Raw genomic sequence first — 72,089 nt, 5'->3', positions numbered from 1 at the left:
CTTTCACCTGACCAGAGTTCCAGCAGCGGCCTCTTCACCAACGGGACACTGCTGTGAGCTAAAGAGTACTCTTAGCAACTTTCATTGCACCTTATTTGGCTGGTGGGGGATTAAGCCAGCATTGAGGGGACCGAGCCAGACCGCCCTTTTCCTCCGTCTAGCACATCACGTGTCACCACACAGGGCCGCCTCAGTAAGAGGAACACACCCAGAGAGCAGTTGGGGACCCCTTCCCCCCTAAAAAACGCTGAATTACTTACAAATGCCGAATCTCCGGGGGAAGAGTGGAGAGAGACGCTCCCTGCTCTCTGGAACGCCGCCTGCTGGAATGGGCCTCAGCTGAAACCTCTTTGAGAAGCTTGATTGGAAGGCGCACGTGGGGGAGGCGCGCGGGCGCGGTGCGTGCTGGGATGCTATTGTTGGGATCGGCTTTTGGCGGTGGTTACAAACCTGGAAGGTGTTTTTTTCGGCATCAAGCTTCAGTAGCCACCCAAGTCCTCTAAGCCTCATTTCCTTTGTTTCAAAAAATGAGGATAATAACAGTACCTATTTAAAGGGTTGTTGCGAGGAGTAAACGAGAGGTGATCTGTGAAAAGCGCTTTGTCAATAACGTGCTCAATAAATGTGAACTCTGGGTGTGCCCACCATCAAACGCCACAGGGAATGCGAGGGGCTGACAAAACAAGGACCAACCAACATTATCATTCTCTTCATGCCCTCTGTGCTTCATCTAAACCAGCTGACTTGGCGCTTTTGCCGGCACGCCCTGTAATTTCTCCCCTCTCTTCAGAATCCACAGCTCTTGCTAGGGAGTCACATAAGGGGGATTCTGAAATCTGCCTCTGCCGTTTACCAGCTATGTAACTTCAGGCAACTGGTTTCATTTTTCTGAGCCTCGATTTCCCCACAGGAAAAACAGGGATAGTAAGAGCAATTCTCTCCGTAGGTTATTTATGAGCATGGGATGCCATACGGTCTGATGCAGAGTAAGAATTCACCAGATATTCTTAGTAATAATTAGTATTAGTATTCACTTTGCTTGGCATATCCTCTCCATCTAAAACCTACTTTTTCTTTAAGGCTCAGTTTAAAAATCTCTTCCACTTGTCCACACATCTAGTCTCTCATGTAACATATATTCTTATGTCTCTTTCATACTCTTGGGGATTAAGAAATGACTTGGGACTTAGCTCCTGGTAGCAAGAAGCTCCTAGCATGGGAGCCGAAAAAAGTCAAGTGGACATTGCCCTTCGTGCATTGTAGTGTTAAGTTACCAAAGAAGCACTCATTTTACAGATGGTGTTAGTTTCACACAGGAAGAATCTAGGAAGGGAGGCGACGTGTACCATTGTGATGAGAAGCATGGAGTGCTGTGTTAGATCTGAGTTAAATCTCCACCTTGCCACTTGTCAGCTAGATCACTTCGGATGAATTACAATATTCTCTCTGAACATTACTTTATGCTTCTGTAAAATAGGGATAACTGTAGAACTTACAAGATCGAGGGTGAAGATTAATACCAAGATCCACTTAAAAGGCTACAGAAATTTTAATAAAGGTTAGCTATTAGTAGTAGTAGTGGTATTAACACAGGTAATACCATCATCAAGACTTAGTGATGGGGATACTGAATATGGTTCTTGAATTATGAGGTGGATTGGAATACAAGGCTGGGGAAAGGAAATGAGGCAAGAAGAAAAACTTGGAAGTGAGAAAGCAGGGGAAGTTCGCAGGCATCTGAGAGAGGCTCACTTTGGCCTCATCAAACACTGAAATGTGTTGTTAGGGTGACCACCTGTCCTGGTTTGCCTGGGACTGAGGTGCTCTCCAGGGAAGCAGGACTCTCAATACTTAAATGGGTAAGTCCTGGGAAAACCAGGATGAATTGATGACCCTACACTTAGAGGATGGTGGCCTAGCAAACCAGGGTCTTCAAGGCCATGTCAAGGGGTTTTTGCTGTATTTGTAGGCAACAGGGAGCTCTTGAAAGTTCTTGAGTAGGGGAGTAACTGTTCAGAAGTGTGTTTCAGGCAGTCTACAAAATGAAGGCTTTATCTCCTCTCCCTTACCAAATCAGTCTCCTTCTCATGGCTCCTCCCACAGTCCTTTATTTGTCTGCCTTCTAGCATTTATCACATGTTATCTGTATTAAAGATCTGTGTGTGTGTGCATCCTCATAATTTTACAGTGTAATCTCCTTGATATCAAGTTTGGATCTTCACGTTATCTTATATGTAAGCTCAGCATGTATTGAGTTGAATTGATTAAAACCTATGATTCTGTACAGTATTAATCGACATTTACTATTCATCTCAGTTCAAAATTGAACATCAGTTTCCTGTGTGCTTAGTAATTATTCTTCTGGTGACACATAAGGTCAGTCTACTAAAATATTGATTGGCAAATCTTCACATACAATAATCCTCTGTAAGATGTAAATGAGCATTCTTCCCCTCTCTGTTAAAATTTTGAAATGAAGAAGTTTTTCTTATTCATTAATTTATTCAGTCATTCAACCAGCAAATGCAGCTTAGTGTACTATGTGTTGGTTCCTAGCCTGTGGCCTCAGATACAAATAAGGAATTGGGGTTCCCCACCTTATTAGGTAGCCAGTTAAATCCCTATAAGGCAGAACAACAGAGTAGAGTTTATATGCACAGTTCAAGTCAGCTTAAGGTCATTTTCAAATGCTTGACCACCCTCATGGAAAGGCCTGTTTTAAGTACTGCCAAATCAACAAATCAAGGAAAAAGCATTAATTTATTTCTATGAATAAGGAACTGTGGAGGAAACCAAGATATACTAGCCAGTGAGATACTATAGCAAGGCAACTTTAGAACACAGGTTCTAGGGTCAGAAAGATATGGATTCATATTCCAGCTCTGCATCCCACTTACTTAACTTTGACATGCTATTAACCACTCTAATCCTCAGTTTCTTCACATTCAAAATGGGAACAAAATAGTATCTGCCTCATAGGGTTGTTAGAAGAATAAAATAAGATTGCTCAGGTAAGGCACTTAGCGCTGTGAATACGTTTTATGCAAGGAATATGTTCCTTAAGCCCTCAGATAATCTAAGACTGACCCAGGCAAAGGATGGAGGGCATTTCTATCTACTGGCCACAGAGGGGCTTCCTTGTAGCTAGTTCATTCATTCATTCATTCATTCACACAGTTTATAATCACTTGGCTGACCAAGCTTTGAAATTATGCGATTCTTGACACATTTTGGGTTGGGTTGGGTTGCGTTTAGTTCCTGGGAGGCAGACTCTGGGTGGAGATGAGCATTTGAGAGGTTTGTTAAGGAATGGTGTCGGAATCGATACTCACAAGAAGGGAAGGATGCCGTTGTAAGAAGCCCCCAGTCAACCCTCCAGGATGCTCCGAAGCTGAGATGGCTCTTCTAGGTCGTCCAATGTTGGGGCTTTCATCCCCCGTTGTAACCAGTCCTTGGAGGGAAGGGCGTATGGTCTTGGGTAGGGCAGCTCTCTTCAGATGAGGTGATCTCCGGAGAGACACTGATCTGAGGTCTGTCAGCCCATTTCACTCCCAGCAAGCGGGTGAATTAAGTCCTGAAGTGGGGATCTCGGCAGTGTAGCAGCCCATCCACTACAGGAGTGATTGCCATGATTTCCGATGTTGTACAGTAAGTGAAAGGTTATATTTTTAAGTGACATAATTTCAAAACTATATACATTGCTACCTTACTGTGTGTGTTCCCCGTTACTACTATTATGTTACTTTTAGCTACTTCTAAATTTCTTATCTACTTTCGGTGTCTATCTTGTAGCATTTTGGTGAAGACTAAAAATCACATAACGTATGTAAGGTACTTTGCAAAGTTCCTGGCACGAAGCAAATGTCTGGTATGTGTTAGCTGTTTTTTTTTTTTTATTATTTAGAGAAGGTCTAGGAATATAGAAGGACTCAGTAATAAGCGGAGAAAAGGAAACTATGTTAGAATTCTAAAACTTACAGGCTGACTTAAAGCACTGAGCATGTCACTGGCAAAGTTTACATTATGGTATTTGACTAGTGGGTGTCTTGGGCTAGCCTTATGTCAACCTTAAATAAAGGTTTGGGTTTTGGCACCTAGTAGGAAGTCTCGGCCAGACTGAACATTCTTCACTCCCTCTTATGAGAAGGTAATTTGAGAATGTTGGAATGACACTCTTGTCCATTTGGGGAATGAACATGGAAATAATGGTAACAGGGAAGGGATAGAACCAAGATCTAATAAAGGATCTAAATTCAAGATACAGGGAAATTCTCTCTCAACTAGGTCATCGTACCATTTTTTGTTTCATCTTAAGTATCTCACTTGAATCCTTAGAACATGTGTTCTCTTAGGCAGAGACCAAAATTCTGTAACTGCTTTTTAATTTACTGAACATAGTAACAGCACTAATGGACAGAATGATGATCTTCCTTTTGACTGTCTTAGGAAGGGGCATGGTTATTTTTTTTAAGTATATTTCACATGCCTATTTGTAAAGGTGACTTCAAAACAAAGCCTTTTGACTATTGTCTTGCTCCTACCCCCACCCCTAAAATAGGGTTCAAATGCTTATTGGGGGATCGGGAACCATGTCCTATTCTGGTTTTGTTTCATTTTATTCTGTTTTGTTTTTACCTCCACAAGTACCTAGAGCAGTGCCTAGAATGCAGTGCGTGTTCAATAAAAATTTGTTGAATGAATGAATGAATTGCAGAGCCGGGAAAGACACAGAGATGACACAGTCCTCATTTTAGAATCCTGTTCAGACAGATGGAGCCATATGTGGGAGGCTGCTGAGCTCTTTCAGTCAGAGCAAGGACCCAGGTCTCGGAACTTTCCACTGCAACACATTTCTGCATTTTGTACTCTGAGAACCCAAGGAAATCTGCTCAGAGCATTGCTGGACAGTTATGCCCACCCAGGGTGTTCCTTTTCTTAGAGCTATTTGCTTCTCCAAAGCTAGATGTAAAACAGAGCACAGCTTTCCTCATTCCAAGCCCATAAAATAATGTTATCACGTCGCAGTTACCTTCACGCCTTTTTTCTTTCATATCTTTGGGAATCCTCCTTTTCTTTGTAGGGTGTGTCAGATGCCTTCTTTAATCATTCCTCGTAGTTCTGAGGTTCCTCTTAATTATCTAATTAATTCCACAAATTTGGAATAGATCTAGATCCTACATTAGAAAGAGAAATGAGGACAAGAACAAGTTTAAGAGACGTAAATCTTTAGGAAAATTATTCTAAAAATCTATATACTCATCTTCAATAGGGAAAAATAGTTTTTGAAAATATTCTATGATCTCACCACCCTAACACAGGAATAATAATAGCATCCTGGTGAGTTTATTCATAGTATTGTTATCTTAGACATATTTTCCCATGGTTATTATCAGAGTGCACTGCACTAACATCTGCAAATTCGACTTATCTACTCAACATTATATGATTAGCATTTCCATTTTTTAAGTTAACCTTTATATAATGTTCATTGGTTGTACAATGTTCCCTTACAGGCCCGCATCACAACTGACTTAATAGTTTTTCTAAAGGTGGACATGAATGCTTTTTTCCAGTCATTTGATATTATCAATCAAGTAGGAATGAGTATTTGGGGTCACATAGCTTTTCCATGTTTGGGGGATCAACTAATGCTCTCTAATCCAGAGTTTCTCAATCTCCAGCACTTTTGACATTTGGGGCCAGATAATCCTTTGTTGTGGGAGGCTGTCCTGAGCATGGTGGCATTACCTGAAAACTGGGTTCCCCTCTTGGTGGGTGTTGAGCCACCAAAAGACACAACCAAGCCAAAGAGTGGGAGAAGGAGGATTTATTACTTGCAGCAAGAAAGGAGAACACTGAGGTCCCTTCCCAAGCAGGGTCTCTCCAAACAGCAAAATTGAGGAAGATTTAAGTTAAGGGTACCTGCATGTTCATGAAGGAGCTTGAGCTGAGAAGAACTGAGCATAGAATTAGGGCAAAGGTCAACAGAGTCCAAGCTTTAGTTGATTGGAGTCAGGAGGGTCAGAAAAGGTCAACATCGTCATCCCTTTGGTTCCAATTGATCTAGTGGTTGAGCACCTGAGGGGGTTTAAATTCTGCAAAACAGCTCAAAAAAGTGCTTCAGGATAATCTTTACCATTGTGTGTGGGGGGGAAACTGGGAGTCTTTATTATCTGATTTATTATCTTTGCTATTGTTCCTTCTCTTGCCCTTGACCCTTAAGGTCATTATTACTGAGACCTATTCAAGGACAACCATTGTGGGCAGGCTTAGATCACAAATGGCTTAGGCCTAAAATGGCCTCTCTTACATCAGAAAGCTATATCTGGTTCTTCTCCTCTGGAGACGCCCTACCCTGCCTGCTTAGAGGAGGATATTTAGCAGCATCCCTGGCCTTCATCTACTAGATGCCAGTAGCACTCCCTAGTAATTACTTTAAATCTAGAAGAACTAAACTGTTCTAAATTAAAGTTTTTCAGATTATTAAAATAATTTAAAATATTAAAAATTTATATAAAATTATATAAAAATATTATATTAAAACATTAAATATAATATTTAACTATATAAATATTATATTAACTTAATTTTTAAAATATTTTAAAATGTCCTATTTATATTAAAAATATGTACCAACTTAAATATAAGGAAAGAAAGAAAAAGGAAGAAAAAGACCATGTAAACACTAGCTTAAAAGAAACCCATGTGGGCTTCCTTGGTGGTGCATGGTTGAGAATCGCCTGCCCATGCCGGGGACATGGGTTCGAGCCCTGGTCTGGGAAGATCCCACATGCCGCAGAGCAACAAAGCCCGTGCTCCACAACTACTGAGCTTGCGCTCTACAGCCTTTGTGCCACAACTACTGAGCCCACATGCCCAGAGCCCGTGCTGTGCAACAAGAGAAGCCACCGCAATGAGAAGCCCACCCACTGCAACTTAGTCCCCGCTCACCGCAACTAGAGAAAGCCCACGCACAGCAACAAAGATGCAAGCAGCCAAAAATAAATAAATAAAATAAACTTATTTAAAAAAAAAAGAAACCCATGTGGCTTCCTTAATATCCAACAAAATAGACTTTAACACGAAATACTTAAAATTTCATACTAAAATATGGAATGTCACTTTGTAATAAAAAAGGCTTAATTTTTTTGAAAGATAAAATAATTAACTAGTATGTACCCACAAATATGGCAAAAGACATATCAATCAAATTTATTTTAAAAATTTGTTATAAATCTATTCAAGCTTTCATATACATATAATATATATGTATATGTTGACAAAAAATTAATCAATTGATCTAAGAAAGGAATGGAAAATTTTATACAAGCCAAATTTGAGGATTATAATCCAGGAAGAACATCTCAGAAAGCTCTGAGAACTGTTCCACCTGTTAGGAGTCAAGGCACAGTTATATGTTTTTTGAGACGGAGGACTATACATTACATATAATTGACAGTTTACACAATCCAGATCTAAGCACCATGTGACCCCTTATGAGATCAAGAAGGAATATTAACTTTCAGGAGTCATTTTACTGATACTAGGAGAGTATTGCTTTTTATGGTTGAGCAGCTCCCAGTGGGGAAGGTTTGGTTGATGCATAATACTGATGCACAATGCAGTTAGGGGAGAGAGGAGGCCAAAGGGCAGAGAAGAGTTTTTTGTTTAAATTTTTCTTGTCTTGACATAAAATATGAGTTATATCTCACATATATCATTTATACATATAATTATTGTGTATATTTCAGTAGGGCAAAACATTGGGATAATTCGGTGACAAAGTATGACAAAATAGGAGAGACTATTTCAATTAGGTGTTTAAATTTCTTGCTTAATCTATGCCTAAACCCACTGAATTCATTTGATTACTCTGTGTGGCAAGTGAAAATGCAACGGAAGTTTTATATTGTGGATGAAAAATAATCACTCGCCATCTCCCTCTATGAGGATTAGGTCGCTAGCCACTGTAGTCACTGACATTCAACACACCCTAAAGGAGTTCAGGGTGGAGATCAGGAATGAGACACACTGTGCTCTGGGAAAAACTGGCAGAACAGGCCTTCAGACAGTTAGATATTTTTCAGGAGATTTTATGAGCCCCAATTCTTGCATCTTCTCATATCTAGAAAAGTCCTAAAATCATCAATGAAGACACATGTTCCTCATGACTAGCAGCAATCTTCTTGTGACCAGCAATAACCTGTCAAAGTGTGTGCTTGACTGCACGTACCCCTCTTCACTAAAATAACATGTATACTGACCTTCCCTCTTACCTCTTTGGAGCAGTTCCTCAGAGCTCTCTGAGAGGCTGTCTCCCAGGCTATAGTCCTCATTTTGCCCCAAATAAAACATAACCCACAGCTCTTATGTTGTGTTTTGTTTTTTGGTTTTTTTCCCCAGTTGACAATATCTGACCTCATTCCTTAATCTATCCATCCATTTCAGACCATTATCCATTAGGTAGAGTCAGGACCAATTCAATGGCAGCTTCAGAGATGTAGGGAAGGTTGAAATTGGGTTGGAAGATATACTGATAAGTTGCATAGTTCAGTGTAATATAAAACATAACATGAAAACTACTTCAATCATAAACTGAGAATCTTACAGTAATTGAAATCATTTTCTTAAGAAACAATTTAGAAATTTTTGAAAGATGTTTATTGCTGTTATCTTTAATACTCCCTTTTTCCCCCTCTAGTACAAGAAATAGGCAAAGAATTGACAATTCTTAGAATAACATGGAGATATTCAGCCTTCTTATGAGATTTAACATACAGTGTTATTCTTCCTATGTAGCCAAACTGTGTTATGTTTTTCTAAAGTGAAAGTGTCAATATATACTGTGGCATGACTTTAGTTTATATTGTAATTTTATTTCTCACCATCTTCTTGGTAATACAGTATAGCAAAAGATTCAAAAGATAAAACTGTTCCTACCTTTCTGTACTGGCTGATATACGTGCCTACATGTGTAATATCCTACGCAAGTCACCCCTTCCACATGTAATATAATAGTTTTAGTTTTAACTTTTTTTAAAAAATGAGAGTAGTATTTACATATAACCTACACACATCCTCCTGTATACTTATTTTTTAAATCAATTAATTAATTAATTAACTTACTTACTTATTTGGCTGCACTGGGTCTTAGTTGCGGCACACGGGATCTTTGTTGCTGGCATGCAGGGTCTTTTAAAGAGCCCACATGGAAGAAGCCGCATAGCACAGGGAGATTCAGCTTGGAGCTTTGTGACCACCTAGAGGGGTGGGATAGGGAGGGTGGGAGGGAGGGAGACGCAAGAGGGAAGAGCTATAGGGACCTATGTATATGCGTAACTGATTCACTTTGTTATAAAGCAGAAACTAACACACCATTGTAAAGCAATTATACTCTGATAAAGATGTTAAATAAATAAATAACTAAAGAGCCCACATGTGCAATTAATTTTCTTTTATTACTGAAGTCTACAGAACATTAGTTCACATTAGCAAGGTATATTATGTTCTGAATAATTATAACTGGGACTTCCCTGGTGGTCCAGTGGGTAAGACTGCATGCTCCCAATGCAGGGGGCCCAGGTTTGATCCCTGGTCGGGGAACTAGACCCTGCATGCATGCCGCAACTAAGAGTCTGCATGCTGCAACTAAGAAGTGTGCATGCCACAGCTAAAGATCCTGCATGCCACAACGAAGATCCTGTGTGCTGCAACTAAGACCCAGCGCAGCCAAAATAAATAAATAAATAAATATTACATAATTATAGCCATATGTTATCACTTACACATTATTTTGAATTTATCTGCTTTGTCACTGTGTCCTCACATGGAGGGGAGAAAGAGAGTAAGCTCTCTGGTGTCTCTTCTTATAAGGGCACTAGTCCCATCATGAGGGCCCCACTCTCATGAACGCACCTAAACCTGATTACCTCCCAAAGGCCCCATCTCCACATACCATCATACTGGGGGGGAAGGGCTTTGACAGGAATTTTGGGAAGACGCAGCTCAGTCCGAAGCAGCAATCAACAAGGAGGTCTCCAAGGTACGATCCACTACAATGAACTATTAGGTCTCATAAGCACTGAGTGCCACGGAAGCATTTTTTTTCTCCCAGCACAATCTGGGGCTAGTTAGCCAAGCAGCTTAGAGCTCAGTGCTGATGAATCAGTTAACTCAGACTAAGTCACTATGAAAAAGCATACCTTTATTGTCACCATCCTGATTATGCCCCCTCTCCTTTTTTCTTTTTCTTTTTTGGTAACCAGAGGCATCAGCTGACATTGTGTGGCTAAATCTGGAATCATGCATCATCACTGATGGAAAAACACCCTGAGGAGAGAAGCATCATCCACTTCATTTAACAAAGCTGTAAATAGTGTGTTCCATCATATCCAAATACTCTTTCTTAATGAGTCACGCTACAACCTTATGTCTACCACATTTTCTTTAAGGAAAAATTCAAAACAATTTTTATTGCCATCTCATTTTAAGATTTCATACTTTGATAGTAGAACCTCCTTCTTTCTACTACCTCACATATCAGGGGTTTTCTTTGTTTGTTTGTTTTTACTTTTTTATTTGAAAAAGTGTAAATCTGCAAGAGTAGAACAGTAAATTCCCATAAATGCTTCACTTTGATTCACCAAAACGTTAACATTTTGCCACTTTTGCTTTATTCCCGTGGGTGCATACATTTATCTATTTATTTATTTTTAATTGAAGTATAGTTGATTTATAATGGCGTGTTAGTTTCAGGTATACAGTACACTGATTTAGATATATATATATATATAGATATATATAGATATATATACTTTTTCAGATTTTTTTCCCTTATAGGTTATTACAAAACATTGAGTATAGTTCCCTGTGCTATACTGTAGGTCCTTGCTGTATGTGTATAGGTTTATACTGAATATTTATGCCAAACCATTTGAAAATATGTTGCAGGAATCATGAAACTTCAACCTATATTCTCTTAGAACAAAGGCTTGAACCTATATTCTAAAGACTTGAACTTATATTCTCTTAGAACAAAAGCATTTACTCAATAAACAGAACCCAGAGGATGAAAGGAAGAAAATGCTGATCTTCACCAAGGACAGGTGTGAAAGGGACCAATTTTTTTTTTTTTTTTTTTTTTTTTTTTTTCTTTTTGCGGTACGCGGGCCTCTCACTGTTGTGGCCTCCCCCGCCGCGGAGCACAGGCTCCGGACGCGCAGGCCCAGCGGCCATGGCTCACGGGCCCAGCCGCTCCGCGGCATATGGGATCCTCCCAGACCGGGGCACGAACCCGTATCCCCTGCATCGGCAGGCGGACTCTCAACCACTGCGCCACCAGGGAGGCCCGGGACCAATTTTTTAATGAAGAATTTGCAGAGCAATTAAATTTCCCCTATGACAGCAGAAACCCGGTAAATAAAGGGATTCCAAACTGAGTTTAGGCCTGCTCCTTTGACCTGAATCATTAAGAAAGTGTTTGGGGGACTTCCCTGGTGGCGCAGTAGTTAGGAATCTGCCTGCTAATGCAGGGGACACGGGTTCGAGCCCTGGTCCAGGAAGATCCCACATGCTGCAGAGCAACTAAGCCCGTGCACCACAACTACGGAGCCTGCGCTCTAGAGCCTGCAAGCCACAACTGCTGGGCCCATGTGCCACAACTACTGAAGCTTGTGAGCCTAGAGTACGTGCTGTGCAGCAAGAGAAGCCACCACAATGAGAAGCCCACGCACCGCAATGAAGAGTAGCCTCTGCTCGCCACAAGTAGAGAAAGCCCGCGCGCAGCAGTGAAGACCCAACACAGTCAAAAATAAATAAATAAAATTAAAAGTGTTTGGATTCTAATTGCACTACAGGCTTCAACCCCGTGAGGAGTCAGTGGGTTAACACACGTGGAAAAATCAGCAATTCATTGATTTGGTCCATTCTAAACATAGTTGAAGCTTCCTTAAACTATTTCTGAGCCCCCACGCTGGATGAATTCGTTTAAATGATTGTATAGGCTCCAACTCAGCCGTTAGGATTAACACACTGCTGGGCCAGGGTTTGCTTTTTGATCCACAGATTAACAACCCACAGATCTCCTTTTGCCAGGCATCACATCATCCGTTCTGGAGCCAGTCATTCTGCAAGCCTCAGGCTTGAGGCTCAGACTAGGAAACAAAACTTGCCACATGGGATCCAACTTTAAACCCCAATTCAAACACAGGTTGATGCTGGGAGGTCAGAATTCCCTTGATGTAGTTTACTTACAGCTCCTGACCTTTAAGTATTATAACAATTCCTTCCACTGCCTTCCTTGTCTCTGCATTCATTTGTGCCTGACAAAGCTGGTCTCACAAACTCTGTTAGTACCATGGAGCTTTCCCACACCCCCTTTCCTTGGTCTCTAACCATTGATCACTTCCTGACTGCTCTTATCATGCTAGACTCTTCTTAGAGAAAGGTGTTTTTGGCAAGAAGGTCTCACCGTAGCCCTCATCTTATTATCCACAGTCAGCGTCTAATTATGTCATGTCACTTTTTTTTTTCCCCATTGGGACTAAAGCTTGCTTAATCAAGTTGGCCAATATATTTGTGGTACTGTCTGTTTTGAAGAGAATTGTTTCAAATTTGAATTTCAAAGTCCTTATGAAAAAAATCGAAAACACAGTCAACTCTCCTATGTGTATTTCAAAAGGGTTGTACCAGATTCACACTTCTGGATAAAAATACCATATACCTGGATGTGACATGTACGATGGTGGAGTACACTCAGGTGTCCTGTCATGAGCATTGGTGTGCACAGTCTCAACTGAAGACATTTCAAAGGTATAATTTTCATTTTGGTGGATTTAGGAGTATGTGTGACAAAGTGTGAATATCACAACAACCCAGAGTTTCTCAGCGTCAGCACTATTGATATTTGGGGTCAGATAATTACTTTCTGTGGGGAGCTGTGCTGTGAATTGTAGGGTACTTAGCAGGCCCCCGGCCTCTAAGCTGCTAGGTGCCAGTAGCAACACCCACACTCTAAAAGATAACAACCAAAAATATCCCCTGGGGGGTTAAATCCACCCTGGCACGGCAGTCCTGCCATCACTGGCTTTGGTTTACTTTGGCCACATGATTGGGGTAAAGTAATCTTAGCCACTGCTAAGTAATTTTAAAGTCATACATGCTTATGCACAGATTGCCTCTTATCTGCCAGGTCGCTGAGAGTAGGTTCTAGGTTTTGTTTACTCCCATATCACTAAAAGTGGCTAGCGTAATCTTCGTAGAGTATGTTTCTCATTGACACCAATTCCGAAATATTTCTGGTTTTCTTCGTACTGAGAATGGTAGAATTGAGCTTCCCATCCTATCTGCAGTGAGGGGTGGCCACCTGACTTTTTGGGCCAGTGAAATGGGAAGAAAAGTGGTGCATGTCTCTCCAGGTGGAAACTTGAAGAGCCAGTGCATAATTCACCACATGCTTGCTTTCTGTCTGACATGGCGACCGTCACCATGTATGATGGTGGTCCCTCCATCAGTCTGGGTCTCTGAGTGAGCAGAGCCTTTTGCTGGCCTGGGTAGGACATAAGCAAGAGTAAAAAGTAAAATTTTGGTGACTTACACTACTGGAAGTATGGGATTGTTTGTTACCACAGCTTATTTTAGCCTGTTCTAATACATGCATGCTGGTTTTAATGTTATGGACATTAGATTCAGAGCACCTATGAGGATGGCTTGGTTCCTCTTCTCTCACCCTTAGCAAGGCTAGAGGTCACTGATGGTGAGCCTTGAGCTGGGAAAACAGCTGCATCTCAGGTTCCTGATCAAGTTTAACTTTGATTAAGCTGTAAAACTGGTTAATATTCCATGAAGGATAAAAAATTACTTGCCATAATTATCTGGAAAAGTAAACTGAATTTTCACTACCAGAGTCCTCCTACTACTACCACTACCAACTAATATTCACTGAGTGCTTTCTTTGTGCCAGTCAATGGACTAAATAATTTGCATTAATCTACATAAATTATCTCCTTTGTCCCTTATAACAGTTCTCTGAGGTAAATGCTCTTATTAGCCCAATTTTAGAGCTGAGGAAACAAAGCCTTCAAGAAGTTACTTGTTTGTTTGAGGTCACAGCTAGAAAGTGGTTCAACAAGAATTTGCACTGAGGCAGTCTCATCTCACAGCCTCTGCTTCTTGACAGCTATGATAATCTACTTGCTAAAGAATGATTCTCACTCTGATTCCCCAGAAAACCAGGTCCTGGTGCATGTGCAGACATGAGCCCCACAAGTTAGGGCTACATGTGCTCTAACAAGGAGGACTTAAGAAATGGCTGGAAAAAATAGCCATATATTTGAAATGAGGCAAGATCCATTAAAACCTGATACTTCTCTGTGGATTATGGTAACTGAATTGATCAAACTTATGTATTTAAGTGAATACATTTCTTTCTTAGGGATGGATCTGGCCATGCAAGAAAGCTGCATGTAAGACATCTTTGGCTCTGTGTCACATTTAATGGACTGAGTGTTATAATTTTGGTTCCAGATCCATAGAAAGCATCCTGCCACAATTACAAGGCTTGATGTCTCTATAATAGTAACCTATTTAAGACTGAAACCCAGTAAAGCAGCTAAGCTCCAAAGATGGCCCCGAAGGAACCATACTTCCCAGGTATTCAAGCCCTCATCCAATTTGAATCTCACTCTCCTTACAAGATGACCCAGTGAGCCCCCAGTGCAGTCAAGATGACTATCCAGTTAACAGATAGACTTGGGGTGATTGTTTACCTCATAATTTTCCCTTTATAAGTCTTCCCTTTAAAGTATTACTTATTTGAGGTCCTTTATATTTTGAGATTCTACTTTTATGAATATTAAACACTTAATGGAGAAAAAAGGAGGAAGAGAAAAGTTCAACTGTTGGAAAGCTTTGCACACTCATCCATGTATTAATTCATCCACTGTGTTACTTTCCTGCGTTATCGCTGCTGTAACAAATTACCACAAGCTTAGTGGCTTAACACAACAGAAATTATCTTACAGTCTTGGATGTCAGAAATCCTAAGACCAAAGTGTTGGCAGGACAGCCTGCCTCATGTAGGCTCTAGGGGAAAATCCATTACCTTGCCTTTGCTGACTTCTTGAGGCCGCCTGCATTTCTCGGCTCACGTTCCCTTCTCATCTTCAAAGCACATCACTCACCCTCTGTTTCTGTCATCACATCTCCTTTTTATGGCTTTGACCCTTTTTTCCCCCTTATAGGGACCCTTGTGATGACACTGGGTCCACCTGGATAATCCAGGATCATCTCCCCATCTCAAAATTCTTAATTTAAGCACATCTGCAGTCTCTTTTGCTTTATAAGGTAATACATTCACAGATTCTGGGGATCAGAATGCGGACATCTTTGGGCAGCCACTATTCTGTCTACTACACCCATTCACCATCTGATATATGCACTTATGCAATTGATTATGTGAACATTTATTCAGCACCTAACATATATCAGACACTGAGGTAGTTGATGGGAAAATAAAGAGGAAGAACTGACCAGATGTACCCAAAGCAATATCCACAAACCTTAAAAACATAGTACTGGGTGAAATAACTAAGAAACAGAAGAGATCCATAGCATAATACCATTATATAAACCACAAGGATATACAGAACCTCAATACATATTTTACAAGAACAGATATATACACAAGGATCCACATCAAACCATTATAATGGTCATATATGAAGTAGGAGAGGATGGGAGTAGAGAATGGAGGGTAAAGGAAGTAGTACATCTATAACACTAGAGATGGGACTTCTGGACCAAAGACAATATTGTGTTATGAACACACAAAATGATTAACTCAAATCCTTGCAATGAATATTTCAAAGGAAGACAAAACAGTTTTAAATAATAAACATAGTAGATTGATGTAAAGTGTAATAGAGCTGTTAACAAAGCAGGAGGGCACAGAACAGACAGGAGCATATTGTAGAACACTGGTTCTCAACTGGGGATGATTTTCCCCTAAGGAACATTTGACCATCTCTGGGGACATCTTTGGTTGTCAAGTCTTGGTGGGAGGTGCTACTGGCATCTGGTGGGTAGAGACCACGGATGCTGTTGAGTAGTATTTGATAATGCACAGGACAAACTCCTCCCCACTCCCCCCTGCCCCCGGCACGACACAGAATTATCTAGCTGCAAATATGAATACTGCTGAGATGAAGAAATCCTGTGATAGACTAACCAGAAATAAAAATTAAATATCTCTGAAATTATTGTGGTATGCCTGCAGATTTGCTTTATAACTATTTGATTATTTTAGGGATTAAAGTACCATCAACTCCTCATCATCTGTGTTCTCTCTGCTGTGTTTAACATACTTCTTTCCTAATACCTTATGCCTGTTCTCCATGAATCTCGGTTCCTATGTCTAAATGCTGAAGACACTGATGTTTCTTCTCTTCAGGTTTTTCAGTGATACCACGAGCTTAAAAAAATTTGAATCATGATTGAGGTTAGAAAGAAACAACAATCATTGTTTAATTCTATTAGTTCCATTTGGGTTATAAACTAAATCTTCATACAAGGAAGGGTGTTGATGTCCCATATTTTCACAGCTGCTTTGGCATTCTAAGTTTAAATATTGTAAAGGGTCCGGTGGAGTAATTCTATTCAGGGTCTCCATTCTCATACAATAACTCAGTCTTGTAGGAGAATAGTGAAGTATGGTCAGCTTGACAAATATCAATTGTTAATCATGTATATACATGACATATATGATATATATGATATATAATTATATATGATTAACCATTTATATATGTAATTATATATATGATTAACCATTTGTATATGTATGATTAACCACATATATATAACCATGATGTGTGTGTGTGGCATATATATATATGCCATTTCATTCAATTATTTAGTGGAAAGATTAAAAAATGCTAAATTACTATACATCTAAAACTATCAATTTAGTCTGACAAAGTCAAATTAGTTAACAGTATGACTATTACCTTTCTAGCTTTTCCTTTTTCCCCTTTTCTTGGTGCATAAAAATATCTCAAACCTATACCAATAGTATTGTCCATTCATGATAGATATTAGCAGATACCAATTGACCATGTGTTTGACATAGAACAAGACATGTTTAACTGAGAAAAAAGTCCTACAACCTCTCATTTTCAATACTCTGTCTTATTCCCAGGGACCTTTATATACTGTAATCAAAAGAAAGTTGGCTTTGGAGCCATAGATCCCTATATGACTATGGGCAAGGTATTTAAATTCTCCAAGTTTTAGCCTCTTCATTTGTAACACTGTTCTTATAAAATTTAATTAAAACATGAAATTAAGTGAAATAATGTAAGTAACACATAGCCATTAAAACTTCCCTTCCTTGTTCAAGTCCTGAATTAATCCCAATCAATACTGAAGTATGGGGCTTCCCTGGTGGCGCAGTGGTTGAGAGTCCGCCTGCCGATGCAGGGGACGCGGGTTCGTGTCCCGGTCCAGGAGGATCCCACGTGCCGTGGAGTGGCTGGGCCCGTGAGCCATGGCCGCTGGGCCTGCGTGTCCGGAGCCTGTGCTCCGCAACGGGAGAGCCCAACGCAGTGAGAGGCCCGTGTACCGCAAAAAAACCCCAAAAACCAAAAAACTGAAGTATGAATGTGTTAATGCTTTGCTTTCCAGGTCAAGCCAAGATAAAGCAAATAGGTAAGAACATACTCTATCGCTTTTATGACTGTTTCTATGGTGTATCTTTTCATGCCTAGCTTAAATCCCACACCAGCTGAACAGAAACTTTTCTCTCTTCTGAAGTCCTCAACATTAGCTTTTTAAAATACTCATTTTCTGCTAACTAGGGGCTGCCCTCAACCCTCAATTTTAAATTGATTATTATGTGAATGTTTTTTATCTCCATGGATGAATCATACAAGCCATAAGATCCTTGAGGTTAGGAAATATATATATATATATATATATATATATATATATATATATATATATATATATATATGGAGAGAGAGAGAGAGAGAGAGAGAGAGAGAGAGAATATACCACCTTATATCATTTGTATCTACCTCTCTATCTATCTATCCATCCATCCATCCATATACACACCTTAGTCTATTCAAGCTGCTATAACAGAATACCATAGACTGAGTGGCTTATAAACAACAGAAATTCATTTCTCACAATTATGGAGGCTGGAAAATCAAAGCTCAAGGCACTGGCAGATTTGATTTCCAGTGAGGACTTGCTTCCTGGTTCACAGATGTCTATTTTCTCACTGTGTCCTCACATGGTGAAATTCTCTGGGGTCTCTGTTATAAGGGCACTAATCCCATTCATGAGGGCTTCACCCTCATAATCTAATCACCTTCCAAAGGTCCCACCTCCAAATACCATCACAATGGGGAACAGGTTTCCACATCGATTTTGCAGGAACACATTCAGTCTCTATCTGAATTGCTAACTCTATTTTTCTCTATCATCTATACCTATTTTTTTGGTATCAGGAACATTGCTTTATACAGTGCCTGCTCAGAATGTAGATTCAGGGTGGAGTATGGAGGTAATAAATATTTTTGAGGAATTGAATATCCCTACTGCAAATTTTACAGTCTCTTTTTTCCCCACATATATGCTAAATTTCAAATACTTAAAAGACAAATTAATGTGTTTTAACATCCTCCAGTATGATTAAATTCGGTGATTCACAAAATGCAATCTTCTAGTTATTACCATGTTGAATCCTCACATCACCTTAGAGGGAATAAAAATTAAAATACAACCAAGGTCAGTAATGTTTAATCGGTAAACCTGAATGTTAGTATCTATTTAGAGTTTTGTATTCCAAAGAAACTAAATCATATACAATATATAAGGTTCTAGAAATTACCCCCTAAAATCCTTTTTAAATATGTAATATTATATCAAATTTATATTCAAATAATCATTTCTGTTGCTGTACAGCAGGCATTAATCCAGCCAACACAAAAGTCTTTAGCAAGGAAAAATGTCATATTTTGCTGTAGCCGTAGCCTGAAAAGAATAAATATACCATAAGGATGTCATTTGCTAAACTGTTAAGAGTCACAGGTATTTTCTCTTTACTTTCATTTTATGTAGCTCTGGTCAATTTCACAGCCTGAAGCCATACTGAACAGGGAAATTGGAAAACTGCAGAATAGATTTGCAGAAGTAAATTCCTATTTTCTTTTACACTTTCTTCATCAGAGTTGCTATCATTCTTGTGTTGTGTGGTATTATTATCAACAGGAGCCTGGGCTCAGCTGATAATTGCTAAAGTTGTTCTCTTAAAGTGGAGGCAGAAAAAAACCAAGGTAACTGCATTTTTCTCATTTTCCAAATTTGCTGCTTTCATACCCTTCATCTTTTTAGAATTTAAATGTGAAGACTTTTCTACTCTCAAACAACCATGGTTATAGCAATCTTCTTTGCCTTTGCTTCCTAGGTAAGAAACATTAAAATAATGAAGCTCTAAATGTCTACTTTGAACTAAATATGGGTCCTTCAACTATTCTGGTTTGCTTTTTCAGTTTTCATCCTTACTAAAATTTACTTTAAACTGTAACTATTTGAGAAGCTTGCTTCAGAGGACAATGTAGTACTTAATACATAAAGAAGAAAACTGGTTTACTCTTGCTGCTGCCTTTCTAGATTAGCAGTGAGTTCTTACTAAATTTCAAATTAGAACTATTTGAAAACAAGCTGTAGTCTTTGGCTGTTTAGTATCAACACTGAAATAAAATCTCCTTTGTAGTCTTATAAATCATTGAGAATGAATATTGTGGGACCATTGGCTCAATTTTTACATCTTCTCACTTATTCTGTATTTTTAAAAAGCATATTTGTAATGATGACGGAATCTTTACCATGTAATGTCATTTGCCCAGTAGAATGGAGTCTATTTACAGTGTCATATAAATGGCACCCTTGTAATTATAAATCTTCATTTTTCCCCTATTTATATTTAAATTGGCTTTTGTTCTTTGTATTCTGCCCACCTCCAAATTCAGAAATTCTTGGGGATCAAAGAATCAGAAAACTTAAAAAAAAAAACTAAACAAGATTGCCTAGTCTATTTGTTAATTAGGTGAGAATTAAATGAAAAAGAAAATTGGCCAAATTTCTTAAGTCTTAGACAGGTGGCTACCAAAAACAAAACACAAACAATAAAACCCCTATTTTAACAGGTTTGAAAAGGTTGCCAGGTAAAATAGAGAACACCCAATTAAATTTGATTCAAATAACAAGTGATATTTTACTCTAAGTATGTCCCTAGTATTGTGTGTCCTGTATTTTTATTTGCTAAAATCTGGCAACCATAAGGATTGATGCCATTTTTTTCCTTAATACCATGAATATTGTGAGTGAAACTCCCAATATTTCCATAAGGTAGAAAGCAACAGTGTTTGGCTCATAAAAAATGGAAATTTAAAGTTCTGAGTAACAAAAGTTAAATCAATTTCATCCATGCAGAACTGTGCAGATAGGGTTTTCATTACATGAATTTATAAGTGCATACCAATGTCCACATATCCCAGCCCCGAGGAAACACCAATTCTTGTTAACTTGTACAGAATTATAATACTTTTGAGATCTAAATTATTCAGCAGACCTAGCGGACAGAATTGGATTGTTTTTCACCATTCTCTCTGTTTCACAATCACAAATCCCAAGATCCTTCATCAGGAAATTCAGTTGTTTGATCTTTTCAGGGTTAGAAAAGCTATGCTCATTGGCTAACTATATCTCTACTAAAAATTCCTTCCTATTCACTGATAAGACTTCCTTACATTTCAAACATTTAGAAATAGCATTTCCAATGTTAGCTCACGTGTGTCTTACATTTTTTTAAAAAATATTAAGTATCTATAATGTGCCAGCCACCCTGTTACATGCTGCAAACACGAGACAAGAAAATCAAAACACGTCAACAGTAAAATTTCTCCTTTCTTTCAAAAGGCTTACAGCCTATGAGGCAGATAGAATAGGAATTATTATTCACACGCTACAGGTGAAGGAGCTAAGTGTCCAAGAATTAAAGGGTCTTATCTAAGGGTCTTATCCACATTAAGAAGTAAAGAGCCAGGGATTCAATATTTGTCCCTGGCTCCAGACTCAGGGCACTTTCCAGTATTTCGTCAAAGGAAATCCCAGTCTACATAGTATCTTAACCACTCCATTTACCAGGAGCAAAAAGGAAAGCGTCTGAATCCCTTTATAATGTTCTTGTACTCTTAAAAGTGGAACAGGTGTTCCCTGGGTGCTCGAGAAAAGCAAGGCATTGAGTGGGAGTTAAAGATCCTGAGCAGCCGTTGTAACCAGACCAAGTTAATCTGTGGCAACCGGAGCACTCGGCCAAGGCAAGGCTATTTCAATTGGGTGTCACAGGTGATTCATCAGAGATGGCTTGCTTTTCGGCCTCCTGATATTTTTCTTCGGGGTGGGGTGTCAGATTTCCTTCACATTTTTGGACAACAGCCTTCTTGTCCATTTCCAAATTTTTCTGGTTTCACAGCCCTCACGCGGACCCCCGCTTTCATACCGGAAGCTAGTCATTGGCAGGAGATTTAGGAAACGAAGAACAAGGTGGAAAAAAAAAAAAAAGATCCGGGGGCCTGGAGAGAGGCCTAAAATGGGGAAATTTGCACTTCAAGAGCTTCCCCTACCCCAGCCTCTCAGAATGACAGCTCTCCTCAGACAGAAGACTACCTCTCCCTGCAGGCACTGCGCGCTCCACAGACACAGGCTGGCGGGCTCCCTGCGCTCCGCCTCCGCCCGGACCAGCCAATAGGAATCCCCAGCTTGGGCCTCCGCCCTAGCCGGACCACGCGGGAGCGGGGGCAATAAAACTACATTTCCCGACTCACCTGTGCGCTCCTCATGGCCAATCGGCGCCCGGAGTTCGGAGCTTAGGGGCGGAGCCGGATGCATAGGCCATCCCATTGGCTAGGGGCGGCTTAGAAGAGCCGGAACCCGGGAGAGAGAGAAGCGAAATGACATTTCCTCTTTAAATAGCTGGAGCCCGGGCCCCGTCGAGAAATGGCCGCGTCGGCAGGTGGGTCGTGTGGTGGCTTGGGAGGTGTGGAGGGGAGGTGGGCCGGGGACGAGGCTCAGGCTGCGAGCTGAGGCGGTGGCGATGAGGAGCCGGAGAGAAGGATGGAGAGGTGGACAGGGATGAGGGGAGGGAGGATGAATGGCGCGGAGGGAGGTGGGCGGTCCGGCCGGACAAGGATGGGGAGGCCGGGTACCGGCCGCCGCTCCGACCTGTTCGCAAGGCGGTTGAGGGGGCACTGGCGGCCGCCATCCATCGAGCTTCCCTCGTGAGGCTCCTGCCCTTCGCTCTCAGCTGGGACGTTCTGGCTGTCGGCGGAGTCGCCGCAGACACCTCGCCTGTTCTGCCCGCACGGTCCCTCTGCGAGCACGGGGCTTCGGGCTCGCCGGGCTCCCAGAGGAGCAGGCTGGTGTATGAACTTGCATCGCAGCTCGCTCTTTCCCAGATCCTACCTCGCGGTCCCACTGGGGGTGTCTGTGTACATATGCATTTCTGTAGCGGGGAAAAAACAAGCCAAACGAAGAAACAAACAACTCCCCGCCCCACCCCACACACACCAAGAAAAAAAAAAAAAAAAAAACCAAACCAAAAAACAAAAAATAAAACCCGCGACGCCGAAACTGGCTCCGAACTTCTTGTGGTTGTACGATTTTTCTCCTCCTAGATTTAAGTAAGTCTTCCCCAACACCGAATGGGATTCCATCTTCAGACACAGCCAACGATGCCATGGACCCCTTCCATGCTTGCAGTATTCTAAAGCAACTCAAAACAATGTACGATGAAGGACAGCTGACAGACATTGTAGTGGAAGTGGATCACGGGAAAACATTTTCCTGTCATAGAAACGTTCTTGCTGCAATCAGCCCTTACTTCAGGTATGATGATGGTGGAAACCTTTATTGATATCCTCACCAAGTTCCCTTTCTCCCTCAGTATTGCCCACTTGATTTTTATACTGAGATGCAAGAATGAGATGAAACCAATGCATTTGTTTCCTGAGAATAAACAACAGGCCCTATTTTATTAAGCGCCCCCCTGCCCCTTTTTTTATTTGACAGATTCTCCTAGAATTCAAGTGGTTGGTTTTTAAGTTAGTGAACATGTTTTTGTTTGTATGTTTCAGAAAATCTAAAATTGCACTGCCCAATATGGCAGCCACTAGCCGCATATGGCTATTTAAACTTCACTTACCTAAAATTAAGTAAAATTAAAAATTCACTTCCTCACGTACACTAACCACATTTAAAGTGCTCAGGAGCCACATGTAGGTAGTGGCTGCCACATTGTATCGCCCAGAACCTTTCCATCACTGAAAGTTTTATTGGACAGTGCTAATCTGAAATTTGTTCCAAAAATTTATCCAGGATTTCTTTCGTGCACATTAACTCTTTTAGAGTTTAAAACAAATTACCCACTTAATGGATTGTTTTAATGCCCTGGGGATAAGAGCAGTGAAATGAAAATGAATGAAATACAGTTTCTATGTGTCTTAGGCCCCAGACTAGTGATTATTTCTTAAGATTTCCGGAAGTTTTTTTTTTTTTTTTTTTTTTTTTTGCGGTACGCGGGCCTCTCACTGTTGTGGCCTCTCCCGCTGCGGAGCACAGGCTCCGGACGCGCAGGCTCAGCGGCCATGGCTCACGGGCCCAGCCGCTCCGCGGCACGCGGGATCCTCCCGGACCAGGGCACGAACCCGTGTCCCCTGCATCGGCAGGTGGACTCTCAACCACTGCGCCACCAGGGAAGCCCCGGAAGTATTTTTAAGCTAAGTCTTCATTTTCATTTATATTCATCTTTATACATCACAAAACTTTGTAAAGTAAAATTTCAAAACTTGGGTCTAAAAAATAATTTCATACTCTAAGGTCAGTGATAAAGGCAATTTCCTGTTTGAGTTTAACTTCTCCTGTTGTTTCAAGTGCTCACTTTAAGCCTTTCTGTATTCAAAAATGGTGCATGAAATGATTGTGAAATAATTTTCTCAACCTTTATAGGGCATATAGCAGTGTAGTGTTCCAGACAGTAGTTTCTGGTTCCTCTTTCTCAGAATACTGTGTTAAATATAGTCACTTCAGTTTGCTGCTTGTGATGTAACCATTTAGACTTACGTAGGGTAGGTCATTGGACTATTAAGTATTAACCATAACGAGGCAGTGAGCTGGAAAGAAAAAAGAAGAAACTGGTATACACAGAAGGTATGAAGTTGGGCCTCTAATGGAAACTGCTGGTGAGATTCATTTATCTAGGCTATCCATTAGATATGGTTAGGTCATTTATGTGTTTAAATATTTGTCACAATTACTGCTTATCAAGCTCTGGGCAAGGCTCACTCTACATACATTACTTTATGTAATCTTTACAATCCTGTCTCTACATAGTTGTTATTCCCATTTTACGTGTGAAAAAACTGAGGCTCAAAGAGGTTAAGTGACCTGCCTAAATCATCTATCTAACTAGTAAGTGGCAGAGGCTGGGTTTGATTCCAGAGCCAGGCTTCTTAGTCACAGTATGATTTTTAAGGAACGAGGGTGGGTTCTCTTTAAAGTTTAATATACAGAAATGTTCATTGTATATTAGATTTGAATAGTAAAAAGAAATAAAGTGAAAATGTCTATATCTTACTGCAATTCTATATTCTGGCTTATATCATTTAACTATCATACTTACTTAAAATTAAGTTTTGAAGACCTGACAAATCACTTGGAAAGAAGTATGCTACAGTAGATTTTCATAATTTCCAAGCAGTTAAGGAAATGCTTGAAAAACTTTCTAAGCATAAGATATATGAATTCAAATGAAGATATTTGGCTAGAAGACTTAAGGATTAGGTTCTTCTCTCTTGCTAGTACTGTTTGTACGGAACTTTCTTGGTACCATTGTTGCTCCTTATGTGAGTTGTAGAAAGTCATACTTAATAGTTTCTAAGTCTTGCATCACTGGTGGAAGAATAGAATAGCTTGAAATCTGGCATGGCTGTTTCCTGCTCCCAGTGACTTGTCAGAAGTAAAATTCATATGATTAATAGAAACTTTTTGCTGCTCAGGGTTTTGTGTGGGGAAGTACTCCCACTTCATATCGAGTTTACATAAAGAACCTATTAGAACAGAGGAGAACTTGAGTGTCACGCTGCTCCTGTGTGTGAGACCAGCTTATTCAAGTCAGTAGTAGCTCCCATGATAAAGGGCTATGTGGTAATGTTCTCCTTTGGGAGTTAATCTTTGCCTGATGAAGGGCTTTATTTTTCTTTTTAATTGGGAGCTGTATAACTGAGTTTTTCAGCACCTGAATTGAAAACAAGCTCATACAATGGTACATCTAGTTTCTAGTCATTTAAGAAAAAAAAAGTCTGCATGATACTAAACTTAAAATTTACATAGTAGAAGTAAAAATAGGACTCAAAGGATGGTTAGCCCAGGCAACAAGCTGGGTCCAGGTACCCTTGTATACCTCCAATATTCCATATTGCATTTTTGAATTAATTTCATGTTTTTGATGAAAACTTTAAAAGTGACCGGAATTCTTCCCATTCAAGGATATTGTTTTCATAACATCACACTTAAAAATAAAATAGGAGGGGTCTGGATCTGAATAATGAAGTTTATCAGCAGTGTTAGGTCGGTGTCTTCAACAGACATCTATTAAGCATCCTAGGGCACACAGTCCTTTTCGCAAGAGGATTTTAAAAGACCTTTTGATTTTATTTTTTTATTTAATTTTAAGAACAGCCTAGAAAGAAACCTTAAAGGAGGGAAAAGAAAGGCAAATTATGTTTATAAATGACTAGCACTTTAAATAAAGAGCCAGGCTTTTGGCTACTTAATGTTTTGGCCAAGAAAGTACCATAAATGCACAGATAATTTAAAAAAAAAAAAAAGAAAAGAAAAAAGCTTGGTCTCAAAGACAAAAGCTTGGAATTTTGAAAACCATTACCTTCTCCAAAGAATCAGTTAATTCTTAAACTCTCTTTAGAAGTAGGTATTATATTAACCCTACTGTAATCTTTATTTATATACAAATATAAATAGGTAAAAATATGGTGGTAAAAATATGGTAACTTTGAGTCAAGCAAAGGTTTTCAAAATATCCAAGGATAAGTGAATTGATGTTCTTTATATTCTTTATAATCATTAAGGATGCATTCAAAGGATAATTATTTTAAAAACAAGTAGATAGAAAATATGAACTTCTGAAGAACGTCTTGTTTTTCTAAGTTGAAATTTTTAAAGATATGTTTTGAGCACAGGTTTCCTTGTAAATTTCCACTGGGTCATGAGAAGTTTTATTAGACAGTCTCTATATGCTAATGTGTCACATTGACACTCTATGGGTATTCTTAAACTTTCTGACTGACCTGGTGATTGAAGATCTCAAGTCCCTAAGGCATCTTGACCAGAATCCTCGATTGGGCTCCAAGGGAAATAAGATGTCCTGGAATATTCCATGCCACCTTCTGGTGTGCTTTAATTAGGTATACTCCCCTTTTCTCAGAGTTGGCACAAAGTGGACTGACTGGTCCTGAGAATAGGGTTTTTTAAGATTAGCCAGACTAAATTCTTCTGTTAGATGATCAACTTTTATCCCCTTTCCTGATATTTAGGATATCAGGAAACACATTAGGAAATATTTTACAGTTTCAAAATGTTATCTTTGTGGTAACTTTATGTTTTTAAAAATTTGCCACAATAATTTTTATTTATAGCACGCATAAATTCACCACTCTTTCCTTCCTAGATCCATGTTCACTAGCGGCCTTACAGAAAGCACTCAAAAAGAAGTTCGAATCGTTGGTGTTGAAGCTGAGTCGATGGATTTAGTGTTGAACTATGCCTATACCTCCAGAGTTGTTCTGACAGAGGCCAATGTTCAAGCCTTGTTCACTGCAGCTAGCATCTTCCAGATTCCCTCCATCCAAGACCAATGTGCTAAGTACATGGTCAGTCATTTGGACCCACAGAATTCTATTGGAGTCTTCATCTTTGCTGATCATTATGGTCATCAGGAACTCGGAGATCGATCTAAAGAATACATTCGTAAAAAGTTCCTGTGTGTCACCAAAGAACAAGAGTTTCTTCAGTTGACGAAAGACCAACTGATAAGTATCCTAGACAGTGACGATTTAAATGTAGACCGGGAAGAGCATGTTTATGAGAGCATTGTAAGGTGGTTTGAACATGAACAGAATGAAAGAGAAGTGCACCTTCCAGAAATTTTTGCCAAATGCATACGTTTTCCTCTGATGGAAGACACCTTTATAGAGAAAATTCCACCTCAATTTGCACAGGCTATAGCCAAAAGCTATGTGGAAAAGGGACCATCCAGTACCAATGGCTGTACACAGAGACTTGGGATGACTGCATCGGAAATGATCATATGTTTTGATGCTGCCCACAAACACTCAGGGAAGAAGCAAACAGTGCCTTGTCTAGATATATTCACAGGAAGAGTGTTTAAACTATGCAAACCACCAAATGATCTAAGAGAAGTTGGGATTCTCGTATCACCAGATAATGATATTTACATAGCAGGAGGGTACAGGCCAAGCAGTAGTGAGGTCTCCATCGACCACAAGGCAGAAAATGATTTCTGGATGTATGACCATTCCACTAATAGGTGGCTATCCAAACCGTCCTTGCTTCGAGCCAGAATAGGCTGTAAACTGGTGTATTGCTGTGGTAAGATGTATGCAATCGGAGGGCGAGTTTATGAAGGCGATGGGAGAAACTCACTAAAATCTGTGGAGTGCTACGACAGCAGAGAGAATTGCTGGACGACCGTTTGTGCCATGCCTGTTGCTATGGAGTTTCATAATGCTGTGGAGTACAAAGAGAAGATCTATGTTTTACAGGGTAGGTGCCTAAGTGATTTAGTTCTTCATGAAAGGGTAACAGGTCAAATTGTGGTTCACCCACTCATAGTAAAACATAAGTTGTTTCTGTTCATTGAGGAATGCCTCTGGCTTTCTTATCATAAACTATTTGTTGGAACAGTCTGTTCTTTAAAGGACCAGTAAAGAAAATAAACTTTTCAATCAGAAAAGGCAGGTTCCTAAAATGATCCTGTGTTTTATGTTCTTACTGTGTTTTGACATCATGCAGAATAAGTATTTTTGAAAATATTTTTTCATAAATAATAGTTCAGGATTTGGGAGAAACTCAGAGCCATTTTTAAGACTTCAAACAAGAAAGCAAGTTTGATACATGACTTTTTTGCTCTTCAGTAATATATAATCAAGAAATGTAGCAACTACTTTTCTTGTGGAACTTACTGGATTAGTTTAAAAGAGAAAAAAGAGCAAAGCATCAACTGCAGTTGTACTATTCAGTTGCCAAAGAATTTTTTATAAGCCTTACGATCGCAAAGGTTATGAAACTTAATTACAAAGAGTTTTCAATTACAGTCTTCAAGACTTTAATTTCACTGCAGTTGACGCTGTCATCCATAACATTGTTTTCAGTTTTTTTCCACTGAAAAACTTTGAGATGTCTCCTTTTTCTTACTGTTAACATTATGAGAGGGATGATAATATACTTAGCTTAAAAATCTTTGTTTAAACGATTGAAGACTATTACCCTGGCAAAGATGATCTAGTAGAAGTAGAAAGAGGAACTTAGTAAGAGCAAATAAGATATTTGATTCAAGGTTCTGATTTGTGCTAACTAATGTTTTCCTTGTGTTTGAATTCTTATCTTAGTTGCTTGAATGCTGAATGCAGTGTTGACAGTACCAACATCCTTATTCTTCTTTTGTGTTTCTTAACTGCTTATATATAAATGTTTTCCTTACACTGACTACTCAAATAAAACAAGGAAAAGGGGGCAACTTCTGTGTAGACACACATGATTTTTTAGGTCATTTCCCATTCTGGTTTTTGTTTTGTTTTGTTTTGTTTTAATATTCTTTGCTCTAATCCTTTATCTAACTTAAATTTTCCTAGAAATGCCTAAACCCATTTGTTTAAACTTCAGTGTAAAGTTAATTCTCCAGAGGGAGTAGTACTCTCTAGTGCCTTATTTTAGTTGACTAGAAGCATGGACATGATTTAGGTTTGTTGGTCTTGCCAAAAAATGGAGTACCTGAATGGATGTAAAATCTATCAAGTGTGGTTGAATAGGTTATATCATCCAATATGATGAAGCTCTCTCTTTATATATTTTGGTTTTACTGGCTAACCAGTTAATTGATAGAGATAGAATTAATTAGATGACTCCCAAAGGGAATGTAAAGGTTGTGTATTAATGTAAATACTAAGGCAAAGTAACAATGAATTAATAGAATTTCAGGGCTGGAATGAACATTGTTTAATCTGAGATCGTATTTTATAAAAGAGTAATCTGAGGCACTGAGGGTTTTCTTAATTGCCCACCACTGGTTTTAATTTATTAAGAAGACTTTAGATTTTAAAAATCAACTTTTAAAATGTATTATCTTTCCTTTTTATAAGAAATTTGTAGACAGGTAGTACGTGGTAGAAAGTGTTAATTCCTGTCTTTATTAAGAATCCTGTTATATGTTAGTCAATAAGCATATGTAATATGCAGGCAAAAGCTAGGACTTTAACAAGCTCTTTTGTGAAAAATTGAAATTACAGCATCACTTTTATTAAGTAGGCAGTTATATTTGTTGATAGGAGTTAACCTAGTTCAAAACAGTTTTCAAGGGGAAGCTCAATCTAGAAGTAGGTACTTATAATCTAAACAAAGCCTCTTTATATAAATAAACTTGACATGTATAGTCAGAAGCTTATGCTCTACTGTCAGTGGCTATTGGAGTATCATTTAATCTGTTCATAAAGGATTCAGATTTTCATCAAGGATTTTATACAAATGTCATAATTACCAAGCTCTTGTAAATCTTCACTAGTTTAATTCTTTTAGACATTTTTGTATTGCAGTCTGACTCAGCACACCCTTTCATTGTCAAAATAGAATTGAAATTCCCATAAATAATGTGCGTGTTTTCTGTCATCTTAAGGTCATGTTTTCTCCTCTTGAGCATTTGTCTTTGCATTACACCAGCGCTAAAGTAAACACATTAGTGGCCCATAGACACAAATCTGAACAATTCTATGTACCATCTTCTAATTAAATAATTAGCACTTAAATTTATAGTGGCTTACTCATGATTGAAGCTATATACATATTTTCATCTTACTGGTTAACCATTAGTAATAATGTTTTTTTTTAGAGCTGGCTTCAAATAAATTTTCTGAAATACCCAATTGGACAGAGTAAATGAAACCAAGCTCTTAACTGTTATACTGCCATCAAGCCAAGCTAATGCCTCACACTTCCCCATTTTGAACACCCCAATTCAGGTTCACTCTAATATTATGTTATGTTGTTACGTTATGTTGTGCATGGAATGAAGATGTTTTAAGCTACCATAATATTTAATGTATCTATGGAGATTATAAAAGAAATATTTTAGAAAGTAAAATATTTGGAAAATTATACCTTTGGGTCTTCAACATACAACCAAAAAGAGACACGTAAATGTACATATTATTGTTTTTTCTGTTTTTTTTTCCCTTTTTCTTTCTTTAGGAGAATTTTTCCTCTTCTATGAGCCTCAGAAAGACTACTGGGGTTTCTTAACCCCCATGACTGTGCCTAGAATCCAGGGCTTAGCAGCTGTATACAAGAACTCTATCTACTACATAGCTGGAACCTGTGGAAATCATCAGCGGATGTTTACTGTAGAAGCCTATGATATTGAGCTCAATAAATGGACTCGTAAGAAGGACTTTCCTTGTGATGAGTCCATAAACCCATACCTTAAACTGGTACTTTTCCAGAATAAACTCCATTTATTTGTTCGAGCTACTCAAGTGACCGTTGAAGAACATGTCTTCAGAACCAGCAGAAAAAATTCTCTTTACCAATATGATGACATCACTGACCAATGGATGAAAGTGTATGAGACCCCAGATCGGCTCTGGGACCTTGGCCGGCATTTTGAATGTGCTGTTGCTAAACTCTATCCTCAGTGTCTTCAGAAAGTACTTTAAGGAATGGCAGGCCTTAGTGAGCTCACTGGCACCTTGTGCTCGAGGAAACTTAGTCTTTCAATGATACAAGAAGTGCTGTCAGTATTTAAGAAAGCTGAGAGAGTTTATACATGGAGGTGGGTGCTCTTGAAGATGAGTGTAGGGAGGGATTTCTTTTCATCCTTGTGATGTTTTCATTTCAGTAAGCAAAAGGTAACAAAGTGCAATTATCAGCATTTTTTTTTCTGGTATAAACGTAATCACATCATTCTAGAATTTTGTGATGCTTAGTCACTGAGATACCAGATGAATCAACAACTATGCACTCTTAGAAGAGTGGTTAGGGTATTATGGGTTAGAGACATCCAAAATAGTTTCATGTGACTTTTTATTTTAAATACGGGTAAAAATCTGAGGCAATATCACTAGGACTTTAGCTGTGACCTCTCTACCACAGAGACGCACTAACTGAGATCCTCATTCTGAATATATGTATATTTGTGTACTGTTTTCAAGTGTACTGGATTTAAATGTGTTCTGTTATTAGAGTAGATTGAAGGAAAACCAGATCAGTCTCAGAAAGAGCTTTTAGTTTGATTGTTTTATATTTCCCATGTTGCTTTAAGTTAAGCTAAAGTTTTAAAGTAGCAGTTTTCTGTTGACAATTTTTTCAAGTGCTAACACTGTCTCATATTTTTAAATCCTGAAAAGGGCTCAAAACCACAGGTGGCTGGTGCTAGTATAAGTTAATTCATGTGTATAGTTAGGTAGATTTAAATTGTCTGAGCCTATGCTTACCTTTCAAACTGGTATGTTAGTTTCATGGCCATAGTCCTTTACCTGTTGAACTCTTGTGATTTCACAGGATTCTCTACTAGCATGATGGCAAGGTATGGCCAGTTATTGGTCTAACTGGATTCAATCTTAGAATAGTGAAAAGAATATTATACTCATTTTGCACTAACATGGGCCATTTTGTCACCTAACCCCCTTTCCTATCCTCTACCTGTCCATTCAGTATCAGTACAATGAAAGGTAACTTATTTCTCTTCTGCACAGAGCGTAATGTGAAGTTTTACTCCTATTTTTAAAATTCTGTTTTCCAGAAACATAAAACTCCTGCAGTGGTCTCATTTAATGGCTTTTACGTTACCTATAACAAATAAAACCTCATTTTTTTTAATTTTTGCACTTAACAGTTATGAATAATTTTGCATTGAAAACCTTGTTCTAGCTGAAGGTGATTGAGGAGGAAAAGAGTGAGTGAATAGAACCATAGCATTATAGGTACTAAATAGTTTTTCATATTTAACTGATGAATTTCTAACAGTTAGCTAGAAATATTAACAGAGGACAAATCAACTCATGTGTTATACATAAGGCAGTTATTTGGATCAGTAACTTATTTTTTACTCTGCCTGGAATAATTAATAAAGGATATAAGTATAGCCCAGAGTCTGTCCTTAACTGGAACATTTTGATTCTGTTAAAACAAACTGGCATGGTTTGTATTAAAAACTCTTGCACAAATGGTAATGTGATACTGTGAAACAAATTTAAAACATTGCCTCTTTGCATCACATACCTCGTTTTTCAGAAACTTTCCAAACTGCTTGTCATAGCCCTCTACAAGTAGGGAACGTTTCCTGAAGCCGAATTTAAAGTGGACAGCATTTAGAGAATTCACATTTTAAAATCTAGTCTTGGGAAGCTGGATATGTGCTGTCTTCTTGTTGGCCTTGGTAGTGTGTCTATAATCTCCTTATCGACTTTGTCAACTAATCACCTATGTTTTTTTTCCCCATTTTTTCTTTGTCTTCCTGCTGGTTTGGGGCTATTTCTGTGAGCAATTTGAAGCATCTTTACTGTGCTGCATTGCAAAGGGAGGAAAAAAACAAAGCTAAGTTTTACAAGAGATGTTCATGTAATTTATTTTTGAAAGCTTTGTTGCATATCTAAGACTTCCTGCCGCTTTTTGACAATCTCCTGTATTTATTTAGAAGAACGTGTTACTTGAAATCATGACATTAGAATATTGAGTTAATTTACAGTGTGCCGTGTGATGCATAGGAGTACAATGTACTGTGGTTAATTCTGCAGTTGATTTATTCTATTGATCTGCACAACAGTTGATCCTTTTGCTATATTGAGGGTGTGGTCTAAGTATAGTGTGTCAAAGCCAAGGTTTAGAATTTGCTACGGAAGTAGAATATATATTGAATTTTGTATGAAGAACTATTTGTTTAAATTATATAGCTGGGATATTTTGCCACTTTTCAAATGATTTCAGAAGAGGTCCTAGAAAACTAAGATTAGTAATATGCGTGGGTCTTTGTTTAGATATTTAAGGTACATTTGCATAGTATGATGAGAATATAAGTAAAAGGCACAGTGGGTACTACAGAATTAAAATATGGGGTGACAGATGCCAGTCCCACTTGACCTTTGTTTCTGCATTTGAAGAAAGTATGTAGCACTTTCCTATATATTTTTTACACACTGAAAACTGGACGTGGTATAACTATGTTATAGGAAAGTAGAAATTGTATTCTTTATTTTCCATCTTTGTTTTCTGTTATCCTACAAAGTTGATGCTTAAGCATCAAGCTGGTTTCATTGGTGCATGAGAAAAAGTGGACGTGACCTGCAAGGAATCAGATTCCCTACGTGAAGCAGTTTAAAATGGCATTAAATGTTCAGTGCTCAGGTATGTAGTAAGTACTGTAGTCCTTTGGGGGCAAACGTGTAGATATTTTTAAACATTTTGCCATAATTGCACAATTTTTTGCATTTTTATCTGATGGCATTGTTTCTTATAATAAAGCCTTTTCTGACTGAAAACTTCCGTTGTCGTAAATTGACCTCTGACTAGTGAGTTTTGCAGAATTAAAGCTGGGTGAAAATCATGAAATACCTTATATCAGGAATAGAAGGAGATTTTATTCTATCAAATGCCTGGTCTGCAGTACAAAGTGAACTAGTTAAGGTCACCTTATATAATGCTCTTGAAATTCTAAAGCAAGCTCACCCATATTGGTAGCTCCTTTGTTGAGTTGGTTCTGCCCACAAGACATCGTATCCCACTCCTCTCTCTCACAATTCATGTCTAATCCATCAGAAAATCCTGTTGCCTCTTCCTTCAAAATACACCTAGACTTTGACCACATACCCCTTGCACCGCTATCACCCTAGTCTAAACTAGCCCACCCTGTCTTCCTTAATGCTGTGCCACTGAATTGGTCTCCTTTCAGTCACCTTTGACCCCTGGTAATCTATTCTGTCCTCTACACAGTAGCCAGAGTGATCCTATTAAAACGTAAGTCAGGTTACATTCTTCTGCTCAGATCCCTCCAGTGGCTTCCCGTTTCCTTTCCTATGAGAGCCTTACCCCTTCCTCCCACCATCAATCTAAATCACACTGCTCGGACCGCACTGCCATTCCACCCGCTCACTCCATTCCAGCCACACTGACTGCTGTTCCTCAGACACACCAAGCCCCTCCGACATCAGGGCCTTTGCTCCTGCCATGTCTTGCCAAGGAAGCCCTGACCACTCATTTATTTTATTTAAGTTTCTATTAAAACTCCAGAGAGGCCTTCCCTGACCACCTCGTGTAAGACAGAATGCCTTCCGACTCCACCCCCACCAGGACCACCCATCTTTTCCTGCTTTATTTTTCATCTATCTCCCCCCACTGAAATGTAAGTTCCACGAAGGCAAGGGATTGATTTTATTTCTTGTTCCCCTCAGCTCAGTGCCTCGGACATCCTAGGCATTCAATGTTTGTAAAAACTGAATGTTCATTTAAGTCTTAGAGCACCCTGAGAAGTGGGAGAACCAGTGCTATTGCCTTTATTTTATTAGGTGAGAAACACAAAGACCAAGTGAATCGCTGAAGGTCATCTAACTAATGAGGGGCTCGCCCGGGATTAGAACCAAGCTTTCCACTTTGACCTCAACCTAGTTTCTATGTGCTACATTAGTTCTAAACAAAACTGACACAAAGGCAGATGCTCTGTATTTTGTGTTTAATGGTTGCCTTTTCTGAGTCCCACCTTTTCCCCAACACTATTATTCACAATATCTACTATAATTTGTAACTGATTGATTCTCAACAGGGAGTAGGTGAGGTAGGAAAATACCTTCAGTTATTCATCCTGCATCCCCGTCATTATATCATTATGCTAATCTACCACTGTTCTGAGTTCTGTCCCTCAAACAAGTTGAAGAAGAAAAGAAAAGGCTTGAGAAATACTGATTTAGAGTACTGTTATTTTGGTTCTGTGAAGTTAAAATGACTTGCCATTCTAAAATCTTGGCTGTAGGACTGTTTTTTATTGAAAAATTATTTGCAGAAACAGAAATTAAAAATAAGTGGTCTGTGGTCTGGGATCTCTAACCCATCAGAAGAATGCTGTAAATGACACCTGCTAGTTTTTTGAAGTGAGATTTGGAATTTTATATAATGGATTTGAGAAGGGAAAAAGTATCTTCCCTCATTTAATGTGTCGAGGGTATACTAAAGGTTCTTGATTTGGACCTTTGGTAGACAGAACTTAAATGGCTCTCAATAGTAAACATGAAGAAGTAGCATTAATTACTACCAGTTCTAGTAAATATCAAGTGTATGTGTCCATCATTTTCATTCTCCACACTTCATTTTGACGACCTATATCTCTTTGGTAGAAGATCCCAGAACCTAGAAAGTTGGGCCTCTCATTCATGGGTCTGCTGGTTCATGGGTTTCCTTCCTTTTTTGGTAACCTGCTTTAGCCTGGTTTACTTGTGTGGGTTCATAAGGAAGCTATTCTACATGTTTGAACAGAGGAATCAATATGGCTGCCATCCCAGAGAAAGGAAAAAGTGAAGACATTCCAGTCATCAAGTATATATTTGGAGATTTAAATTGCTAAGCCACAAGCAAAATTTTAATTTATGAAAGTATAAAGTATTTTATGCATGCTGAGGGAGACACAGTTCAGTATGACTTAGGTAACCACAGACACAATATTCTACTTTTCAATCATGTATTTTAAATCACTAAAATGATAGAAAATATGTAATAAGCTTCCTACTAGCTATGAGCCACCTCTGTGTCTGGCCCTGAGTGAAGGAATACTGCTGGGGAAATTCCATGGTCAAGCTGACTTTGACATGATGTACCCCCCATGGGTTCTCAACATAATGGAGCAGTTTTTAGCTTTTCTCAAATGGCCACATATATCTTTTATCCCTCTTGGTTCTTAGTTCTCTACTTTTCTTCATGATCTATCAAGAAGATAGCAGCCATTGCACAGGTGCTCCCTTTTCCTCCCACCATCTACCTGAATCTTCTCTGCTCTTCCTCTTAAAATATGTGGAAGAAGTGTGCTGTTTCTACCTGTGGTTGTTTTGTGCTCCAGGTCCTTTACCATTCCCTTTCCCGAGTCATCCAACATTCCCTCTCAGATCATTCTAATAAAACAAAAAAATGTCATTTTCTCCCACTTAGCAAAACAGAGCAAAACCAAACCAAACAATAACAAATTGTCCTTTGGTCCAGCACCTCCCTCCACTTAGTGCCCCTTCTCTTGGCCTCCATGAAAGCCAAACTTTTGTAATCGGTTGTTTCTACAAGCTGTTTCTATGTCCCAGCTTTCATTCACTCTTCAACCACTCCAGTCACTACATTCTCCTCATAACCAAAGCTTCAGTTGTCAAGGTCTCCAACAACACTAAGCTCTACATTCATTCTTCACATTTCTGTTCTTATCTTCGTTGACTTCACAGATATGTTTGGCACAGTTGACCACTATATCTTTTCCGAAGCCCTTTCCTCACTGGGCTCCTGGGATACCATGCTCCGAAAATTCTCATGTTACTGGCCTCTCCTTACTAACCTGCCTTTACTGGCTCCTTCTCTCCCTGGGTCCTCTTCTGTCATCTCTTCTCATTTGACCTCACCTATTTCTTTGGCATTGAATGTCATTTGCATACTGATGACTTTCAAATTTATATTTTCAAACCATCTCTCTACTCTTGGCTCCAGGCTCCCATCCGACTGCCTACTAGATAGTCCCTGTTGAGTTGGTGGTGACATCTCAAACTTAAAATCTTTAAATCCTCCTTTTCCATCATCCCCTGAAAGCTCCACCTGCAAAATACAATTTATATCTGTCCACTTCTCTCCATTTCCACTACCCCACCTATGCTGAAGCCAAGCTTCTACTGCCTGGGCTGCTATAGCAGCAGCATAACTGTTCTGCCTATTTCAACTTGGGTCCACATTCTCAGTAATCCATTCCCAGTACAATAGCCAGAGTGATCTTACAACAAATGGTATTGTGTTATTGCCAGAGGTAGAACGCAGCAATTGCTTATCATCAGGTGCTACATAAATGGCCCCTTGTTTAGCTCTCCAACCTTATCCAGTGCCACTTTCCCTGTTGCTACCTATTCTTTAGATACACTGGCTATATCTGAAGACCTTGTGGGTGTTCCTCCCATACACACTTGGCACTCCTTGTTTCCATGTGTATTGACCTTTATGGCTTCCAGTTGCCATACAGGTATTCCAGTTACAGGTACTTAACCCTGAGGAGCAGCTTACAGCCAGTTCCTGATGGGAGCTGGTTGATAAAAGACCCCAGCTTCTTCCCACAGGTGGGATAAGCAAGGCGTATTCTACACTGTCTCCTAGAGTTCCCCTAAGTGGATGAGCCCTAGTTGCCCATTATATCTGCTTGATAACCACATCTTCCCTAATTCACTTTCCTACTCTCCAACCAATTCTTCTTGGGACCACCTTCCCTCCCCCTAATGAACTACTTGCATGCAAATCCTTGTTCTTGCACTCAAATCCTTGCTCATAACTGGTTTCTGCAAAAACTCAACCCAAGACACTGGCCATTTTTTCAATTCCTCAAGGCTCCTATATGATGAGATTTGCTCATGCTGTTTCCTATACCTGGAAACACGGCCTCTCCTTCACCTCTGCTCTTTGCATGCATGACCACTTCCTTCTTATCTTTCAGGTCTCAAAGAGATCTTCCTAACTAAATCCTATTGCAGTATTTAAACTTTTGTTTAAACAATCCTAGCTAAAGTAAATGCCCCTGTCATGCTAGATCTTACTACCCAAAGTGGTTTTTTTCCCCACAACTTTTGGTGTCTCCCCAACTAAACAGAAAGCTCTATTAAGGCAGAGCCCAGGCCTATTTGCCATCCAATGTTTGCCTGTACCTGGAAAAGTGTCTCACATATAATTTTTTTAAATAAACTTTTTATTTCAAAATAATTTAAGTTTCCAAAAAAATTGAGTAGAACAGAGAGTTCTCATATATCCCACACCTAGTTTCCCTTATTATTAACATCTTATATTAATAAGCCAATATAGATTCATTATTATTAACTAAATTCTATACTTTACTAAGAAATCCTTAGGTTTTTACATAATGTCCTATTTATGCCCCAGGATCTTATGCAGGATACATAACAACTAGTTGTCACATCTCCTTAGGCTCCTTTTGGCTGTGACAGTTTCTCAAGCTTTCTTGTTTTGGATGATTTTGACAGTTTGGTGGGGTAATCGTCAGATATTTTTTAGAATACCCCTCAACTGGGATTTGTTTGATGTTTTTCTCATGATTAGACTGGGGTTATGTGTTTGAGGAAGGAAGACCACAGAGCTAAAGTACCATCCACATCATCATGCCAAGGGTATATACTCTCAATATGACTTGTCTCTGTTGATGTTAGCCTTGATCGCCTGGCTGAGACAGTGTTTGTTAGGTTACTTCTCTGTAAAGTTATTTCCCCCTCTTTCCTTTGAAAGGAAGTCACTGTGTGCAGCTCCCACTTAAGGAGTGCAGAATTATGCACCACCTCCTTGAAGGCAGAGTTATCTACATAAGTTATTTGGGATGCTAATGCAAAGATTTTCCTCTTCTCCCTTATTTATTGATTCAATCATTTATTTATATCAGTGTGGAATCATTTTATACTTTGGGTTTTTTTTTTTTTTTTTTTTTTTTTTTTGCGGTATGCGGGCCTCTCACTGTTGTGGCCTCTCCCGTTGCGGAGCACAGGCTCCGGATGCGCAGGCCCAGCGGCCATGGCTCACGGGCCCAGCCGCTCCGCGGCATATGGGATCCTCCCAGACCGGGGCACGAACCCGTATCCCCTGCATCGGCAGGCGGACTCTCAACCACTGCGCCACCAGGGAGGCCCTGGGTTATTTTTTATATTTCTTTTTATACTTTGGGTTGTGATCTACTGCTACTTCACTTTGTGGCTCAAATCGTTCCAGCTTTGGCCACCAGGAGGTCTTTCAGTTGGCTCCTGTGCCCCTTGGACATACTCCCATTAGTGTGAGTGTTCTCATTTTTTTTTTCTTTTAATATTTTATGAGCTGTTCCTATTTTCCCACCCTATAAGATGCTCCAGGCTTAATTCATATGTTTCCTTCCCTAGGCCTGGGATCAGCCATTTCTCCAAGGATCTCTAGTTCTTTTCACTGGAGATCTGGGCACTTGGTGCGCTCATTGTTACTGGGAGGTCTTTGTTTCTAGACTCTCTCACCTGACTGAAAAAGGAAGTATGTGTGTGTCCTCTAACTGCTTTATATGCACATACCTAAAAAATTCCTATATGTAACTACATCAATATGAGGCTAAATTTTAGTTCATACTGATGTCTCCTACTCTAATCTATTGCTACATGGAAACTCCTAGCCTTCTCTCCCACTCTGACAGTGAGAAGCCGAGCTCCAAGCATCTGCCATCCACTTACTAAATTGTTCAGTTCTAGTGTATGCATATAGTGGTGTCAGAATTGTTAAGCCACACTCCCATACAACTTTATTAACAAGAACACAGTGCTTATTTACAGTTCTTTGGCCTTTACTCTTACAGATTCCACTCATTTCTAGAGTTATTTAGGTCAGCACCTTTCCCTCCCACCCACTTCAGTGAGCTTGTTTCATAAATTTTATTTTATCTTATTTTACATTTTATTATTTATTTATTTTTGGCCATGCCGCACAGCTTGTGGGATCTTACTTCCTCGACCAGGGATTGAACCCGGGCCACTGCAGTGAAAGCACCAAGTCCTAACCACTGGATGGCCAGGGAATTCCCCTGCTTTTCTTTTCTTTTTTTTTCAATACATTTTAAATAATTTATGTGGTGCTATACTTTTTCTTCTTCAGCCTATGATATGGTGGATTACACTGACTGATTTCTAAATGTTAAACCAGGCTTACATACCTAGACTAAAACCCACTTGGTCATGACATATAATTCTTTTTATACATTGTTGGATTTGATTTCCTAATATTTTGTTCAGGATTCTTATGTCTATGTTAATAAGAAATATTGGTCAATTGTTTTCCTCTCTCGTAATGTCTTTATCTGGGTTTGGTGTTAGGGTAATGCTGGAATCGTAAAAAGAAGGAATTTTCCCTCTGATTCTATTTTCTGGAACAGATAGTGGAAAATTGGTATAATTCCTCCCTTAAATGTGTGGTAGAATTTACAGTTGAAACGATATGAATCTGATGCTTTACCTTTTGAGAGTTTTTTTTTTTTTAATTAATTCAACCTCTTAAATAGATATTAGGTTACTCAGGTTATATATTTCTCCTTGAGTGAATTTTGTTTACGTCTTTCAAAAAATTGGTCCATTTCATCTACATTATCAAATTTGTGGGCATACAGTTGTTCAGAGTATTCCTTTATTATTCTTCTAATGTCCATGGAATCAGTAGTGATTGACCCTCTTTCATTTCTGATGTTGGTAATTTGTGTCTTCTCCTTTTTTCCTTTTTTTATTTTTTTCGGTACGTGGGCCTCTCACTGTTGTGGCCTCTCCTGTTGCAGAGCACAGGCTCTGGACGCGCAGGCTCAGCAGCCATGGCTCACAGGACTAGCCACTCCACGGCATGTGGGCTCTTCCCGGACTGGGGCACGAACCCGTGTCCCCTGCATCGGCAGGTGTACTCTCAACCACTGCGCCACCAAGGAAGCCCTCCTTTTTTTCTTGATTTACCCATCTAGAGGCTTATCAGTTTTATTGGTTTTGTCAAAGAACCAGATTCTGGTTGACTAGTTTTCTCCATTGTTTTCTGGTTTTAATTTCACTGATTTCTGTTCTAATATATATTATTTTCTTCTGTTTGCTTTATGCTTTAATTGCTCTTTCTCTAATTACTTAAGGTGGAAGCTTATGTTACTAATTTTAAATCTTTCTTCTTTTTCTAATACATGTACTTAACTCTATTAATTTCCCTCTAAACACTACTTTTGTAACATTTCACCTATTTTGATATGTTGCTGCATTTTCACTTTGTTTAGTACAAACTATCTTTATCATGTCTTCTTGGAGAAGTAACTCTTTCATAATTATGTAATCCCTGATAATCTTCCTTGTTCTAGAGACTTCCTGTCTGAAATTAATTCAGCCACTCCAGTTTTCTTTTAACTAGTGTTACCGTGATATATCTTTCTCCATCCCTTTTCTTTTAACTATCTGAATCTTTAAACCCAAATGGATTTATTGTAGATGACTTATACTTAGGACTTGTTTTGATATCCACCGTGAGAACCTCTGTTTATTCATTGGTATATTTAGACCATTCACATTTAATGTGACTATCGATACAGTTGGATTAATATCTACCATATTTGTTACTGTTTTTTTCTCTTTGTTATCCTTATTCTTTGCTTCTTTTTTTCATCTATTTTCCTGCCTTCTCTGGTTTTGAGTATTTTACAGATTCTATTTTATCTACTCTTTTAGCACGTCAATTATACATCTTTAACATTTTTTTCCAGTTGTTGCCTAGATTTACAGTATACATTTTAAAGATAAGTTTACCTTTAAATAACACTGTACTGCTTCATGTAGAGTTCGGGTACCTTACAACAAAGTTCCTGATTCTTCCCTTCCAGTCCTTGTAACAATGCCATTCATTTCACTGAACCTTATGCTATAACCACTCAATACATTGGTACTATTTTGACTTCAAACAGTTATTCTTTTAGATCAATTAATATAAGAAAAGTAAAATATTTTATTTTACCTTCATTTATTCCTTCTCTGACATTGTTCATCTCTTTACGTAGATCTGAATTTCGGACCTATATCATTTCACCAGTTTCTGAAGAACTTCTAACATGGCTTGCAGGGCAGATCTGTAGGTGATGAATTCCTTGAGATTTTTGTTTGTCTGAAAAAATTTCTCCTTCATTTTTAAGGATAATTTTACTGGACCTAGAATTCTAGGTTGCTGGGGTTTTGTTTGTTTGTTTCAACCTTTTAAATATTTCATTCCACTCTCTTACTGTTTGCATAGCTTCCAAACAGAAGTATAATGTAATTCTTATTTTTGTTCCTTTATAAGTAGGTTTTTTTTTCATCTCATCTAAAAGAAAGATTTTCTCTTTCTCTTTGGTTTTCTTCAGTTTGTATATGATATCTTTACATGATGGTTTTTGTTATTTATCTTGCTTGGTGTTCTCTGAGCTTCCTAGCTCTGTAAGTTGGTGTTTCTCATTAATTTAGAGAAATTTTCAGTCATTGTTAAATATTTCTTCTGCTCCTTTCTCTCTTCTCCTTCTGGTATTCCACTTATGTGCATGTTACACCTTTTGTAATTGTCCCACAGTTCTTGGGTATTCTGTTCCATTGCTTTCAGTCTTTTTTCTCTCTTCACGTCAGTTTACAAAGTTTCTACTGACATACCTTCAAGTTCACTGATTGTTTTATCAGCCATATCCAGTCTACTGACGAGTCCATCAATGGCATTTTTCATTTTTTTTATAGTGTTTTTGACTTCTAGTATTTACTTTTGATTCTTTCTTAGCATTTCCATCTCTCTGCTTACATTACCCATCTGTTTTTGTCTGTTGTCTGCCCTTTACATTAGGACCCTTACATGTTAATCAGAGTTATTTTAAATTCCCACATGGACAATTCCAAAATCTTTGACATATCTGAGTCTTGTTCTGATGCTTGATTTTTCTCTTCAGATTGTGTTTTTCTTGCCTTATTTTAGCATGTCATAATTATTGTTGAAAGCCAGACATGATGCATCAGGTAATAGGAACTGAGGTAAACAGACCTTTAATGTGAGGATTTATGTTAATATGGCTAGGAGTTTGGGCTGTATTTAATGACTGCTTTAGCTATTGGTACCAGAGGCATCAAATTCCTATAGCTCCCATGTTTTGTCTCCCCTCTTTTTTGGGGTGGCTTGTCTAAGAACTTCTCAGAAAGAGTTTGTGTCTTGTGGCTCTTTCAGCTATAATCCACTCTTATTATCTGCAGCCCTGCTGGTGTGGTGGTATGGGTGAGGGAGAACATTGTAAAGTTTTATGATTAAATCTCAGTAGTTTAGTGGGTCTGTATCTTGGGCTGTGACCTTCTCCAGTGGTACAGCTTTTTATTTTCCCTTGCCCCATCCTCCCTTCCCTGGTGCAGTGTTCCTAATCTATTTCCTTGAAGCTCTGACCCCAGTTGACTGTGTTCATTCCTTTTCCCCTTAGATGAGACAGGAAGGCTAGCTCTTCTTCCAGCTTTTAATCAAGCTCTGTCAAAGTATTTTTCCCTGGAGAGGAGGCCTTTGTTATGGAAAAGGCTCTGGGCGTATTTCACAATTATTACCCCTCCTCTCATGCCAGAGCTTCTAGGGAATCTTTTTCAGCTCTTCACCATGAGAACCTGGTTCCTGTAGGTAAAGCCCACAAAAGTGCAGGGGCCCAGGAGTTTCTCACTCTCCTGCTACTCCACAGCTTCCAGCAGTTCATCAAAATTACCATATAAGTGTTCTTATTAGTTTATGGCTCTTGGGACTTCTGGTGTAGGTAAGCAGATCTTGACTATAATTGTCTGAATTCACTTGTACTCTAGATTTCAGGGTGACTGCCCTGCAACCTAATTTGATGGGTCCAAGAAAAGTCATTAATTCTCAGTTGAATAGCTTTTGCTTATTGTTACATTGGGAGTGACAACTTCCAAACTCTTTACATTTCAGTGCTCAATCTGGAGGTCCCTATAATAAGCTTCTATTTGTTTATTAAGTGAATGAGTTATTCTTTACCCCACACATAAATATCATATGCCCTCTTTTATATGTATGATATATTTCATAATAAAAAATAAGCTAAAATGTTAGTCTTACTTAGTAAACATGTTCATATACTTAATCTTATTTAGGTATCTTTTTTTTTTTTTTTTTTTTTTTTTTGCGGTACGCGGGCCTCTCACTGTTGTGGCCTCTCCCGTTGCGGAGCACAGGCTCTGGACGCTCAGACTCAGCGGCCATGGCTCACGGGCCCAGCCGCTCCGCGGCATGCAGGATCCTCCCGGACCGGGGCAGGAACCCGTATCCCCTGCATCGGCAGGCGGACTCTCAACCACTGCGCCATCAGGGAAGCCCTAGGTATCTTTTGTTTGTAATTTATATGGTCACAGAATTATTTAATACATACTTCAGTGATTGTTGACTCTTGAGTACCTAATAGCCCAGCTTTCCAGGGCCAAATCAAAATTATATAATATAATTTAATTAAAATTTTCAATCATATTGAGATATATTTTAATTATACTATTAAAACTAAATTGAACATTACAATGTAATCATTTAAAATTATCCTTATCATGTACATACAGAACATTTTCTATTGATTAGTTTTTTAGAAATAAATGAGATTTAATAGATCCTTTTCTTCCTTTCTTTCCCCTTCTGCAAATGTATGCACAACTATATGTTTTGGTGGGAAAAAAACCTAGATATACATATTAACAAACAGAAAATGTGTAATATATTTTCTAAGTATTTTATATTGGTCTTATGAACAGGAATTACAGTGTTTTGAGTGACTTTGGGCAGATTACTTAAACTCTCAGAACTTTAATTTTCTCATATATACAGTAGGGCTAATAATATAATACACCTTACAGAGTTTTTGTGAGGATCAAATAAGCATGAAAAATTCTTATCACAGTGCCTGGCACATAATAAACACTGTGTAAATGGTCATTGTTGTTAGTATTATTCACAGCTATACTGCTATCTTTTAGATATACTTAAAACACACCCTTAGTAGAACAGTATTTCCTTAATAGCTAATGTAAGGTACATGCTAAAAAGAAGGGTAGCCATTTGAACTCTTATTAATGAGATTGTGCCCACAATCCACGCATGAAAGCAATTTTCACAGTTTTATAGTCACACAGTTCTCACTTTCACTTCTGCACTGTGCATTTGTAAAGGATTGAAATTAAACAAACAGTACTTAAAGCAATTTATACAAGGCTTGTAACTTCTGTATGCAAAATAAAAATTAGGGTTTTTTGTTTGTTTGTCTGTTTTTAAGAACAGAAAAGAGTCTGTCCTGAGAGTTTATCCTGTCCTTTGTTCTCACTTATAGATAGGGATCTGCAGAGTTCAGGTTACATAGTTCAGTTCTTGAAATACGTGATTCTAAAGCTCCTTTAAGGATAACAAGATAAGGTCCAAGCACTGTATACCAACACTTAATTAGGATGTCTGAGGCCTCTCCGTGAGTCAGTGGCCAAAGGGAAGTTTTAAAGGTCACGTGCCAAGAGGAACCTACACAACACAGGGGGGCATTTCCTTGTAACCAGTGAGCCTCTGAGATGACAAGAAATCCACAGATGCTGACAACTGGTCGAAAGCTTAGGTCAAGGTTAGCAATGGAACTTAGGAGCCTGACATCTGTAGAGCTGGTTTTCGTTAAATTTGAGTGAATGGATGCACTGGCTCAAACAAACTGTAAAAGGAGAAGAAAAATTCGCTAAGAACAAAAATCTGAGAAATTCAGTTGAAATGGCAGAAGAAAGGCAACTGAGAAGTTATCAAAGGAGAAGGGGACTCAGGAAGGAGTACTACTGTAGGAGAGAATGTCAAGAATGTGATCCGAAGAAAATAAGGAAAATGAAGACTAAAAAGAGGCTCCTGGCTCTGGCAGTTTAAAGATTGGAAAGGATGCAGCAGTTTCAGCAGAGTGTTAGGGTAGAAATCAAACTGCTGTGAATCAAGGTGCAGGTTCAAGGTGTGAGTGGGTGAGGGTGCAAGCGCTCAGCCCAGGAAGCCTGGAGGTGGCAAGACTCGGAAACAGAGGCGCTGGACAGACACATGGAGTTTAAAAAATCAGAGCACTCCATGCCTTTTCAATAAAAACAGGAAATGAGCCATACCCATTTAAATCATACTCTATCCCATTTCTAGACTGTTCCCAGGTGAGCGTTCTGCAGTACTCTTGTTCCCTCTCAAAGTAATGAAAACTACAGGACGTGGACACACACAAACCTGCAGGCTGAGCTCTGGATCGGCACAAGACAAACTCCTAGAAATAGGAGTGGAGTGAAAAACCACGGAGAAAACTACTGACCCAGAAGAAACAGACACACTTTTTGTGGCCTCTCACATCTCTGCCACAGGATACAAAGGTTAACCGTTTTTGCAACTTCTTGCTACTTTGCCCCCCCAGGCCAGATGAAATTCAGTTGAGAGCCAAACCTGGTTCCCACCCCTGACCCAAAACATCTGGTTTGTGATAAGTACTCGAATATCCTGTGTTTTCTAAAGAATGTGATGGTTGTGGTGTTGGCACGAGTCACAGGCAGAAGAGTTGATGAGCTAGTCAGAGCCTGCATGTGTGGAGGTGTGGGGGACCTAGTTCCTTTCACACAGTGTTTGTACAGCATGTCTGGGCAGCAGCCGGGGAGGCTAGGAGATGGTACCCAGCACTAGGCCCAGCCCCCAGTCAATGGGCACTTTCTCTAATTTCAACCCCGGTTGTGCAGTACGTGCCTGAGGGTTTAATCCTGGAGCAATTGTGGTCCACAGTTGATAAAATAACAAGAGAACCATAGCTGGAGCAGCAGAGACAGGAGGTAATTTTGGCACGTGGATATATACTTTTATAGCCATACGTATATGTGATATATAGCAAAATATGTGCATCTATATCTGTATGTCTTCCATGAAGGTTTCTAAGAGATGATTCTGTTTTTCTCTTAAACCTACATTTCACTCCTCCAAAAATAAAATACTATCCACACTTTCCTGGGCGCTGAGCTGCACAAGTTTGATTTGCTGTTCAGCACGGCATACCCTGTATTTTAAGACTGTGGATCCTCTTGATCGTACTTGTATATGACAATAGCCTCCTACATGAAAAATATTTTAACATTTATGAGCCGCCGGCTGGTATCTTATTCTTGCATGACATTTTCTACTTTTCGAAATGCGTTTGTATATGTTATCTTTTTAGATCCTGCTTCTGGTCTTGCTGTCATCTGTCGCTGCCTCCGTTTTTACTGTTGAAGAAACAAAGAAACTAAGAAACTGAAAGGTAATTCTTAAACTTATGGGATAAGAATGTAGCTGTAAATGAAAGTGGATTTATGAATTTTTTCCCAGTCCCTCGTGAGTGGGGACCCAGGAGCATGGCCAGGATGGGTTCTATTGAAAAACAGAACATGTTGGTGCTAGGACAGCAGACAGTTGGAAAGGAAGCCAGTGTCAGATGTAAAACGAGTGAGCTCACTTTTGGAAGAGCCGAGTTGCAAGTGATGGTGGGATAACTATGTATAGATTGCTGTGCAGGGAAACAGCCAGGATGGGCCTGGAGACAGGAAACTGAATGAAGGTGATAGGTCAGGCGAAGATGTGGATTTGGCAGCCCTCCCAAGACTGAGCAGAGCTGGAGCCCGGAGGCATGTGAGTGTTCACGGAGAGAGTGTGGAAAGAAGGGTGTGGGGAAAAGCCAAGCCTTGGAGGGCCCACGTGAGGCACGGGAAGGGGAAGGGAGCCTTTCTAAGGAGCCAAGAACAGAGAGGTCCTGGGAGAACCAGGAACGCAGTACTGAGAAAGGAAAGAGGCTGCGGTGTCAAGTGCAAACCGGGTGTTCAGAATGACCGTGACTCCTGAAATGATGCCTGGAAACTCAGTAAAGCCTTTTACTCCTTAGTTCATTGTTAAGTGTACGTTTTAAATTCTGACTCTGAAAAGTGTTTATTCATGTAGAATAATCAGATGATTTAATGAATCAGAACGCCTATTGCCTAACCAATATGGCTCAGAGCAACTGGACTCTGCTGGATTGTCTTCTTACCCCCCTGCACCTTCACTTAGTATGCTGGTCCTCCTCTGTCCCTGCTTGGATTTGAAGCTCCTGAGGGCAGGGACCACGTATGTTGTGCATTTAATCTTGAGTGTCCGCTGAGCTCAGAGCAGGGTGCGTGACAGACAGGAGTCCCCCAATTGTCTGATGAACGGAGATGTGAAAGTCCCTTTTCTACTTAAAACGGGTTTCTTTTTCCTCTCTGGGATTTTCAGACTCCACATTCCCCCACTGTGTGGAGAGATACATTTTCAGCCTCAGCAGTGATTGGCAAACACTTTTATACGGGGCTTGGCATTTAACATCTGGAAAAGTTGTGAAATCAATTTGCTACAGATAAAGATGGACAGATGGAAATATCTGGTGCTTTTCTACACATGTGCAATATACATAATGAGATCATGGCTTACTGTGATACACTTGAACTCTGTTTTACCAGATTTTAGTAAGAACACTGTCCTTTGTTTTGAGCAGGAGCACGTGGGTAGAAACACCGCCTCCTGACTGAAAAGAGGACAGCATGTGAAATATTTGTCAGTGCTGAGATTTCATACACTTTTTGTAAATGCTTAACAAATCTCTTTGGAGAATTCAGATTTCCTTTCCATTTGAACAATGGTACAGTTGTACCGATTCCATCTATTTTATCATGCTGTATATGCAGGAGGAGGGTTAAAGAAAAAATAAAATTAACTGGGAAGGGAACTAATATTTTTTAACCACACGTGGGAGCCCATCTTGGAAACTAAAGGCTTTGTGTGCAGCAAGAAGGAGGCTGTAAAACTTCAATATTGTAACTCAGATATAGGGGAGGATAATAATTTCATTATTTTAAATATAACCAATCAGGCTATCCTTCTAGGTGAATGGACAGAAACTAATAACATGTCCACTTTCATTTAAAGCTAAGTTTAATTCAACTGGGACTTCCCTGGAGGTCCAGTGGTTAAGACTCTGCGCTTCCACTGCAAGGGGCATGGGTTTGATCCCTGGTCAGGGAACTAGGACCCCACATGCCTCGTGGCATGGCCAAATAAATAAATTCTTAAAATAAATAAATAAATCCCCCAAAACCCTCCAACCTTCTATTGTGAAAAAAAAAATAATAAAGCTAAGTTTGATCCAATAAATTTAACTGTTCCCTTTCAGGAATCTTCAGTTTTTTTTGATAAACACACCCAGTGTCATCTCTGCCTGAGCAGACTGTCCTACCAAACCAGAGTGGCCATGTCTTGGGTTTGTGTGGGGACAGCCCAGGGGATAATCTTGTCCAGGATTCTGAACAAGGATGAAGGCTGGCTCTGCTCTTGACGTTGCTGCCATGTCTCTCACACATCCTCTCTTTGAGAGAGAAATAATGACACAGTCATCTTGACCACTCAGTTCTTTTCCTTCCTGCCTACCTCTCACCATTCCCTCTCTCCTCCTGGAGTCCTGTCTCACAGAAACCTTTATATTCCAGGTGACTAAGGCTGGCTCTTGGTCACGTGAAAGTGAATGGAAGCTGGCCTTGCACGATTACTTTTTTGCTGCATAATCCTATTTTGCATGCCATGAACTAAGTATTGCTCTATTCTCTCTCTCTCTGTAGTCTTTCTCTAAAAGAATGCTAACCATTGGTAGGAGAGAGTTAACTCCTAGGGGCCAGGGAAAAATTCTTGAATGGCAAAAGAAAAAATATTGCCCCAATTAAATACACATTCTTAAGTTTTTTTCGACATGCCCATCATCTCCTCTCCCCTCCTCTCCCCTCCCCTCCTCATCTCTTCTCTCTCTTTTCTGGAGACCTCAGTCAAGCATCTCAGAGTCCTCCACACTTCTGTCCCCAAAGCTCACTGCACACTGTCATTTTAGAGCTCTTGTCCTACTCTACTGTGTCAGATTTACTATTTCTTCTTTCTTGACCCCTACCTATTTTGGCATGAGCACATTCTCTGGCACTTTTCTAAGAGAAACACTTGGAGGTAAATTTTCTTAAATCCTGTTCATAAAGGGTTCATGGGGAGTATAATGTTTGAATCCTTATCAGAAAATGCTTTTATGTTTTTATTTTACTCTTACCCTTGATCGGGAAAGTTCACAATCCTTTACTCTTAGAACTTTGTAGGCATTTCTCCTTTACCTTCAAGCATTTAGTACCATGGAGAAGAAGACTGATGCCAGTTTAATTCTTATTCCTTTACCAATAACCAGTTTTCACTTCATTCTAAAACATGTAGGATTTTACCTTTATTCTGGAAATTAGAAACATCAGGAAAGGCTACATGGGGGCTGGTGGTTTGTGGGAAAGATACTAGGCTTCCATTACCTCAGCATGAATCACAAGTACAATTAAGAGTGGAGAATATGTGCTATCACCACACAGTAGTATTTTTTTCTGGGTCTCAAATCCCAGAGAAAGTAAGGCCTGAAAGGGTCATCTGGGAGTCTTTCAAGTGTTTTAACTTTAGATCACAACTGTGCAGAGAAATAAACAGAATAAAGTTGCTGTTAATCCATCAATTGAAGACATGTTAGCTGCCATTCTAGCCCAATTTCTTACCAAAATAGCCTGCTGACCCTCAGATTTCAGGAGTTCCCCTAGTAGGGGTTCTAAAAGGTATCCAATCTAGCAGAGCTGACCCTTAAAGCAAAGGATTCAACACCTTCAAAGAGAAAGTATGGGGTATCTCAGATCGCTCACTGTGGTTACATATAGCCCAGGTTACTCCCCTCTCCCCTGAGATGTTGGATGGCTGAACAGATACCACATACCATTAATATCTAACTTTCATCTCAGATTGAAAGGGCAAGGTTCATATGATACCCAAGTAGATGTGGAAATGTGGAATCAAGGAAATATCTCATACTAAGACTAGCTGGGATAGATCTGCATTTTCCTTAAAAGTAAGTGAAAGTAGCCTGAAAGATCCTACAAATGAGTGATGACTTTCATGGATGGGTAGGCCATAAGAAAAGAAGACCTAGTTTTGGGGATGCCATTGCAGAGTAGAATGGGAGGGTAGGGATGGAGGGGGAAGTGTATGGACTTGCCATCCAGATTTACTCTGAACTAGATGCCTTTCCCAAGAAAAAATGCCTAAAAGTGCAAGGAGATAAGTGACAGAGAAGAGCAGCAGTAATGATCTTTGCATGTGCTAATCAAGTCAACTGATCAGAGATAAAGCAACACTGAATCACTGAAGGATTTGTGACACATGAGGCCACTCTCACTTCCTGCTCATCCCAAACTGAAGAATGCTAGAAACTGAGGAATGGTGTTGCCCCCAGGAGAGAAGACGTGATATGATGAAAGTATTTAAAAACCAGAAATCTAAATTAGAGTTAATGGCAGACAACTCCTCCCCTTAACTGCCCCTACTCTGTTCTTGAGTCAACCAGTTGCCCAGGAAAAACGATCCACATTCAAAGAAAAGGAACATGCAGAAAGGAATCACGTTGGGATCTATGGTTTGATACTAGAAAGAAAGAGGGAGAGAGAGAGAGAGAGAAACATAACAAGAAACTTGTAGATAAGGAAACCATGAGAGAAGAATCACTTGAGGAAACAAAAGAAAACTTCAGACACATACAAATCTATATTCTCATATTAGTTGAAGAAATCATATACTGTAGAAAAAAGAAGTCAAAGAAGTTGCAAGAAGACAAAAAAGAAGATGAAAATGTGCTGAAAAATTTACTAAAGAAATGGGAACTAATCAAATCATTGTAGAAAGCAGCATTAAAAGAAGCAAAGTAGGGCTTGCTTCCCTGGTGGTGCAGTGGTTGGGAGTCCGCCTGCCGATGCAGGGGACACGGGTTCGTGCCCCGGTCTGGGAGGATCCCACATGCCGCGGAGCAGCTGGGCCCATGAGCCATGGCCGCTGAGCCTGCACATCCGGAGCCTGTGCTCCGCAACGGGAGAGGCCCGCGTACCACGAAAAAAATAATAAAAATAAAAAAATAAAATAAAAGAAACAAAGTAGAAAAGACTGCTGAAAATAGAGACAGGGCCATGGAGAAAGACTTCTGAAAATTACACAGGAGAAAACTGTACTCATACCAATATATGTAAAAATGAACACCTAAAGTGAATAAAAGTACTCAGTAAGGTAGGAAGTGAAATAAATCTGCTTTGGTTGATAAAGAATACCTTAGCAGAAACTCTGAGCAAACACATGTGTTGGAGGACAGACATTCCTACTCAAGTCAGAAGAAGCGGTGCCATTATTTATCCCTGCTCTGGTAGCACCAACCATTGCAAAATTAGACAAGGGAGCAAAATAGATTTTGTGGGCAAACAGAGACGAGATTATTTATCTGTGAATGCCTGGTTTGCCTACCTAGAAAAAAAATCTAAGAAAACCAAACTGAGAAGAGTAGAACTAATTATAGTAGTTAGTAGAACTGTGTAGTAGAACACAGTAGAACTGTGAGTAGAACTCACAGTTCAGTGAGTTGGGCAGAGATCACAGATGATTGTTAATATAAGAATCAAAACAATGGCGTGTGCAAACAAAAAACTTTTCCAAAATAATGATTTTAAAGGATGATCTGATTTTAACATTACATTCAAGGTGGTAATTAATTAATAAATTCTCATTTTGGAGGCTAATTTATCACTATCTGTCAATATTTCCTAAAGCACATACACCTGGATCCACGAATCCTACTCCTAGGAATTTGTTCCAGAGAAATTCAGCACATGTAAAAACGTTTACGTGCATAAGAATAGTAATTGTTGTATTATTTGTAATGGTACATAAAAAGATATGTTTTAAAGACAGAAATATGTACATTGGATATTAAGAAAGAATGATATACATGGTATAAATGTATCTCGTTTTTGTGAAAGTGTGTGTATATATATGTATAAACTCTATATACTTAAGTCTCAAAACTGTTTATGTTTATGGGCTGGGATGGAGACGTGTTCTCTGTTTCATTTTATACACTTCTGAAGAGTTTTGTTTGTTCATTTCTCAGTAGCTTTTTCATTTAGTTGATTTTTGTTTACTTGTTTAAACAAAGAGAATGTGTTACTTATTACACCAACTAAACAAAGCTAACACTATAACTACCTGAATTTGAACCCAAACTCTGCCACTCACTGGCTTGTGTGATCTTTGGCAAGTAACTTGAATTTTCACAGTTTCAGTTTTCTTATCTTTAACAAGGGGATAATCATAGTACCTACCTCATACAGTTGTTAGAGGATTACTATATTAATATATATAATGTAAAACATATACAAAGTTCCTAGCATACACTAAGCCTTCTGTGTTAACTATTATTTAGGGGCACATGTTGAATAGTTGTAAATTATTTGCCCTAGCTTACTTTTTTTAAGACCAGTTAGTTTTTATAAATAACATATTAAATAAAACTTTGATATATATATTTATAAGTGGATATCTCCTCTTATGTTTTATATAATTGTATTTCTTTACTGCTCAAGTTAACAAATTGATTTTCATGGCAATTTTCTCATTTTTCTTTTTCTTCATTTTTCATGAAGAAAATATAACACACTACCTAAGATACAGACTCTCTTGACATATCAAACTGTCTTTTTATTCATTTTATCACCCCCATCCTCCAATTTCATTGCCCTTTGATTTTATGACTCACATCCAGAAGGCTGCAGAACTTTGAACAAGTCCTTCCAGGAGTCCATTGTAAAAGAAGGATACATTTATCTTTTGTTAAAAAAATAAGTACTTTGAACTTTTAATGCAGATATTCTTATGCATATGTTTAAGTAGAGAAGGTAATTAATGTTTTGTGGCTATATTTTTGTCACCATGTTAACTGGTAGCTTGAAAAATCAGTTTCTCCTCTGTCTCAGGGATGATATGAATTTGAAATTGTATAGGATAAACTCAGGTCCTTCTAATATGTTACTCTCTATCACGTATAGAAGAAGTAAAGTGTTTTCATTATATTCTGGGGTAAGAAGTAGTGAGATGAATACTCTCACAGCTCTTTCAAATCAGGACTCAGTATTACTTTAACTCTTTTTAATGAAGGTCTACACTGTGAATCTTAAGAGGATTTTGATGTACCTATTTTAATTATGAAACAAAAATTTGTCAAAAACTTCTGTGAGATTCAATGCAATCACTGTCAAATTACCACTGGCATTTTTCACAGAACTAGAACAAAAAATTCCACAATTTCTATGGAAACACAAAAGACCCCAAATAGCCAAAGCAATCTTGAGAAAGAAAAATGGAGCTGGAGGAATCAGGCTCCCCCACTTCAGACTATACTACAAAGCTACAGTAATCAAGACAGTATGGTACTGGCACAAAAACAGAAACATAGATCAATGGAATAGGATAGAAAGCCCAGAGATAAACCCATGCACATATGGTCACCTTATCTTTGATAAAGGAGGCAAGATTATATAGTGGAGAAAAGACAGCCTCTTCAATAAGGGGTGCTGGGAAAACTGGACAGCTACATGTAAAATAATGAAATTAGAACACTCCCTTAATACCATACACAAAAATAAACTAAAAATGGATTAAAGACCTAAATGTAAGGTCAGACACTATAAAACTCTTAGAGGTAAACATAGGCAGAACACTCTATGACATAAATCACAGAAAGATCCTTTTTGAACCACCTCCTAGAGAAATGGAAATAAAAACAAATGGGACCTAATGAAACTTAAAAGCTTTTGCACAGCAAAGGAAACCATAAACAAGATGAAAAGACAACCCTCAGAATGGGAGAAAATATTTGCAAACGAAGCAACCGACAAAGGATTAATCTCCAAAGTATACAGGCAGCTCATGCAGCTCAATACCAAAAAAACAAAAAACCCAATCCAAAAATGGGCAGAAGACCTAAAGAGACATTTCTCCAAAGAAGATATACAGATTGCCAACAAACACATGAAAGGATGTTCAACATCACTAATCATTAGAGAAATGCAAATCAAAATTACAATGAAATATCATCTCACACCAGTCAGGATGGCCATCATCAAAAAATCTACAAACAATAAATGCTGGAGAGGGTGTGGAGAAAAGGGAACACTCTTGCACTGCTGGTGGGAATGTACATTGATACAGCCACTATGGAGAACAGTATGGAGGTTCCTTAAAAAACTAAAAATAGAACTACCATACGACCCAGCAATCCCACTACTGGGCATATACCCTGAGAAAACCAGAATTCAAAAAGAGTCATGAACCAAAATGTTCATTGCAGCTCTATTTACAATAGCCAGGACATGGAAGCAACCTAAGTGTCCATCGACAGATGAATGGATAAAGAAGATGTGGCACATATATACAGTGGAATATTACTCAGCCATAAAAAGAAATGGAATTGAGTTATTTGTAGTGAGGTGGATGGACCTAGAGTCTGTCATACAGAGTGAAGTAAGTCAGAAAGAGGGAAACAAATACCGTATGCTAACACATATATATGGAATCTAAAAAAAGAAAATAAAGATCATGAAGACCCTAGGGGCAGACAGGAACAAAGACACAGACTTAGAGAATGGACTTGAGGATACGGGGAGGGGGAAGGGTAAGCTGGGACGAAGTGAGAGAGTGGCATGGACATATATACACTTCCAAATGTAAAATAGATAGCTAGTGGGAAGCAGCCGCATAGCAGAGGTAGATCAACTTGGTGCTTTCTGACCACCTAGAGGGGTGGGATAGGGAGGGTGGGAGAGAGGGAGATGCAGGAAGGAAGAGATATGGGGATATATGTATATGTATAACTGATTCACTTTGTTAAAAAGCAGAAACTAACACACCATTGTAAAGCAATTATACTCCAATAAAGCGTGTAAAAAAAAAGTTCTGTGATATGTATCCCTTCTCAGTTATTTTAGATCTGAAGCTGATTGTATTTAGGGGCTGATCATATTAAAATTCTAAAATTAGCTTTTTGGTAGAGTTGGATGCAGCCTTAGTGATCATATTTCATAACTAATTTGGTAGCAGATGGAAAGATCATTGGCAAATTAATGTCTTGTACTTCCCCAAATGTACTATATATATTGAAGAGGTTTTTAAAAATCTTTACTTAGTTCCTAATCTTTTTAAAGAATTTTAAAACTATAATATATGTTCATTTGGTGTCAGGAGGTCAGGTTAATGAAGTCATTTTCGCTGAAGAAATTTAACAGAGGTAATTTTATTAAAATATCTTCATATCAGAAATGTTTGGTATAGAACTAAGCCTACTAACCCAGTGAATTGGAACTTTTTAAACTAAGAAAATGTAGAAAAATTGAATGAAATATGTGAAAATTTCTGATTGTTTATGGTTTCTTCCCTTTTTTTTCTGGGAACTTTGTTTCATAGATGCATTTCCAACCTTTTTACTATAACTTACTACAATAGCAGTCATCTACATTCATTTTAAATTGAATGACAAAGTCTCTACTACTTCTTTCCTATTTTACTAGCTTTTACTTCAGTGACAAAGGCATGAGTTTGAAAGTGCATTTTGGCCTCTGATCATCAAATCATGACTCTATGCAAAAAGTCCTTGAGAGAGCAGCTTAGAATCTTCAGGTGGATGAACATCTGCTTAGCAGAAAGAGGGGTGCATTCTCCAATGGAGGGTCTCTGGGAAAGGCGGGTGCACAGTTGTTCCTCAGAAACACCAGGAACCAAGTCCTCCCTTATGTGCCCTCATCTCCTTGACAAGAGGCCCCTTACTTCTCAATAATGACTTCATGGGCATGGAGAATAACCAATCAGCATCTTTTCTATGAACCCTTCACATAATTGAGAAGCGTAACTATGATGGTTAATTTTATGTGCCTACCTGACTGGGCTAAGGCATGCTCACATTGCCGGTAAAAAAATATTTCTGGGTGTGTTGAAAGAGATTAGCATCTGAATCAGTAGACTGAGTAAGAAAATCTGCCCTCACCTCTGTAAGCCGGCATCACCCAATCCGTTGAACAGAAGGCAGAAGGCACCCAATCCAAATAGAACAGAAGGCAGAGAAAGGGTGAATATTCTCTCTCTCTACTCTGTTGGCTTTGAGGATGGAGGAAGGGGCCACAAGCCAAGGAATGCAGGTGGCCTCTGGAAGCTGCAAAAGGTGAGGAAACATTCTAACTTAGAGCGAAGAGCAGCTGACAGCTCAACATCAGCCCTTTGGAACTGATTTCAGACTTCTGACCTCCAGAACAGGAGGAGAATAAATTAATGTCGTTTTAAGCCTCTAAGTGTGTGACAATTCATTACAGCAGAGGAAGTGAATACATATTCATCATGCTCTCCTTCACTGCCCCTTCAGCCTCCCTCTGTTCTTTGGTTCCTTCCTCTACCTGTACCTGCTCTTGAGCTTCCCTAGAACCTCAGCTCCCAGATTCTTTAGGACAGTCTGTCTTTACCATCATCCTTCTTACTGCTTCCATGCCCTAATCATCCACTTACTGCTTCATTATCTGTAAACAGAGTTCCCTGCCCAATGTTCACTGAACTGTCTCTTTGGAATTTAACTTATGAACGTATAACCCACGGGTCTATCCTCCGACTTCCTTCTCAGCATCTCTGCAGCATTTTGTAAAGTGGATTAGTTAACCTACAATCTCTCTCCCTTTTTAAAGTGGGCTTTATTTATAGAACATTTTTGGGTTTGTAGAAAAACTGAGAATATAGTACAGAGTATTCCCATACATCCCCTTCACCAGCTTCCCTATTTATTAAAATTGCTGAGTTGTCCAGTCATGAAATTGCAGAGTGGTATCCAGTCTTTCTTGCTAACACCTAATTTAGTAATTTATCACTTCCTGAAATTCTCCATATAAAATATTTTACTCATCAGTCTTCTTTTTTTTTTTTTTTTTTTTTTTTTTTGCTGTACGCGGGCCTCTCACTGCCGTGGCCTCTCCCGTTGCGGAGCACAGGCTCCGGACACACAGGCTCCGCGGCCATGGCTCGCGGGCCCAGCCGCTCCGCGGCATGTGGGATCTTCCAGGATCGGGGCACGAACCCGTGTCCCCTGCATCGGCAGGCGGACTCTCAACCACTGCGCCACCAGGGAAGCCCCATCAGTCTTCTTTTTCATCCCCATGGTCACCCAGAATCAGGGTCTCATTTTCTCTTATCTCAGTAGTTTCAGCTGGTATCTGATCACACACCTCTTTCCTCACAGTCTATTCTATTGCCCAGTACCAGATGATTTATTCACTATAGCTGAAGTTATAGAATCCTGATATAAACATCTCTTGTGGCTCCCTATAGTATCTCCCTCCCCCCTTCTCCTCCCTCCCTCCCTTCTTTTCTCTCTCTCTCCCTTCCCTCACACACAGCCACATTACCACCACCACCACCAATTATTGAATGACAGGCATTTCAATACTAGTGGGGTAGAGACAAAAATTGTTAAAATGTGACTCCTGTCAACCAAGGTGAAGACACATTCTTCACTGTGACATATCAGGCACCAAACATTCTAGTTCTCAGCTCCAAATACATCCTTTGCTCACTGATACCAAAATGTGTCTCACATAAATGCTTCTTTAAACATATTACTTAACCTATCTAGAAGGCCCTGCTTTCTGAGACAACCTCATTACAAACACACAGAGACAGAGACATAAACACACACACATACACATACACACAATGATGTTATCTCTCCTGTTGTCAAATTCAGGTAGTATTCTGTTTATCCTTAACACACAGGGCTTTCTTTGCTAAAGTATAGTCCTTTGAGCACATGTCTTTCCTCCCTTACCAGATGGGTAACCTCTCCAAGCAAGTGCTCTGTATCACTTATCTCTTGTTATCTCCCCTAGTGTCTGCATAAAGTGGACACTCAGTAAATCACTGTGACAGGTTACCTTGTTTTGCGTTATAGTGAAGTCCTTGAAAAGAGAAATGGTGCCTAGATAATTATTGTGAGCATTGTCCTGCATCCCACACACCGCTATCAAGAATGGACTGTAGCTTGTATTCAGTTTGGTAGACATCAAATAATTATCTGTTCAGCATATAAGTGTTGTTAGAAATTATTTTCGTTTATCACTAGAAAAATGTTAGTGATAAGAAACAAAGTGAAACACATAGCCCAGGGTTTTGGACCTACTTAAGTAGCTGTTATTTAGCAGCTTTTTAATCCCTTGTCAGCCAAGATATTTTAAGCACCTTTCTATGATTTAATTGTGTGAAATAACCATGGTTCTAGAGTTGAACTTCTAAGTAATTCTTCTCTTTTGTGTCCTTTCCAGAATTCACTTTGGACATTATTTTCAATTTTGAGTAATAACATTTAAAATCAGCCCCAAGGTAAAAGGTGTAGACAACATAAAAAATGAAGTCATTTTTGTATGTTTCCCATTGGCAAATTACTGTGCTTTTCCTGCCATCAGGCTTCATCTAATGATGTGACCTTTACTGTGTTAATAGACAGCAAACAAAAATCTGCCAAATTGTGATAAAATATAGGTTTTAAATATAAAATGAATTAAGCCAAGAAAATTCATAAAGGTCAAAAGCATGGAAGGAATTAAGTTGAAACAATGATTTGTGTTTGACACATGTTGTACCAGGTTTTCTCCAAGGTTATTTTTTGAGATCTTAGTGCTCAATAACTGTACTAGAAAATGTATTTTTTAAAGTAGCACTATGGTAGTGTTGACTAATTTTTTTGGCTAAAATGTTAGTTTATTCAACAACTCTTTATTGTGTATCAAATATGTGCCAGGCAGTGGTGACACACTAGTGAGTAACTCAGTAATGATTCCTGACATCTCGCAATTATGGTTTAATAGGAGATACAGACAAGCAAACATTCCACTACTCCATAGAGCAGGGTCACTCTGCAAAAGGGGGAATGCTGGTGAGAGCTGTACCTACCTCATCCAGACTTCTAAGTTGAGGCCAAAGATAAGATGGAGGTCCCCATGCACCAAGGAGTGGGGAGAGTGTTGTATACATAAAGGGTACGGAAGGTACACAAGTACAGAGGAAAAAGAACAGTGTGCATTCTGAAACTGAAAAAAATTCATTATGGTGGGAAGTCAAGTTTGAGGGGGTAAAAGACTCTACACTGTGATTCTCAACCAGGGAGATTTTGGCTCCCAGGGGACATTTATCAATGTCTGGAGACACTGTTGAACATGGGCAGAGGCTACTGGCATCAAGTTGGTGGAGGCCAGGGATGATGCTAAACATCCTATGATGCACAAAACAGTCTCCTACAACAAAGAATTACATGGCCCCAATGTCAACAGTGCCTAGGCTAGGAAGCCCTGTTACAGATAAACCTGTACACATAAACTAGGGCTAGATCATAAAACTAACTGAAGGGATTTGGGATTTATTCTGCGAGTCATGGGGCACCATGAAGGATTTAAACACATGATTTTTAATCAGTCTGAGAGGCATTCTATTATTATGGCTGAACTTAGGTATTTGTTTAGTTATATTGTGTCTCACATGATCAGAAAATTGTGCTTACTATGAATTACATCTACTAGTCTTACAAAGGTTGAAAAAGCATGATTGTGGAAAGTTTGCTAAAAGTTTAAAAAGAAAAAGAAAACATGCCCTAATTTTTTCATCCTCTCCAGTTGCAATACATATTTTTAAAATATGTGTATTTATTTTATTGGACTCTCCCAAACAGGGTCAAGCATGAACATCCATTCTCATGAATGTGAAGCACTACTGGAGATAAACAGAACACATACTGGGCCATCATGCAGTCTCAATTAGAAATAAAAAGCTTGTACATCCAGAGTAAAGAGGAATCACGTAAAGCTCTGGAACAGGATTCTTCTTATTATTAATATTATTTTAGTTCCAGACCCTTTTGAATATTGATGACACTTAGGACCTCTCTTTTCAGAAATATGCACTTATCCCCCAAATATATCTAATGTCAGGGGATCACAGACACTACAGAGATACAGTAATCTCTCACATGATGCTGATGCTCCCAGAAATATTTAAAGGCCAGCATGATAGCCACAAACATTTGCAAAAGGAAATATGGCATAATTTAGAATCATTCAGAGAAAGCTTTACAATTTTTAACAAATGAAGAATTTTCTAAAAATGCTCATCAAGATACTGTTTGTATCAAAATATAAGTAATACTGCATCAGAGCCAAAAAAATAATTCAATGGAAACGAACAATTTTTCTCACATTCCATAACGAATACAATATTTTGGTCTAGTTACAATGTCTGTGACGAGAGGTTCTGTAAATCATGAACTTTCTGCTACTTCCCATCCATTTAATCATTACTCTCTATAAAAATAGTGATTGAGAGTAGGCTCAGTGTCTTGTAAATGGGAAGAGGGTGAATTGATCTGTGCCCGAGTTCACTACTGTTCTTTTCTTCAACAATCAAGTACCAAACTTTCAATTCCTTTTATTCTCTTTCACCACAGATGTCACAATTACCTTAGGAAAAAATCATCCCCAGAACACCCACACCATTAAACACACACATATACACATCTTGTCAATTCTTTGAAGGAGATAATACATGCTTATTTAAAAGTTTCTATCTCTACTGATGCCGTCACCATTAACCCAATGTATTTTCTACTTCTTGTTTGTCAAGTTTCCCATCATTTTTCTCACTTGCTAGTTCTGTTCAGAGAAGGTGAATGTCCGCTTTATCTCCAGTTCTTGCTGTGATTTCAAGTAATGTGTTCACTTGAATTAAATTCCATGATAACAATCTGAATGTCCCTTGATGCTCTTTAGATGTGGATTTTTCATATTCCTTAAGTAGTAGGCAAAAGTTAACATCTAGCCAGAATCAATTGGGACTGCAATTCTCATCCGGATCTCAGGGTTTCTTAGAAGATAATTGGTTGTTTGTAAAACCTACTTCTCTCTCAGGCTTTTCATGTGGCTGGTTCCATCTGTAAGCCAGCAATGAGTCCTTATAATGCTTCCAATTTCTCCGACTTCACTTTCTGCCACATTTCTCTGACTCCGGCTAGAGAGAGTTCTCTGTTTGTAAGACTCATGTGCTTAGATTGGGCCCACCAGGACAAGACAGTCTACTCTCTCTATCTTAAGTTTCCCAACCCTGATTGCTTCTGCAAAGTCCCCTTGCTGTGGAACATACTTATAGGTTCCTAGGATTAGGGTGTGGACATCTTTGGGGGCATTAGGCTATCATAGAGACTTGCAGGTGAAGTGTCGTAGACATTCAGATAGAGAGAGGAACCATTTCTAATTAGAACTGTCATGGAAGATCAAAATCATAATGACATATCAGCTCACACCAGTTAGAATGGCTATCATCAGAAAGACAAGAGATAACAAGTGTTGGTGAGGATGTGGAGAAAAGGGGACTTTTTTGCACTTTTGGTGGCAATGTAACCTGGTAGAGTCACTATGGAAAACAATGTGGAGGTTCCTCAAAAAATTAAAAGTAGAACTACTATATCATCCAGCAATTCTCACTTTGGGATATATATCCAAAGGAAATGAAATCAGTATCTCAAAGAGATATCCGCACTACCAGATTCACTGAAGCATTACCGATGATAGCCAAGATATGGAAACAACCTAAGTGTCTGTCAATGGATGAATAGATAAAGAAGATGTGGTATACATCACAATGGAATATTATTCAGCCATAAGAAAGACAGAAATCCTGCCATTTGCGACAACATGGATAGATTCTGAGGGCGTTATGCTAAGTGAAATAAGTCAGACAAAGAAAGACAAATACTGTATAATATCACATATGCATATAATCTAAAAAAGCCAAAGTCATAGAAACAGAGAGTAGAATGGTGATTACCAGTGTACGGGGGATGTGGGGAGATACCGGTCAAGAGGTACAAACTTTCAGTTATAAGATGAATAGTTTTTGAGGATCTAATGTACAGCATGGTAAGTATAGCTAAAAATACTATATTATATACTTGAAAGTTGCTAAGAGAATAGATCCTAAATGTTCTTACCACAGAAAAGAAATGGTAATTATGTGAGGGGATGGTGGTGTTAGCTAACACTAGGGTGGTAATCATTTTGCCATATATAAGTGTATCAAATGAACAGGTTGTACACCTTAAACTTACACAGTGTTATATCTCAGTTATACCTCAGCTCAAAATGAGTAAACAAACAAAATTTCTAAAGCTAAATGATAAAAAAAAAACCTGTTATGAAAGTACTATCCAACTAGAACTATTAGAGGTGGGGCCTTGAGGTTTGGATAGAATTTTGATTGGTGGAGGTGAAGCTGGGGGGGCACTTTAGATGATGATAATGGAGTGCTTACATATCTGAAGGTGGAAAGTTATGGGACTGTGGAAGAAATAGTGAGCACTACAATTCTGGGGTATGAAGGATGAAAAAGTAGGTTGGAGCCAGGGAGTTGGGAATCTTAAATTATGGGTCGAGAGTTTACTCTTACTAAGAATATAACCTATACCATAAAGCCATTAAAAAAGAAACATTAAAATTAAAAATTAAATGAAAACATTCCTTAACTGATGCAAGTGAATTCTGAGGAACGTCAATTTTGCAATGGTTGGATAAATTTATCAGCAGGAAGTAAAATGTTACTGAAATGATGTGGGTTGTGGGAAAGGTCTGAGAATAGATGAAGAAATGGTACCAATTAGCAGTTCCTATACAAGGACTTCCCATTAAGGTTGTGATTATTTTCTATCAAAAAAGGCCTCAGATTTTACAGTTGTTTATGCTCAAACATCATTATAAATGCCTGCCTCTTTGACAAATGTGAATGACTTACAGGTTATCCCTTTTCCACTACCATTCATGAAAATAACCAAGCGTATTATGATTTGAAAAAATCTACAGATGAAAAGAATTCAGAAGATATAAAAGAAGAAGGATCTCACTTACAGTAGCAAATAAAAAAGCAAAAGGGAATAAATCTAAGAAATATGCAAGACTTACATAAAGATACCTTTAAAACACTATCAAAAAATACCAGGGACTTCCCTCGTGGTGCAGAGGTTCAGAATTCGCCTGCCAATGTAGGGGACACGGGTTCAAACCCTAGCCCGGGAAGATCCCACATGCCACGGACAACTAAGCCCATGCACCACAACTACTGAGCCTGTGCTCTAGAGCTTGCAAGCCACAGCTACTGAGCACGCATGCCACAACTACTGAAGCCTGTGTGTCTAGAGCCCGTGCTCCGCAACAAGAGAAGCCACGGCAATGAGAAGCCTGTGCACTGCAACGAAGAGTAGCCCCTGCTTGCCTCAACTAGAGAAAGCCCGGACGCAGCAACAAAGACCCAGTGCAGCCAAAAATAAATTTAAAAATTAATTAATTAATTAATTAAAATAAATACTAAAAAGAAAGATGTATTAGGTTCTAGATGAAGAAGACTCAATACCATAAAGATATAAATTCTTCCTATGTAAATTTAAAATTTAATGTTATACCAATAAAATACTAATAGTCTTCTTCATCTTTTTTTAATGGAAAAACTCAATATGAAATAAATATAAAAAATAAAATATCAAAACTCAATATAAAATAAAATTCACATGGCAAAATAAATGACTATCCAAAAAATAAAAACTCTAAAAAAGAAAAGCAGAGAGGTGAGACTAGCGATAACAGATAAAAAAATTGTACCCTAATATGTCAATAATTTAAACACTATGGTAGCAGTCCAGGACTAGACAGAGTAATCAATGAAATAGAATAGAAAATACAGAAATAGACCCAAACACATCACACATGATACAGAAGCCATCTTAGGTTAGTGGAAAAAATATAGAGTAGTCAATAAATGGTATTGATACAACTGGATGGCTATCTAGAAAAATGTTGTGTCCTTACCCGATACACTGATATACAGGATAAATTCCAAGTGCATCAAAAATATAAACGTAAAAAGTGAAGTCATAAAAGCATTAGAAGCATACATGAGAAAATTCCTTTATGATCTTGGAAGGTCAGAAGCCATAAAACAAGGTACATATGATGACATTAAAATTTAGTCTTAGCTGAAAACAAGGTAAGCTAAGTCAAAACACACTAATTAATTGATAAATATATTTGCAGCGATACTTGAAACAGCAAAACTATTGGAAACATTTTATATTTCATCTGTAGGGACTAGTTAATAAATCATGTTGATTCATACACTGCAATACTGCGCTGCTACAAAAAAGAATAAGGGAGCTCTCTATGTACTGATATCGAAAGAACTCCAAGATATATTAATAAGTGAAAAAAGCAAACTACAAAACACTGTTTTAATATACTACCTTGCATAGAAAAGGGGGGAAATTCAGGCTATATATTTATCTTTGTTTGTATAGGGATGAAAAACGTTGGACGTATACACAAGAAATAGTGCTTATCTGGAGGTTGGGAAAATGGGAGGAGAGGGTCAGAGGGGAGAGTAAATTTTTCCTTTGAATCCCTTTTTATATTATTTAATTTTGTATTACGAATTAACATTTTTAAATGATAAAAAAGATCTAGTAATACTTTTCTTTTTCTATAAAACCCTAATTCATTCTATCAATTCTTGTTTTATTAAGTTGTTACAGGGAATATGTACCAACTGCAGAATTACATCAAGGCATCAGAATTACATCAGTGATATCAATCAAAAAGAAACTGACCCAGTATGTGGTACCACATGTTGCTAATATACAAAAATGCTTAAGCAATGCTCAATTTGAGAAGGGTAAAGTCCTCCTGGGTTTTGGCCTTCTGTGGCTCAGAGCCACTGCCATAGTTGGTCACATTCTTAATAGCTCTCTGAATCCATCCACTGGGCTTTAAAGTACAGCTCTGGGAATCCAGTGAGCCAGGCAGTGGGCTCTGCAGCCAGGAACTGAGCAAGTGAATGCGTGACTAGGACACAGAGTTAGCAAACAGAAGTGATACAGCACCCAGATGTTGACCAGGATCCCCACTCAATTTCTTTCTCTCCTCCCCTGGCTTCTGTGGATCTACCCTGACCTCTTGCCTCCTCAGAGCCCTGTGAGTTCCAACATGGTATACAGCAGGGGTCCCCAACCACTGGGCTGGTACCTGTCTGCGGCCTGTTAGGAACTGGGCCACACAGCAGGAGGTGAGTGGTGGTGGGGAGCTAGTGAAGCTTTATCTGTATTTACAGCTGCTTCCCATCATTCGCATTACCACCTGAGCTCCACCTCCTGTCAGCATTATGGTGAGTTGTATAATTGTTTCATTATATATTACAATGTAATAATAATAGAAATAAAGTGCACAATAAATGTAATGCAGTTGAATCATCCTGAAACCATCCCCCCTCCCCCCGTGGAAAAATTGTCTTCCACAAAACCGGTCACTGGTGCCAAAAATGTTGGGGACCGCTGGTATACAGTCAAAGGAGAGAGATAGGAAATTAGACAGAGAGGGAGAAAATTGCCATTTTCATCTGTTACTTACATGAATGGTATTTTCGGTTAACTGGACATTTTGGAGAAGCTGCCTCAGAGTTCCATTTAAAACCATTTTAATATTGTGTTTAGGTATATCTTTCTTTAAAAAGTTAAATTCTGTGAAAGGAAGTGTGGATTCATTCAAATAGGGCAAGCTGTGATGCTGAAGACCATTTATGTGCATATAGAGGGCAGGTGGCAGAAGGGAGCACACAAGCTTAGAATAAATGAAATTCCATTTCAATTAAAAAAGGATGCTTGGAAGGATCTCAAGCAAGCTAGAATTACTGTCACGCCTGTTGATGTTTTAATCTCTCCTTTTCTATTGGGTGAGAAGCAAATAGGATAAGAGAAACAAGGCAAGTAACTTGAGAAACTAGATGAAATATTTTTCTTTATAAATTTTAAGTAGAAAGAGGCTGGCTAACGTCGAGATGAGATTATGGTATAAATGCTCTAGGAAGAAGAAAAGCTACTGTGGTTTTGATAACTGACCACAGCAGATAAAATTTTAATTCCTGAAAGAAGCCCTAGAAAAACTAAAAAAAATCAGACTGCAAGGGACTCACTCAAGCTTTGAAGGGAAACGCAAGGTTAAATCAAATATTGAGCAACAGAGCTGAAGATTAGTGAGAAAAACATCCAGTCTCACCTGGTATCTTCCTAAGTTTTTCTCTAAATAGTGCATCTTGTTTAAAGAGAGTCTTTCTTCATGTTTCTGCTGTCTTCTTTAATAGAGAATTCTACTTCAGATAAACATGAGCAGAAAATTCGGCCAAATCCTGTGACTGACTTAAGCACTCCTGCGGCAAGCTAGTGATTCAGTTTGAAGCTGTAACTTACAGATCACTATAAACAGGATGACAGTTCGTTCAAACAGTAGGCAGAGAACGGACTTCCCTGGTGGCGCAGTGGTTAAGAATCCACCTGCCAATGGAGAAGACACGGGTTCGAGCCCTGGTCTGGGAAGATCCCACATGCCGCGGAGCAACTAAGCCCGTGCTCCACAACTACTGAGCCTGCGCTCTAGAGCCCACGAGCCACAACTACTGAAGGCTGCACACCTAGAGCCCGTGATCCGCAACAAGAGAAGCCACTGCAGTGAGAAGTTCGCACACTGCAACAAAGAGTAGCCCTGGCTCGCCGCAACTAGAGAAAGCCCGTGCGCAGCAGTAAAGACCCAAAATAAATAAATGAATAAATTTATTAAAAAAACAAACAAAACAACAACAACAAACAGAAGGCCGCTTAAATGCCAGCTTGAACATGCAAACACAAAGTAACCTTGGTAAATACCAGAGAGTACAAATGCAATTTTGGGGGTCTCTGTTGCTTAGAGGACAACGCTGAAATTGGCTGTTTGGGCAGATGTAGTTTTCGAAACGAGAATTAGATCTTAGGTCTTAGAACCTAAATAACAAGAAGATCAAACAAAACTTAGGTATGATCGTGGAAGTATACTGAATGCTTACTGAACAACTTAAAAGCTAGTAATTTTGATCTTTGTATTATTTTAACACAGCAGTTTTCAAAAGTGTTAAGCAAAAATAGAACTTATTTTTCAAATGTTACCTTTCACAGACTCTGGATACATAAAACAAACAAAAATAGAAATTTAGTCATTTTAACCTATTTTATAAGTTCACATTTATAACTATTTTTATTTATTTGTAAAACCAGAGAATATAATTAGGCTGTTTTGACACACCGATAATTTGAAGCAATGGTTATTATCATAGTAGTTATGACAGTTGCAGTCTTTTATCAGCTTCGACATTCAACACATTTTTGTATTTTGTTTTGTTTGCACAATAGGGAGAAATTCCTAATTCACTAAATAGGAGAAAATGACACTTTTCTAAGCCATTCATTTTGAATTCTCAGGGTACTGGACAACTAAACTGATTCTGAAACACCAAAGAGGATGCTAGATATTTTCCTACATTTATTCATTTTGTTACCCAACTATTGCTCACATAATTAAGTGGGTGTTTAAATTTCAGAGAAGTTGATAAAAAAGATATCTTTTTGTAGAAATATTTTAAAAATTTATCTTATAATGTGACATTTGGTGTAGTTATTTAAAAAATCTCCTGTATACTTCAATGCTTGTCTCTATTACTTAAAGTTTCAAAACAGTAAAATGGACTTTGCTTTGTATGTTAAGTTCAAGATTTGCCTTCACTGCTAATATTGTCCACAGCTGGCAGGATGGTACTACTACAACCTGCATAATCTAATGAATCTTATTCATATTGTAAAAATGATTGGCAGACACAAAAGCTGATGCAAAGTGTATAATCTAATGTGACAGACATGCACAGTCCTGAATAACTACTAAAAAAGCCATGTAAGTTAGGAATTTGGGATTAAGATATACACACTCCTATATATAAAATAGATAACCAACAATGGCCTACTATAAAGCACAGGGAACTATACTCAATATCTTGTAATAACCTATAAGTGAAAAGAATGTGAAAAAGAATGTGTATATATATCATATATATATATGTATGTATAACTGAATCACTTTGCTGTACACCTGAAACTAACACAACATTGTACATCAACTATACTTCAATAAAAAAGTAATAAAATAAAATGACATTGCATACATGTCTTTTTTTGAGTATGGAAAAGTCACATAAAATTTTTTAAGATTACTGTTGCATTAATAAGAAGTTCAACTGTATGCAAAAGATGTCAAAGCAACTATTATCTTGAAATTTGTACCTCAGTGATTTCACCTGAGAGTATGAGATCAGGCATTAATTCTCTCTAATGTGTTAAAATTTGGCATTCAACACTTTTTTTTTTTTTTTTTTTTTTTTCTTTTTGCGGTATGCGGGCCTCTCACTGTTGTGGCCTCTCCCGTTGCGGAGCACAGGCTCCGGATGCGCAGGCCCAGCGGCCATGGCTCACGGGCCCAGCCGCTCCGCGGCATATGGGATCCTCCCAGACCGGGGCACGAACCCGTATCCCCTGCATCGGCAGGCGGACTCTCAACCACTGCGCCACCAGGGAGGCCCGGCATTCAACACTTTTGAACAGTTGCATCTACTACAGGCTATTACAGTTTAAATGATATCTAAAAATGTATGAACTAATGTTTGAATTAAAGAATTGTGGGACTCCTAAAGCATATTTTGAAATATCTTTTAAGATATCTCAATAGTGGAGTCAGACTTTTGGGACCTAGGGTTGGAACAATTAGTACAAGCCTAAAATCCTGAGCTTTCATGTTGGTGTATAAATCCCATAAATCTCTTAATCACTCCTAAGGCAAGCTTTCATCTAATTTTCCCAAGAGAGAGTTATCAAAGCAATTCTTGGAGCTGAATTAGGGTATGTTGGAGCTCTTTAGAGGATAGGCTTCTTATACTTCTCATAAATCAATACGTATCCCAAGCCTGCCTAATATAATAATTGTGTTAAGTTCATTTCTTCAGAATATTGTTCTCTGACATTATGTGTTCATATTGTTATCACAAAAAGGCTGAATTTCTTTTCTAAAAAGTGTAAAGTTAAGCCTTCTTTAAGTTAATAATGGAGAATATTTTCTAAGAATGTCTCAGTAAATTTTTCTGGTTTGGACTTTAGCTAATTTTACCTTTTGTCTATATCAACTAAAGGTCTTTTATATAAGATGGCATGAACTAAAATAACTCTGATGAAGAGACAACACCCTAACTTTTAAAAACTGAAGTATAGTTGATTTACAATATTATATAAATTTCAGGTGTACGACACAGTAATTCACAATTTTTATGGTTATATTCCATTTGTAGTTACAAGATACCAGCTATGTTCCCTGCGCTGTATAATATATCCTTGTAGCTTATTTGCTTGATACATACATAGTAGTTTGTGCCTCTTAATCCCCTGCCCCTATATTGTCTCTCCGCTACCCTCTCCCTACTAGTAACCACTAGTTTGCTCTCTATATCTGGCGACTTCCTAACTTTTCTCAGTGGGTTGATAATCCAGTTGGAAGCATAAAAAACATTGATGTGTGTATCCTTTATACTACTGATTTGACTTAAAGAGGCAAATTACCAGGGTCTATAGATAGATACAGCCAAATTACAACTTATATTTTCTGTGTCAATTAGACAGCATGGAATTAAACCCATTAAAAATATATCATCTTCATATCTGTTTGTTCTCCTTCCTGTCCCATTTTAGAAGAGTAGTAAACTGGTAACCATCTCCTTTCCATAAATAGGCAACGTAAAACTAGTCACTTCCCTCTAAAGCATTCATGCTAATGATTCTAGCCATTCTTGAGCCCTGATTTGTACTCACATTTTTCTCATTATCAAGCAATCTGTGAAAGGTACTATCACAACTCTGACTTCCACTAGCAGGTTGTGAGAGCTGTATTTGCACTCTCCCATCTTCCTCCTGTTTTGTCCTTATGCTGTTCTATGAAGGTACTAAAGGAAATAAATCCTTTTTTAAAAAATGTATTTTATTGTGGTAAGAACACTTAACATGAGATCTGCCCTCTTAACAAATTTTTAAGTGCACTGTAGGTACAATGTTCTATTCTTTTGACCTCTATATTTTATTGGCCAAGTGAGGCTCCCAACGTGGCATGGCACTCTTGGCCAGGTGGTTAGTAGAGTGGGAAGGCAAAAAGAACGTCAGGAGGGTAGTTAGTTCAGAGGACCCACTAGCGAAGTGGGGAAGATATAATATTGTGTTAGAGTTGAATACAGCTAAAGGACCCTCTGGAAAGCCAGATTCTGCAGTCAAGTTTAGCCTTCTTCCTCAGATATATTTTAGCTGGATAGAAAAAGGTTACAGAATATCTATTAAATGATTCCATCCCCAGATATGGGAAAAAGTTGTGTTAGCAGATTCGTGGTATATAGAAACCACATTTTCCACCAAAGGCACAATAAAAAGGCTCTGCTGTAAAGCTAATTCTTGTTTAGTGCTAACCCAGGAAGGCATCAGAAGAGGGTCTATTAATCCACATGGGAAAAATCTTATTTATTCTTGTTTTTGGAATATATTTACACAGGTATATTTGGACGTGTCCTTCATTCTAGAAATTCATATTGTTTGCAAAAATAATAAAGCCACCCTAAACTGAGGTTAAATAGCAGTCAAACTATGATTATCTGACTCAAGAGACAAGAAACTTATCTCTGTTTCCCATTTTTTCTTTGCTGACCAGTTCTTCTGGTTTTAATGCAACACCCCAATAATTGAAGCAAAGCAGCAGCGTTGAAAGAGCTGATATCTTTCTTTCTATTTACTAATACCCATCTTATCTATTATGTAGGAAAAATGAAGGACTTTGTCATATATTCCAGCTTCCAGAAAAAAACCCTATTTACATACATTAGAAAGCTCTTAAATGAGTGAAGCGGGTGACACTATCAATAAAGGTGTGAAGGCCTGATTTAGCATGTTAATCAGATATTCTATTCAAAGGTAAGGTACAGAGGCTATGCCTCATTTATCTCAGCTTTGACAGGTAATTCTATCCATTTTTTTGCCCTCGTTTTGCTTCATATAACATATA

At 38.7% G+C, this 72,089-nt stretch overlaps 1 protein-coding gene across 2 annotated transcripts; it reads left to right on the top strand.

Moving 5' to 3' along the window:
• Nucleotides 1-21,997: 21,997 nt before the first annotated feature.
• On the top strand, nucleotides 21,998-32,242 carry KBTBD8 (kelch repeat and BTB domain containing 8). Of its 2 annotated transcripts, XM_082637211.1 has the most exons (4): nucleotides 22,023-22,078; nucleotides 22,740-22,950; nucleotides 26,807-27,921; nucleotides 30,619-32,242. In XM_082637211.1, exons 1-4 carry the CDS (start codon nucleotides 22,063-22,065, stop codon nucleotides 31,080-31,082), a joined length of 1,806 nt encoding a protein of 601 aa, XP_082493337.1. In that variant the 5' UTR covers nucleotides 22,023-22,062; the 3' UTR covers nucleotides 31,083-32,242. The 2 variants fall into 2 exon arrangements, with proteins under 2 accessions (XP_082493338.1, XP_082493337.1); XM_082637212.1 differs by lacking the exon at nucleotides 22,740-22,950 and having other exon boundaries at nucleotides 21,998-22,078.
• Nucleotides 32,243-72,089: the final 39,847 nt, after the last annotated feature.

The sequence above is a fragment of the Mesoplodon mirus genome (assembly GCF_964341445.2).
Source record: "Mesoplodon mirus genome assembly, chromosome: 12".
Classification (NCBI taxonomy): domain Eukaryota; kingdom Metazoa; phylum Chordata; class Mammalia; order Artiodactyla; family Ziphiidae; genus Mesoplodon; species Mesoplodon mirus.
Note: the sequence above shows the minus strand (reverse complement) of the source record. Positions and strands in the feature narration are given on the sequence as shown.

Bases quoted from the DNA above. Each gene is read 5' to 3' on its own strand.
- KBTBD8 (XM_082637211.1), top strand. The intron at 22,951-26,806 runs GTATGATGATGG...TTTCCTTCCTAG, and splicing joins GCAATCAGCCCTTACTTCAG to ATCCATGTTCACTAGCGGCC. The intron at 27,922-30,618 runs GTAGGTGCCTAA...TTCTTTCTTTAG, and splicing joins GAAGATCTATGTTTTACAGG to GAGAATTTTTCCTCTTCTAT.